General features: G+C 46.5%; 2 protein-coding genes, 1 long non-coding RNA gene, 1 other non-coding gene and 2 pseudogenes across 4 annotated transcripts; 4 read left to right on the top strand and 2 right to left on the bottom strand.

The window, feature by feature from the left end:
* The first annotated feature begins 17158 nt into the window (after positions 1–17158).
* On the top strand, positions 17159–24658 carry LOC123135215 (disease resistance protein Pik-2). The gene is made up of 3 exons (XM_044554289.1): positions 17159–19316; positions 20735–21481; positions 22383–24658. Exons 1-3 carry the CDS (start codon positions 18276–18278, stop codon positions 24189–24191), a joined length of 3597 nt encoding a protein of 1198 aa, XP_044410224.1. The 5' UTR covers positions 17159–18275; the 3' UTR covers positions 24192–24658.
* A 6135-nt stretch (positions 24659–30793) lies between these two features.
* On the top strand, positions 30794–35804 carry LOC123140041 (wall-associated receptor kinase 4-like; annotated as a pseudogene).
* Positions 35805–41188: 5384 nt separating this feature from the next.
* Positions 41189–47219, top strand: LOC123140042 (disease resistance protein Pik-2-like; annotated as a pseudogene).
* A 36-nt stretch (positions 47220–47255) lies between these two features.
* On the bottom strand, positions 47256–48633 carry LOC123140043 (uncharacterized). The gene is made up of 2 exons (XM_044559773.1): positions 48434–48633; positions 47256–48350 (listed from the first exon to the last, which is right to left on the bottom strand). The coding sequence occupies exons 1-2, from the start codon at positions 48524–48526 to the stop codon at positions 47655–47657; spliced, it is 789 nt and encodes a 262-aa protein (XP_044415708.1). The 5' UTR covers positions 48527–48633; the 3' UTR covers positions 47256–47654.
* Positions 48634–48798: 165 nt separating this feature from the next.
* Positions 48799–50296, bottom strand: LOC123140044 (uncharacterized). The gene is made up of 3 exons (XR_006469750.1): positions 49890–50296; positions 49733–49816; positions 48799–49402 (listed from the first exon to the last, which is right to left on the bottom strand). It is a non-coding gene; the product is annotated as an uncharacterized lncRNA (long non-coding RNA).
* A 1357-nt stretch (positions 50297–51653) lies between these two features.
* On the top strand, positions 51654–51750 carry LOC123140423 (small nucleolar RNA snoR31/Z110/Z27). Its single transcript, XR_006469987.1, has one exon. It is a non-coding gene; the product is annotated as a small nucleolar RNA snoR31/Z110/Z27 (small nucleolar RNA).
* Positions 51751–72089: the final 20339 nt, after the last annotated feature.

Genomic DNA, 72089 nt, shown 5'->3' on the forward strand with positions numbered 1-72089 from the left:
GATGAGATGCTGGAAAGCCTCGGTGGGAGCTGCAAGCGGGGATTTTTTTTTTGCTACAACTGGTGTTTTGTTTTGCTGGAATCAACAATATTTTTTGCTACGATTCAGATTTTGGAAGTGCTTTTTTCCTGGAACAGTCTAAATTTTTGCTGGAATCGGCGAATCATTTTGCTACAACCGTGTTTGGTTTTTGTTACTACAGGTGTTTTGTGGATTTGTGCTACATCCATCTTCATGACATCCTCTATTTTTTCAGTCGATTTTTTGTTACAACCATGCTACGATTTTGTTGGAGCCGAAGACAAATTTTGCTACATCCAGCCACGGCGGCGATGGCTTTTTTCTTCGATGGGATCGACAACCAATTTTTGATACAAAGGGCGAGCAGTTTTGCTTCAACCAACATCTTTTTTAGCTGGAACCATTGGATTTTTTTGCTGGAGCCTATGTTTTTTCCAAAGATGCAAAGCTATTTTTGATACAATTGGCAAAAAAATTTGCTTCAACCAATATCTAATTTTGCTGGAACCAGCAATTCCAAAGCTTCGCTTTCAATTTGCTTTTCATTTTTTGCTACCAACGTTTTCTAGTTTGCTTGAAGCATCACAATTTTTGGCTACCACCGTTGTTTTTGATACGAATCATGGCGTCGTCGCCATTGATTCTGCAAGGGCGAGGGAGAGAGGTGAGGGGATGGGCAGCACCGACGAGCAGCGGAGCTCAGCTCACCGGCGTCAAGCGCCTCGGCGGGCGGACGGGCTGACAAGCACTGGTGGCGCTATGGCCGGGGTGGCGGGCGCCGACCGGGGCGACGAGCGCCGCGGCGGGCAGCCAGGCCGACGAGCGTGGGTGGCCCCATGGCCGGGGCGACGGGTGCCGCAGGTGACGCGACCAGCAATAGGAGGAGGATGAAGTGAGGGGGTGCATCCGACGGCTAGGCGCGTAGGATCGTACGGTCCTGCGTAGACCGGTCGAATCATTGCGCCGGTGCGCCGGCGCAGAGTAGTGCCCTAAAATCATTCTCCACATGGTATCAGATTATTAGATTTTCTTCTTGCTTCCACCGCCGCCGCCGTGGTGCGTCTCCTCCGCGCCGCCGCCGCCGGCCGTGCGCTACCCGTACCGGCCGCCGCCGCTGCAACCCGCTACCCCCAGCTGCACCTGATCTTCAGGTCTGATCCATCGCAACGCCGCCAGCTCCAAACTCCTAGCCACGCACGTTGCCTTGTCACTAGCTAGATAGCCTACCGATCCCAATCCAAAGCAACGCCGCTAGCTGCAACTCCCAGCAACGCACGTCGCCTTGTCGCCTACCGATCCACCAAGTCGCGCCCGAGCCGCTCGCCCGCATCGATCGCTTGGCTCGCGCCGCTAGCCTGCGTCGCCTCGATCGCCAGTAGCCTACCGCGTCGCCACCTTCCACCCGACTTTCGCATCACTCGCGCCGCGCCACACCGCCGCGCCGCCATGACTTGCTGCGGCTCCTCCTTCTACAACCCCTTCACCGGGCCGGACCTTGCTGACATCCGTGACATCAACATCTACGACCGCGTCCATGTCGTCTTTGATGTCACCGACGTAACGTACTTCGCATTTTTTTTTGGAAAAAGGGACGTGTCCCAGCCTCTGCATCAGAAAGATGCATACGGCTCATATTATTAAAAGAATAAACCAGTAGCATAGTACCGAAAGGTCATAGTAGAAACTATAACAAAATCTGTAAATAAGAAAAGCCCAAAGCCACAACCGGCTGGCAAAACAATAGGATCACTACATGTCTATCCTATTACATGACCGCCATCCAAACCGGTTAAAAATATCCCGAGCTACCATCTCCCATCGGGTAGACGCAGTAACCAAACGCTCCCTGGCCTCCGTCGGAGTGAGTAGCGACCACATACGGATGAACGCCGTGGCCCTGAAGATAACCTGCAAAAAGTGAATGTTTGTTGATCGGTTAAAGACTAAGTCATTTCTGCAATTCCATATTGCCCACAAAAGTGCACAAACGCCAACCCGAATGTGTCTTGCAATGTCAGAATCCTGATACATTCGCGTGGAAGACGTATTTCTCATTGCTCTTTCGCGAGAACAATCTCGTGGATCACATTGACGGCTCCGTCGACTCCTGCGCCATGGTGGACGACTTCGAGTGGATCGCGATCGACGCCACGCTCATTCGGTGGTTCTTCACCACCATCTCGAAGGACCCGTTTCACACGGTCGTGAGTGTGGGTCAAGCTCAATAGCCTCTTCACCGACAACAAGCTTCGGCGCCGCGTTTTTTTGCAGTAGAAATTTTTCGACTGTCATCAGGATGATCAGTCTATAGATGACTACTGCCGCCGCTTGAAGACGTTGGCGGATGAGCTCCATGACATCGGCGCCAAGGTTGATAACGACCTCCTCCTCAGCACGCTCACCGCCGACCTCAACGAGGACTTCGGTAACGCCGCCTCCAACCTCTCCCTCATCACGGAGTCCTCTTTTTCCAAGTTTGTGGCATACTTGCGGTTAAAGGAGCGCCGGATGAAGGAGGTCAAGAAGTGCGTGCAGCACCATGCCCTCACCGCTGGCACCTCGTGTGGCGCCCCACCCGCGAATGCGCCCCGCCACCAGCCGGCGCCCCCCGCGCCTCCGGGATTCTACCCCCTCCGGGAGGGCGCCAATGAAGAAACAAGCCTCCAACAGTATTGATCTGCGCTATCATGCTTTCAGTTTACTAACAAGGTGTAGGTTCCTCCGTGTCATTGATCTACAAGGGTTACAAATTAGAGTGGTGCCCCATGCAATCGGAGACATGGTCCATGTAAGATACTTGGGTCTAAGGAGCCGCTTCCTTACTAAGCTTCCATCATCAATTGCACGGCTAACAAAACTTGAGACACTTGACATTAAGGGAACTGAGGTTGAGAAGGTGGCACAAGCTTTCTCGGACATTCCAATGCTGCGGCATGTTGTTGCAAAGAAGCTAAGATTGCCAAAGTCGTCCGGGGTACCGTTGAACAATATGCAAACACTTTTTTTTAGATAAAGGATATGCAAACACTTGCAGGCTCGGTTTGCTCGGATCCATCTGGCACAGACATCAAACCTCTGCACAACATGGTTTATCTTCGGTACCTACAAATCTCAGGTCTCAATAGGATGCACTGGGAAGCATTGCATGGTGTCTTGAGAACCCTAGAGTCACTCCTGTACCTGCGCCTTGCTGGGGATGATATACCATTCAAATTATTCACTAAATTTACCCTTCCTCTCCTTCAGACCCTAGACCTTACTGGGAGGATTGATACATATCTGATGTTAACAGTGAGGACCGATACACACTGCCCAATCTGACCAGGCTAGTGCTCAAGCTATCAGTGGTGGATCAGGTGTTCATTGACCAGATAGGTGAGCTGCCGAGCCTTATGGAGATGGTGTTCTCTGAAGATTCCTACTGTGGGGAAACGATCTTGTTCCGTGAGAGGATGGATTCAAAAACGTCACAAGCCTGGTGATGGACAACCTGACACAACTGTCGGAGTGGACAATAAGGACAGAGTCCATTCCAAAGATCAGAAAGATTGTTCTATCAAGCTGCCCCAAGAAGAAAATCAAGATTGATACAGAGCAAGGTCTAGAAGAAGGCTTGATGGAAGAACTCGATGAAGTACTCCTCTGCAACACAACACTGGAGAATTTAATCATCGAGCCTGCAAACAGTGTCTTTAGCGCCAAGATCAACCGTGTGGCCAAGAGAGAATATATGACTGACCGGCAGAAAGACGGAAGGTAGAGGGCAGCTACGGTAACAGGCAAGATGCATGTGACACAAGCAGAGCTCTTCCCTTACATGCATATGCACACAAGGACTTTGCTGTGTGAAAGGTTTCTCCTTCCCTACATGTGATGCGTATTCTGAATTTTATTTTTTTGAGATGCGTATTCTGAATTTCGGATTCGTTAAGATGTGGCTTTAATCAACAGTTATTTTATTTCTTTTTTTTTGTAAAAAAACTTCCAATCTATTCATCTTCAATCATGGCAGTACAACGAATACCAGAAATAAAAATTACATCCAAATTCGTAGATCACCTAGCAACAGTTACTTTATGTAATATTACCAATAAAGCAGGTATGATCTGCCTGTATGTAAGGCTTCCTTAAACTAGTACGAAATATATATGCTGGTATACTGTTCGTGCTGCAATGTTGGTGTGTTGAATATGTAATTCTATTGTGTATTTATTTTTTCCTATTTTGAGAATCATGCAAAGCAATCGTGCGATGTTCAAGAACAATGCAATTCTCTCATTTGTTGCACTTTCTACCAAGCAGTTGAAATGACATGCAACCGGAAAACCTCTGATCAGAGATAGGATATACCTGTTTTTGTCTGGACTTATGGACATAGTATGCCTTTCTCAGCTGCATCTCATTAAACGCTTGCACTCAAGATACCAACCAACACTGAACTTGCTAAACATAAACAACTATCATGTCAGGTTGACACCACTGGCACAGGATTACTACAGAGTACAGACCAAAGCTAAGGAAGCAGCATACAACAACTTCCAAGGGTTGAGACGATGATCCAGTTCTAGTTTGTTAGCACGCATATTTAAAGAACACGCGCGCACATACTCTGAAGCTCAGGCTCTAGTTTCTTCTGATCGCCAAAACACCTCACCCAACAGCGCCTAGGTACCAGATTTTTTGATAGATAAACATACCTAGGATGCAGATCCATCCTCCTAGGTATCAGTGAGCAGGAGGGGCTCGAGCTCCCGGAAGCTGTCGGCGAGGCGGCTGGCCCTGTACTACGCCGCGGCGGCGCGGCGGGCGGCAGCGGCGATCACGGCTCGACCCGACCACCAACCAGGTCCAGGTGGCCTTGTTTTCAGGAGCGGCTTTTCCGGGGTCTAACAGCATCTCTAGCAGACCCCGCATCCCGCCGACCCGCATCATTTGCAGTTCGCAGAAAAGCTGTTTTGCAGTCCGCAGTGAAAAGCCGTAGAGGCAGACCCCGCAAAGCCAACCCGCATCCTGTTTTACGGGTTGGCTTTGCGGGGTCTACTTGTGCGGCCGTCCTCCCCCCAACCCGCAAAATGTAAATTTGCACCTCAATTTGCATTTCTTTGCATTTTCTACCACACTGGATACATAGGAGATCACCAAATTTTTGCTAGGAAAGCAAGCCCAAAGAAAACGAGAACCACAAGTATGCATTTTAGAAGATTTTCAACTTCCATAACTGCTACACAACTGCATGCGCCGGTGAGCCTTTGTCGGAGCTGCGCGAGGTGCTTCCCAACCATTCCATAGCTTGGCGCAGCCGCCGACGGCCGGGAAAGCCAAATTTCGGGCGCCCGCGATGAAACGTCGCGGATCCGCAAGGTCCCTGCCCATCGACGCAGGAGGAGGGCGGGGGGGGGGGAGGGGCGGAGGGCTACCTCGTGCGTCTGGAGGCCTTTCCGCATGCTCCCGCCGACCACTTTCGCCGGAATCTTGGGCGGCGACGGGGCAGCGGGGCGAGGGGAGAGGGGAGGTGGTTGGTGGGGGAAAAGCGCGGGCTGAAATGTCCCCCCAACCAACCGCTCCCGCTATATGCAGGGCACCGACGGGCCGGGGGTGGGGGGACCCGCGAATACGCGGGTTGGGGCCGAGTTTTTGCCGCACCCCTCAATTTTTTTGCAGGCCAGCCGCGTTTGTGGTGTCTGTTCGGGCGGGGTTTTCGCCGCCAGCCCGCATTTTGGCAGTTTTTTTGCGGGTCGGGGGCTTTTGCAGGGTCTGCTAGAGTTGCTCTAAGTGAACTGCGTTGGTGTGCGTGGAAGGGGAGACGCGGACTGGAGCCCGTCAATAATCAGCATCTGAAAAAGTATCAATAAAGTTACATGTGTTTATAAAAAAAAAACAGCGTCTAAAGAACCCCTAAAAAAGAGCAGTGTCCTACGGACTAAGGAACTACAATGTTACACTAGGTTAAAAAAAGAGGGAACTATTTCGTGTTAGTTAAAGAGGGAACTACAGTATTTTGGAGATGAAGTAGTTGAAGCAGAGGCGGATGAAGATGGGGACGGATCGGCAGCAGTTGCGTTGAGACGCTCCCGAAAAACCTTATTGACATTCTTCGGGTAGGATCTCGAAGGACGGGGTTCTGGGAGGCATTTGCTCTCCCGACCAACCGTGTGTGCGGTCATCGACATTGGATCGCCGAAAGCAGTACAATGAGAGGACAGTAACACTTTTGTTAGACTCATTAATTAACTGATGAATTAATCATTCTTGATCAGCTAATATAAAACATATAGGTGTGAGCTCACCTCATTCCCGCAACCCATGGTGCAAGTCGGTATAAGACGTGCCGAGGCGGACGACAGAGGAGGAGGGGTCCAACTCTTCTTCTACTAGCAGTATGGTACTACTAAACTTCCTACCACTTGCCATACACCACCATGGGTCTTAGAGATTAACCAGAAGTTATCGTCTTATATGGACCAAAGCCCATCTATATAATTCAGTTTATGTGAAAACCGTTCGGCTTAGGTGTTCTGTTTTGCAGACTAAAATAAAGGTGTTCTGTTTTGCAGGCAGCATACCACACACTGGCTATCCCTGAAAGATCTCTTTATACTGTTAAGTCCTTTTATAGACACCTGATCGAAAATGGTGTCAAATATCCACAGTATATGTGGAAGATTAAAATGCCACCTAGAATTAAGGTGTTCATGTGGTTGGCCCTCAGGAAAAGTATCCTCACAAAAGATAATCTGATTCGTAGGGGGTGGAAGGGAGATAATAAATGCCCTTTTTGTGGGCAAAAAGAGGACATAAACCATCTTTTTTTGGCTTGTTCGGTTGCTAGATTATTATGGAACATATTAAAATGTGCTTTCAATCTTAAGGACATTCCAGATACACTGGATGCTGTTATGAGAACTTGGGTAAATACCTTTGGTAAAGATGAAAAAAGTTTGGTCATGATAGGAGTTTCAGCGATCTGCTGGACTATGTGGAAACTTAGGAATAGTGTGATATTTGACAACAATAGGGTGAATGATCCCTGTGTTCCTGTTCCCTGTTTATTAAAAACCTAAATGATTGGAATATTTTGTAGACAAATCCCGCAAGAAGTAAGCTGATGGAGGCTGGAGTGAAGCTAGTAAGTGAGGTGGCAGAAGAAATATTCAAAGCAGCATATGGGTGGCGCCTGAAGACTGGGAGGATGGAAGGGTAGCTGAAGCCCTCCTTGCTGCGATGGATAAATTTTGGCTCCTGCCTTTTCGTGCTGGCTTTGCTCCATTTTGTTGATATTCAGACTAAGTTGATGTCCCTGTAATATTGAGTCTGCTATTAAAACTGGTAGTTTTTCCTTGTAGCCTCTGTTCTTATAACAGAGTGTGTTGTCGCTCTGGGGCTGGATTCTACTGAATCTAGACCTTGGACCACTCTTGTAGGTTCCTCCCCCGCTGTCTTTGGGTTTTCGGGAGAGGGGAAGGGATGGCTTCTCCTCCTTTCCCAATATGGCAGTGGGGTGGATCAGTTAGAAGAGTGGAGTCTCGTGTTGGGGGTTGTTGTGTTGCTTTTTTTCTTTCTTCTGTAATAAGACTTGGTGATTTCTGTTAATGGAAATCGGAGAGAGCGCTCTCTTTTATCAAAAAAAAAAGGGCTGCAAGGTCGAACTATCAAAACAATGCAGATTGCTAGCAACAAGCAAGCTAAAGGTCAAAATTTATAAGCGCTATGTGAACTGATTACTGAGTATCTTCCTAAGGTATACTTCTACCACATACCCAGTAATTTTTCGACTACACACCAAAATCATACAATTGTATGCTATTGGAGGGATTGCCCAGGCCATACCTGTCCTTGGTAACCTGGTACAGTACTTGTATTTTAAGGGGGCAAGAATGTTAACATATTTTTCTTGTGATATGAACAGGTTTGGTTTCGATTTCGGAAATCAAACTGGGGATTTATGTTGCCAGAAAAGTCTAATGTTTTCGCTGTCATATAAAAAACTGAAAGCTTCAAGAGGTAAAGCCTGTCTTTTCACTATTTATTATTCATCCCATGTTTTGAATTGAAAAAAAGATGATTGTTTTTCAGATCCTTGACTGCTTGCAGAAGATAGATACAAAGATGCTGAGAGATCAATTTGATAATCAGTCCACATCTGTATGCTAATATTGATCAAAATTCCGGATGACCTCGCAAAAGCAGACACCAAATTTGAATTTAGGCATTTACTTTGAGCGTATGTGATCTTCTACTCATCTTTATTCCAAGTTCAGACTTCACTCCAGGCCAGCAACCCGTCTGCGACTACGTTACACATCCCTGAACTTCAACTCTGTAAATTGTGACTGCCACCTGCAGGGAAGTACCTGTAATTCTAAGAAACTATTACCGTTAGCATCTGGCTTAAAATGGCCAAATTGAAGTCTATTCATCCGAGCATCATTTGTGTTATCTGTTCGTGTTGTGGATTGAGACTTGGGAGGTGCTTAACAAGTTGCATGCCACCATTTATGTCTTGTTCTGACTTAACATGCCCACACAAGCATCATACAACTGTACTACTAAAAACATGTTACTCCCTCCGTCCCATAATATAAGAACGTTTTTCAAGCTGTAGCTTGAAAAACGTTCTTATATTATGGGACGGAGAGAGTAGCTTGTTTCTCTCTTTTGAGTATATATGGAACAGTATGCATGGGATTGATTTCACTTCAGAACCTCACACCCACGTGGTCATCTTTTTTTTTTTGCGAATTTTTTTTCAATCTATTCATCTTCAATCATGGTAGTACAACGGACACTAAAAATAATAAAAATTACATCCAGAACCGTAGACCACCTAGCGACGACTACAAGCACTGAAGCGAGCCGAAGGCGCGCCGCTGTCATCGCCCCTCCCTCGACAGAGCCGAGCAAACATTGTTGTAGTAGACAGTCGGGAAGTCGTTGTGCTAAGGCCCCATGGAACCAACGCACCAGAACTTGCAACCGCCGCAGATGAAGAGTGTAGATCAAAAGGATCCAATCTGAAGACACACGAACGAAGACGAACGACGAACAGATCCGAGCAAATCCACCAAAGACACACCTCCACACGCCCACCGATGATGCTACACACATCACCGGAACGGGGACTAGACGGGGAGACCTTTATTCCATCTTCAGGGAGCCGCCGTCGTCTCGCTTTCCTGAGCAGGACACAAACTCTAACAAAGGTCGAAAAAAGATATGAAAGCGGAGCCCTCCCACCGGCAAGGGCCGAAATCCACTCCGCCTCCATGGCCCTAAGGCCACCGAAGACGGGACGGACCGGCGCCGGCGCCGGTGGGAGGCAAAGAACCTTAGTTTTGGGGAGGTGGCACCCATGTGGTCATCTTGATTTTGATGTTTCGGTAATCATACTTTTTTCTCCACTTGTCGGAATTTAATTTGAAAAAGCACACTGGGGATCTTATGCTGCCATGTCGGAAAAGCCTACCTGTTGTTTTCCTTCCATATCAGTAACCTGAAAGATTCGGCGGGTAAACCTGCTTTTTTCTCTGTTTATTATTATCACATGTTTTGAACTAAACAGGATTCTGCTATAAGGGGCTGTAGTCTGAAACCCGTGAGTGAAGAGACTGTATAAGTAAATTATTGTGCAATGATGTGATGTATTTTCAAGAACTAATTGGGTTTGGTGTTGTTGTCCGGGGTGCACAGCTACGAACGTATGAAAATGCTTGATTTTGGGGATCCTTCTCCAGATTTTTTCACTGGTGTACAGCAACAGGAAGTGCATGTTTCCAACACTGTTTGTCCTGCAAATTTAACGCTCTGTTCATGGATGATCTATACTTGATTTTCTGGAAAGTTGTTGAAAATGATTCTGAGCAACTTGAAATGTTTGGAGTCTAATAGAATGTTTGGGATGGATTTTTCTACCTCCACAATTTTAACAGCCCGCATTGAAGGTACTATTCTTGATTTCTTTTTCAGGAATTATTTTGGATATTTTTAGAGTCATGTGGTGTGTACAAGTACGACAACTAGCTCTGTTCTCCTCGAGAAATCATAATCAGTCCACTGAGGGCACTATTCAACTGGGAATTCCTTCAGAAAGAATCGAACACTCTACAATTTTTGTGTTCGGTGGTGTGCAACAAACAGAGGATGCATCCTTCCAGCTCTGTCAGTGCTGAAGTTTTAACAGAATGTTAGTTTTTGTCAGGAATTTTCTTGGATTATTTTGAGCACTTTGATATATGTTTCTCAAATCTGGCTATGTGTTCGAGGTGTACAACAACAGTTGATGCTTGTTTCGAGCTCTCTTATATATTCTTGTTGAAGTTTTTAGCAAGTTTTCATTTGTGAGTAAAGTGTTTTTTTAGGGTAGTAAGTGTTTGTGTACCCCGTTTCGTGACCATGTTGTGTGTTAACAAGTATGGGCCTTTTTAAATAAAGCTAATAACAAGAAACATGCATCAACAAGAATATATAAGAGAGCAGCAAGCAAGCTAGAGGTTGAAATTGATGGGTGCTATGTGGACTGATTACCAAGTACTCCTAGCTTTATACTTCTAGCTTTATACCCAGTTATTTTTCGACTAAAACCAAAATAGTACTCCCTCCATTTTTGTATACAAGGCCACAAACTCGGATTACAGGTACCTGTAAAGTTGACTTGTAAAGCAGACATTAAATTTCACATTGGTACCTGTAATCCGAGTTTGTGGCCTTGTATATAAAAATGGAGGGAGTACAATTATGTGCTATATTGGAGGGATTTCCCAGACCATCCCTGTCCTGGGTCACCTCTTACACTACTTATATTAAGTGGGGGAAATGCTAAACGTATTTTTCTGGTTTCACTTCAGAGCCTCCTCTTCATGTCTGAAACCCGTGACTGAAGAAACCAGATGCAGATTTGGTTGTCCAGAACTCCGCCAGCAGGGTGGACAGCAACGACAAGTGAAAATGCTTGATTCTCGGAATCATGTTCCAGATTGTTCCAAGCAGTGTGTTCACGGGTGTACAGCAACAGAAAGTTCATGCTTATAACACTGTTTGTCCTGCAAATTTAACACTCTGTTCATGGTTGATCTATACTTGGTTTTCTGGAAAGTTCTTGAAAATGATTCTGAGCAACTTGAAATGTTTGGAATCCAATAGAATATTGGGTTGGGGCGTACAATCAAAACAGATTGATTTTTCCTGTTGCGAAGCAATTTTAACAGTCTGCACTGAAGGTTACTATCTTTGATCATTATTTTCAGGAACTGTTTCAGATTTTTTTTTAACTGTGTGGCGCGTGCAAGTATGACAACTAGCTCTGTTCTCATTGAAATCATAAATCAGTCCACTCAGGGCACTATTCTTAATTAACTGGGTATTCCTTGTGAAAAATTTTGAGCACTCTTGTGTTCTTCAAGTCCGGTGGTGTTTCGAAGGTGTGCAGCAAACAACGGTGCATCTTTCAAGTCCTGCCATTTTCTTGTTGAAGGTTTTAGCACGGCATTCTCATCTTAGTTTTTGTGGATAGGAAGTTTTGTCATTTGTGAGTGAAGTGTATGTATACCCCGTTCGTAGCCATGTTTGCGCGTTGACAATCATGTGCCTTTTAAATCAAATGTAAAGAACCAAAGCATGTGCCTTTTCAATCAAATATAAAGAAACAAGGTTAGTTGTGGTCTATATTTTAGATGACCACAATTTTGCCGGTGCAATGCAATTGACGCTGTTTTTTGACTAGTGGGACCCACAAGTCAGGCCTATATCTCCAACGCAACATTGACAACCCAAGCTCAACTAGCACAGCACTGCACCTAACACATTTTTAAAAGGAAAAAAAGAAGCACCACCCCTGAATCTTCGGATTTTTTTCACATGACCATCTTGACCCGAGGGAGATTCGCTTACATAATGCAGATTAAATTTGTGTCGCTGGCATGTGGGCCAGCCAAATAGACGACCCAGATATCAGGGGCATAAAGTCAGGTGCAGTATGTCAGAGAAGCCAAATCGCTCACCACCATGTGTCAATCGTCGGCGGAGTTTGTGAGGCTTGGCTTGACTTGTGGGTCTCACCAGTCAGAAATGTTGTCCATTGCCCTAAACCAAATGGTTTGGATTAGGTGTGCTGATTAGATCAGGCGGCGAACACGACACGGTGGTGCACAGGTGCGGGGTGTATGCATGCGGCACTGAGCTCTCGCCTAATTGTTCTCTACCTCGAGCAAGGCTGAAGCGAAGTGCTGAGAGAAAGCAGGAAAGCATGCTCATCTTGAACGCCTTCTACTGCACCCCAAGTGCTCGATGAAATGTTCACAACATACATAGATGAAAATGAAGAGAAATATTGCCACATGGACGATGACCGGTCAGAACCATGTTGACTCAGCACCAAAACCGCCCCGACGGATGAAAGATGTCCGGTATCGGAAAGTTGAGGGTGCAACTTGTCCGGTTTTAAAGTTGAGAGACCAAAATCAAACAAATTGAAGGTCCAAAATGAACTTTTAACTTCTTAAAAAATTTCAGCCCTTCTCTCTTCACGAAAATTCACAACAAGACAGTAGCAGCGCTATGGATTTGATTCGCCGCCTGAGCAGACGGATTCAAAGGCACCCGGACGACAGGACATCCATGGGGCCGGGGGTAGGCTCCTCTCGGAACGGTCTTAGTCGAGCCGCCTCGCGTGCTGCTCCAGCTACCACCACCACGACGACGGTGCCTCTAGAGCCAGGCCGCAGAGGCCACCCTGTGGAGAAGCAGCATTGGGACATGCGGAGTGGCGGAGACTGGGGCCGCATTTCCTCTGTGGCGGCGGGGCCTAGGACCACTGAGGTTCGACCTTTCCTCTCCACCGCTCCGGCTGTCGGCTGCTCTGCAATTCTGAATACTGAAATAAACTCATCACAAATTAACAATTGTTTGTCAAAAAAGATTGACAATTGTTAATCCTAACATCGCTCTATAACCAATACGCTAGTACAGATTAACAACTGTTAACCCTATCTATCATCGCTGTAAGGCGTAACCATTTGATGAGTCCGAATGTTGTTTTCTCAAGCACAAGCATAAGCTTTATATTCAACAGATAGAACAGCAACAGCTACATCGTCCACCATAGGAGATAGTACAAGATAATCTGCTGGAAGGTGCCCTAACCAAGTGGTGAGACCCATTGTTGATTAAGCTAATACGTGATGCGTGATGCGATCTTGGGTGCCGGCAAGTGAGTCCCAACATCTCACCAAGTGCATCGTGTACACAGATCGATACATGTTACGACTACCTCCTATGCTGGACTTGGGAGTTCAATTTAAACCGCCAAAACGTGTTATATTTAGAAACACAGGGAGTACTAAAACTTTGTGTTACGATTTCATAGTGATCTTGTATAAGTAAATGGAGGGAGTACTGTTTGAACCGCGACCGATCGCCACACCCTGGCTACCAAACTGCCACAAGGCCATGGGCACCGAGCAGCACCAAGCCGCGGGCTCGGCCCAAAAGCACCACGCAACCACCACCCCCGGGGCCGCCATCCCGGAATCCAAGACCTAGACACCATCTCACCCGAGATCCACCGCTACCAAAACCAAAGAGACAAGCGGGAAGATCCCGACTTTCCCACCCCTGGACACCCCCGGCGCCGAGACCCAATAGGCCGGCCAAAACGGGCCTCCATCAACTCGTCCAGCCGCACCGGGCGCGGGAAGAGCTCGGTCCTGCTGCACCATGTGTGAGACGAGGTCGGTCCTGCTGCATCGTGCGCGAGACGAGCTCGGTCCGACGACACCGTGTGCTGCGACACGAGCTCGGTCCCGCTGCACCGGGCGCGAGACGAACGATGGACCAGAGCTGGGAGAGGGCCAGCCCTTCAACAGAACTAGAGCCCGGACGACGAGGAGATGAAGCGAAGGTCGACACGGTCTGACCGCAGACGAGCCGACGCCGGAGTAGAGCCAACCGTCGTCGCGGGCAGAGCCGCCGAACCACCGTGTAGCCGCCGCGGGGACCAAACAGCACCGCGGGCGACCACGGCCGGAGCAGCAACTACGTCGGGCCGATGCCCCGACCCGCGCCGCCCGCCGGAAAAATGCACATCCGGCCGCATCCCACCAGTCCAAGACCCGAACTTTAAGAAAAAACTCTTGATTAAGAAAAAAATAACTTTCAACAAATCCAAGACAAGAAATTTAGGATGGAGGTTATTATTCCGTACTAAACGGTATAACTCAGCGAGCTACGACACCTCACAGCCATTTGACCTCGTTAGCCGTCGATCTAGCTTACGAGCGGAACAGATCGTTCAATTGTTCCACTGTGCATCCCGATTGCCCAACGTGTAAGGGCCGCTGCTCCTGTGATTGACCTGGGCTTGTTCTAATTAAGCCGGCCAAGAAATTTCTAAGTGGGCCGCAATTCTTGCTCTGCCCGCACAGAGACCAACTGGCAACAGCAGATTGCCGACATCCCCCTAAAAAAAAGCAGATTCCCAACTGGCAACCGGAAGTGGTGACGGGGTTGACCAGTGCCCAGTGGGTTATTCTTGAGGACGTAGGAATCAAGTGCCCCATCATCAAGTAAATTCTAACCTTGATTTTCTTTTCTATTGCTTTTGTACGGGGAGCCCTTGCTTTTTCACCTTCCGTCATGTTTGATCCCTGGCGTTCTTTGTAATTCTCCTTTGGCATATGACTGTGAGCTTGGCGCTACTTGTGTAGTTTTCGTGTTGCACTATGTATCGACAATCAACTTCAGCAGTTAAAAAAATTAGCATTAGTGTTCATGAGTTGTCTCAAACATTCAGTTGGATCTATCAACTTAATGGCCCTTCTAGATATATTAGCAATTTGCACATTGTTCCTCTCGTGTGCAACTATGCTAATACCATTCACAAGTGCAACTTAAATAAATCATGCGATTTTGCATGCTAGGGCCTGACTTAGATCAGTTCGTCTTGGTATCTTCCATTAATATGTGAGATGATTGCTCATATTATCTCTGTCACTTTTTTGTCCAGAGGAATTATGTATAATTTGCTGAAATGCAGGATTGCTCAATTTTTATTCATTTCATTGCTATGGCCCAAATTTATCAAACGTTTCTACTATCCATATTTTTTTCTAATATTTTATAGTCCCTTTTTAATAGACGGGCGCGTGTATGTACATGATTGAACACGTGACAAGTCTCTTGATTAAAAAGCGTACTGATTAGTGTCATATTGTTAAAATTGCTCAAAACGTGAACCCCAGTAATTATCGCTTTTGATTTTAGTTGGAAATATGACTCGTAATTCGATACAATTATTTAGTACCCCTACTTTTTCGTGTGCATTTTGTTTTTATCCTCCACCCGTGAACATCAGTCATCGCCTCCGTCTCGTTCCCTTTTCGCCGTGTGCCGCCATGGATTCGATCCGCCGTCGTAGCCCACCGGTTCGAGGCCGCCGCCTGGCCTCAGCCGCGAAGCGCGGTGCCCCTCCTCGCCGCCAGCCGCCTCAGCTTTTACTAGGCGGTGCCTCCGGAGGCCCCGCCGCAGGGCCGCAGCTCGGGCGAGGGTGGCCCGCGGCTCGAAGCAATGAAGGGAGGGAGGGGGCGGTGGCCGTGTCTGCTCCGACCGGCGTGCTGGGGCCGCGCTTCCTCCCCGGCGGCGACGCCTAGGATCTCCGAGGTTCGACCTCTCCTCTGCACCACCCGCGGGGGGTGCTCTGCATATTGAAATTAACAATTATTAATCCTGTCATCGGTGTGAAGCCTAGCTAGTAGCGATGAGTCCCACTGTCAATTAAACTAGTACGTGATGCGATCTTGGGTGCTCAACGGGAGCACATGCATCTGCGCAGATCTATAGGTAGGTTAAATTTTGTGTTACCATGTAGTAGTAGTACAATTGATCGTTGAAGATTGCGTTAGCATTTGCCTTTGTAGTTATCGATAATTAGTCAAACTTGAGGCCTGGCGAATCTTGATTAAGAATGGAAGCTGTGAAACAATCGAGGTCGCTAAGTAAACTTCCATTATGTATCTAAGCAGGACATAGAGCTCTCAGATCCATCCACACAGATAGGGCTAGAGGGGGAGAAAGCTGCTCGAACTGGTACTGATGGAGGTCACTGAGGTAAGGATTGGCAAATCTGTGCTGAATGAGTGCTTGGGTACGCCAAATTCGCCACCACGTATTTGGTAGCTGGATTTCTCACTCAACAAACACAATACCGGAGGATGTTAGGATTGGAAAACCGCAAAAATATTATATGTGGGCACATAAAAGTAGAAACATAGTAGAAATTTAAAACACTCACACAAATTTTAAAAGGTAAGACGAACCCATTAGCAAATATATTTATCCGACATAAATCAGAATTCGTGAAATGGGGCCGTTCCATTCAGATTCTTGCAAGTTTGAGTACAAGTCAGAAGATACGGAACTCCTAGTTTTTTTAGTGAAAACTAATATATTTCAGATTGGTTTTGATTTCATCCAGTCCAGTGTATGTAGTTTTTTTTAGGACATTCGTGCTCTTTGAACATCAATTCTCCTGAAAACAGGTTGCCTCACATACAAATAACTTCATTTTGTAATTTATGTATTTCATGAAAAATCTCCCCATATCAGTTTGATCTTTTGCATGATACTAATTTTCCTCTTATAAATAGTCAGATTTTAATATAATTGCCACGGTCTTGGGGTCAGGATATGTACTTTGAGTAAATTAAACATCTAAAAACGCTCTTCGTGAGTCCTGGCTAATAAATCACATGCCTCACGCAAGTCCCAAGAACCCAGAACGTGTATGTATACTCCCCACCGTTGTATTATGCTAGTCAAACTTAGTGGCTAGGAGCACATATTATGTTCATTATCGCAGCGGGCAGACAGCTATTAGCATCAAACTTGTATTTTTTCCACTACTTTCTTCAGGCCGTGATGTGGGTTGTCAGTTGTACCTTTTGAGGCATTTTTACAAATTTTACTTAAGCAGTACAATTTGCATAGGAGGGAAAAGACCAAACAGGATTAACCTAATCAAAACAAGGTACGAAGACACCGAAAGCATAATCCCCCAATCATGAAGGATTTGATTTTGCATTTCATTTTTATATCTGTTGTCCGAAAGTAAAATATCATTGGCTCTCCTAGCGATAACATGTATAGTCGCTGTACCTACAAGAGGTTGCTCCTTTTTACTTATCTGGGTCTGATTCTAGGACCGAAATCATGTTCAGGATACATGACTGCACATTTTCAGCGCCTTTTTAAATTTTTTTACTCCACTACCCTCTAGCTCTAGTGCGTACAGGGAGGATGCCGACGTTGTAGCCCCTACGGAATTACAAATTAACGAGAGCCTGGTGCAGAGTTAACTAATGAGTCCCATTGTTGAAACTAACATGCAAGGACTTGTGGCCTGGCAAGTCTTGATTAAAAATGGAAAAGTTGTGACCGAGTAATTTTTCACTTTTACCTAAACATGACCGACTGATGGATAGATCTAATTGTTTTTCTTTTAGAAAAGGAGGATAGCCCCTGGCCTCTGCATCATAGTGATGCATACAGCTATAAAAGAAGTTCTGACTAAAAGAGAGCAGCTCCCATTATCCATCTAAACATGCATGGCCTAAGAGTCTGATGCCTGCGACTCAGATCCATTTCAAATCCGTCATCTTTGGTCATGACTTGGATGGGTACTCACATGCCTCTCGTGAGTCCCGATTCCTGAGAACTGACGACGTGCAGCCAAGCCCGCATAGTGGATCGATAAATAGTCAAACTCTGTGTTCATTAGATGTATATATTCTGTTCAGTGTTGCAGCTGGCGGACAGCTATTAGCATTTTCACTAAATTTAAATTTCAAGCTGTAATGGGTTGTTGATGGTGGAGTAAGGAGGTCACATGCAGCTGGCTTGGTTCATGCAATTGAATTTGGCGAGTGAGATTGTTCTTGCGTCTGTACAGCTAGCGTCCATACTTTATAGAAATACAAATTAACAATTGATCCTTGCACGAGAGGGTGATGAGGCTTCGCTGTATCTTGGAACGAGAGCCTGCTGCAGAAATAACTAATGAGTTCTGCTGCTAAAACTAATTAATATGCGAAGACTTGAAGCCTGCCAAGTAGTCTTGATAAAAAATGGAAGTTGTGAAATGATCGAGGTTGCTGACTAAACTTCTATCTATCTAAACAGGACCTCAGAGCCTGAGACCTGCATCTCAGATCCATCCACAAGCAAACACTCACCGGAGAGGGAGATAGACGGAAGCTCGATTTGTGCCGATGGAGGCGACGGCGCTGAGCATTGGCAAATCAGTGCTAAATGGAGCTATTTGGTACGCCAAATCCGCCATCGTGGAGGAGGTAGCTCTGCAGTACGGAGTCCATCGCAACAAGGCCTTCATCACAGATGAGCTGGAGATGATGCAGTCTTTCTTGATGGTGGCACACGATGAGCGAGATGAGCACAATAAGGTGGTGAGGACCTGGGTGAAGCAGGTCCGTGACGTGGCCTATGATGTCGAGGATGGCCTCCAGGACTTTGTCCTCCGCGTCCATGGGAAATCCTGGTGGCGCATCCCTCGCACGTTCCTCGATCGGCGCCATGTCGCCAATCAGATGAAGGAGCTGCGTGCCAAGGTCAAGGACGTGAGCCAGAGGAACGTGCGGTACCACCTCATCAACTGTGCCTCCAAAGCTTCTGACCTCTCCATCACCACTGCTGCAGCCATGTTTGGTATCGATGAAGCAGGAACTCATGCCACAAGTCAGCATGAATCAGGATCAAGATTGGATCTTACTCAGCTGATTGTCAACAACAAGAAAGGCTTGGGCTCAGACCAAACTGGAGTTATTGGAGTGTGGGGAACAAGCGGCACCCTCGGGCATACCTCCATCATCTGGGAGGCCTATGAGAATACAAACATCAAACTCAACTTCCCATGCCGGGCCTGGGTCAGGGTGACGCACCCTTTCAATCGCAAAGAGTTTGTTGAGAGTATAGTGGAACAATTTCGAGGAACCTCTGCAGGGGTGGTTGAATTTCTTCTGGAGCCAGAGGCAAAGAAGACGACGCACGAGTTGGCTCATGAGTACAACGGATATGTCAGCAAGAATAGATACCTGATTGTGCTTACTGAACTATCCACCATTGAAGAATGGCATCGAATAAAAACTTGCTTCCCAGAAAACAAACTGGGAAGCCGAATCATAGTGTCCACAGAGCATGTTGAAGTTGCAAGTTTATGCCCGGGCCAGGAAAGTATTGCATCGGGGCTCAAGCAATTGTCTGCTGAACAGACTATCTATGCTTTCTACCAGCAGGTACTACTTCAAATTCAAATGCAATTTTTTTGTTATTCATCTAGTCTGAAATATGGAGATTTTTATTTTTCAAAAAAGTCACCCCAGATATGAACCATTAAATCAGCTTGGTGTAGTGTGTAGTGGCCAAGATAATCACTGTGGAGCATTTCCAGGGCAGGGCCAAATTAATTTTATGTGTTCGGACAGAGTCGGGAAGGGGAAATTCCTGGTTTAATCCTTCGCAATCCAGAGCAGAGGGAATAGTCCTCTAAGGTGGAACGATCCACTTCTCTCATTCAACCAAACTTGCAAAACTTCTCTCCCTGACTCTAGCGACAGCCCCTGCCTAAGACCCCCCCCCCCCCCTATTCGTCGCCTACCCTAGGGAACTACCATCCAGTGGTGAGGTATCTGCTGCCGTTCAGTGCGAAATACCAAAACTTTCTTGCTCGCCGCCCGGGTGACTAGGCTCGGTGACACGTCTCCTTGAGGCATCACGGCAAGGGTGCAGTGAGCTGTCCAGAAAAGGGTTGGCAACATGGATATTTCTTCCCAGATACAAGCATTATGTTGCAATGCTTTTGGCCAAGCGATTGTCCGTGATGTTGCTATTGTTGTAGTGTTATGTTTGAAGAGGTGGTAGAGCAGAATTTGTTCCGGCAGGTGGAGATTACGTCGTGAGGCCAGGGAGGAGGGTGGAGGAGGCCTGACTAGAGCAGGGAGGCCTGTGAACACACATAATTCGACTTGTTCTAATTTTTGCTTGCCTCATAAGAAAAGGTGGCTCCCTAAATGTATAGAGGGCTGCCTGTGCCTTGCACACGTTGGCATAACTAAATCATACTAGGACTCTTCATTCTAATAGAACACTTTCTCCTCTATCAATACAAATTAAAATTACGTAAGAACTGGACTCTTTCTGCTCTATCAATATGAATTACATAAGAACTGGACTCTTTCCAAATTTGCCCCCTCTTTGAACTGGTTCAGTCTCCACTACTCCACCAGAACTGTCGTACCTTCCAGAGCTGGCTGCAGAGGGTGCGGTCAGGCTACGCACATACGTTTTGCTGTACATGACATGTAGGTGGTCATATAAATATATAATGCTGAGTGCTACTGTTTTTTGTAACTTTATATTCTCTTGTAATACCAGTTAACTTTTTATGTGATGAGTGAAAAGTTGTGTTCGTGTTCTTTTCTACCTTCTGAATTTCTGGACTGCTTTCAGTATCTCTGGAAAAGTCGATCCTTACATGTCATCTCAGCAAAATTGACATGTATACATACTGTTGGAGCTTGATTTATTAATTTTGGTTCATTCTGCTATGTAAAATTGTTGGGTAGCAATAGGGCATGTGCTGAGCTGACTTGTCAATACTTGTTTGAGTGATTCATCATTAAAATTTGATGTACTATCATTTGCTTTTGTTCAGAGGTCCCAAGATGTTACATATTCATGGAAGCCAACATCTAGCTCAATACTACCCTGCACTGCTGAGAATGAGATACAAGAAGAACAATCTAATGATAATACTGATGGAAAGATGATAGTACAAAATATGCCCACACGCATCAACATGATGCCATGTACTTTTGAGGATTTTCAGCTTATTGGGCGGGAGAAAGAAAAGTCTGATATTATTGGATTAATTCGAAAACACGCTTGTACTCAAAAACTTCAGGTGATCGCGCTCTGGGGAATGGGTGGTATTGGAAAAACCACTCTAATCAAAGATGTATACCAGAGACAAGAGGTTAGCGACATGTTTGAGAAACATGCTTTTGTCACAGTTTTGCGACCTTTCAAGCTTGAGGAGCTCCTTAGAAGCTTAGCATGTCAGTTCGAAGCAAAGAAGACCGGCATGGACTTTGCAGGCGATAGCGAAAAAGATATTGCTTTGATGGGAGTTGCAAAGTTGACTGAACTGTTGGGCAGACGTTCACAAGGAAAAAAGTGTCTGATGATTCTCGATGACCTATCATCGGTCATGGAATGGGATAAATTGATGCCGAGTTTACTTGCAATGAAAAATCCAAGCTTGGTTATTGTGATCACAACAAGGCGAGAGGATATTGCTAAACATTGTTGCCAGAAACCAGAGTACATGCAAGAAGCAGAGTGCATACGCTCGCTCAGTGGTCTACAAGACAAACATGCATGTGACCTCTTCATAAATAAGGTACTGGAAGAAAATTACTCTTATTTTTTTGACGAAAAGAACATAATTTGTATTACTGATATTCACACTATTCATTTTGGTATTCCTTTTGTTTAAAGAGTCATTTGAGATTAGTATATTGTAAGCACAACTCCAGCGACCCTAGATATCGATGAGGTATTTCAGAGTGTGTGGCAGAAACATAAGAATGGCCTCCAACGTGACCCATGTTGTAGTTTCATCATGTAGGAATGATAACCTTTTTACCATTTCAGCAATTAAACGAAAACATTTATCATGGTACCTATTGTCTGTGTTTGGTTAGGTCAGCTCGTGTTAGTAACAAGCTGGGAATTCATTGCTTCACCACTTTTCTTATGTCAAATTATACTAGAACTAAAATGAGTTCCATTTCTATGATTTTGTTTCCAATTTGTTCCAAAACTAAGTGTACTTTTTCAAATAGGTTGATATGAACACATGACTAGAGTAGAACTTTTCTTTGTTTCCCATTTTTAAACTTAGCAAAGTCGCAAATTCAAGTTTTAATAATTTAATAGAAATTTCATGGATGCAAAGAATGGATAATAACATCTCCATGTGAATGCTACTATTCTGTAAAAAAACATGGTTAAGAGATGTGCACAGTACCAGATAGTCTGATTTCGTATTTTGTACTTAGGGAATTAATACATCCGGAACTATTTCCTAGTCACTTTAATCAAAAAAATAACGAAAGAGATATTTTAAGTACAAAACAACAACAAAACTAAAAACATAATTACATATGGTCTACTATCTACTCGCCACTGAAACAGGAACAGCCTAGTTAATGAATAGACTAGAAAGATACGTTTGCATGCACACGATTCATTTAATTGTAGAATACTAAAAAGACTAAATATATTTTCCACAATTGTAGGTATTTAAGAATAAATCCACAGATTTGGCCAAGCACTATCCAGAATTGGTTGAACCCGCCAAGCTCATCCTAAGGAAGTGCAATGGACTTCCTCTTGCTATAGTCACTATAGGTGGTTTCTTGGCGGACCAACCAACAAAAACTGCTGCGGAGTGGAGGAAATTAAATGAGCATATCAGTGTTGAGCTAGAGATGAATCCAAAGCTTGAGGTCATAAAAACAGTCCTTATGAAAAGTTATGATGGCTTACCCTATTACCTCAAGTCTTGTTTTTTGTACATGTCCATCTTTTCCGAAGACCGCAATGTTAGCCGGCGACGATTGGTGTACCGATGGATCGCAGAAGGTTACTCGCAGGATAGATCCGGAGCGGATAGATACTTCATGGAACTCATAGAGAGAAGCATGATATTACCAACTCAGCAATCAGTTTACAGCATACAAGGATTTGACTCCTGCCAGCTACATGATCTGATCCGTGATATCAGCATTGCCAAGTCAGTGGAGGAAAATCTTGTTTTCAGGCTGGAGGAAGGTTGTAGCTCGAACACTCATGGTGCGGTGCGTCACCTTGCCATAAGCAGCAATTGGAAAGGAGATGAGCGTGAGTTCCAGAGCACCGTGGAGCTGTCCCGTATAAGGTCATTGACGGTGTATGGCAAGTACAGGCCATTTTACATTTCCAATAAGATGAGGTTTCTTCGGGTGCTGGACCTTGAAGATACAATAGGTCTCACTGATCATCACCTTGAGATCATTGGGAAGCTTATTCATCTCAGATTCCTTTCTCTAAGAAGGTGTTTGGACATCTCCTACCTTCCAGATTCCGTGGGTAACCTGAGACAACTTGAGACACTAGACATCAGATATACACGAATATTGGTGCTGCCCAAAACCATCACCAAGCTGAGCAAGCTACGTTATCTGCATGCTGGCGTGAGTTATGGTGTTAAGGTTCCAGTAGGGATTAGGAAAGTGAATACCCTGCACACGCTGCGGTATGTGAACCTTTTGGAGGGGAATGCCATCATGCAGGAGATAATAAGTCTAACCGGCTTGCGCAAGCTAGGAGTGTTTGGCATCAACGCGAAAAATGGTCCGGAGTTCTGTGTAGCCATTTCTAGACTCAGCTGTCTTGAATCTTTGTCAGTTCGGTCAGAAAAAAAGGATTTACATGACTGCTTGCATGGTATGTCTTGGCCTCCGGAAAAACTGCAGACCCTCAAACTGCGTGGCTGCCTAAATGGTTTGCCAGAATGGATCAAGGGGCTTGAGAATCTCGTGAAGCTCAATCTAGAATTGACCGGGCTACTAGGAGATAGTGAAACCATGCAAGTCATTGGGAACCTACCAAACCTATCCATTCTTCGTTTGCTGGACCGTGGTATTGAAGAACCTATCAGTATCACTTTCCAGGCTGGCCTTTTCAGAAGCCTCGTGGTATTCTATCTTGTTTGCATGCATGTGAAAATCGAATCACTGGAGTTTGAGCAGACAGCAATGCCGAAACTTGAGGTGTTGAGCCTGCGACTATTTGATTCTGCAACGGGCATTTCTGGGCTGGGATTTCTCCCAAGCATCAGGGAAGTACAGCTCATTGTGGAGTTTTACTCATTTCATATCCAATGCACTGAAGATATAACACATAGAGAAGCACACAATGAAGCAAGGCGCAGGGAATACACAGTCAAGGAGGACATCAGGAAGCAGCTCACCAGCAATAAAAATGGTCCCACTTTGAAGGTGCAACATATGTGTCGTCGGGAACAAGAACAGAAGCAGTTTCTGTTAAATTTTGTGCAAACATAACTTCTGTCTCTTCCAGAAGCATACGAGGACTTTTTATGTGGTTATGCTTCAAACCTTCTTTTTCGACGACAAATGTAGTTGTTCAACCTCAACCTGTGCTTTGCAACTCACAGGGCGCAAGCAAGAGGAAGATGAAGCATTAGAAGGACAGGGACTTCAAGTTGCAGGTGTTGTCGTCTGGGTTATCAATTTCTCTTCTGTTTTCTAAGATGGTTGTTTCCATTTCTTTTAGCCTGTACCATAGCAAGTGTGAATGGTACAGTTTGTAGTGTCTGTTAGATTTAATCTTGATTCAGTTATCTGCATGAGTGTTGTTTCCGTTTTGCATGTAGTTTAGTTGATCGAGTAGCTTGCCGAGCTGTTGTAGGTCGATAGGAGTCTTGGTTCATCAGGTGTGCAGGGTAGGCGAGATGCCAGAGATGGATGGAATCTTTGACATGTCACGCTATTGAAAGTAACATGCTTGATCATCAGGAATTGCTTCTGATTTTTTAAGCCCGATAGAATGTTCAGGGTTATACAGTTAACAACAGATGAATTTTTTGAGCTGTGTTTGCGCAGGAATTTCAACAGTCCATGGAAGCTACCTTGCTTGATTTTCAGTAGTTGTTTCCAACTTCTTGAGTCAGATGGTGTCTGCAAACAGCCAGAAATATTTCATGCTGAAATCATAAGAGTCCACTCAACGCACTCTTTATATCTGGGAAACTTCAAGATTTTTTTGAGCACTTTGCATTTTTCGGTTCCCGCGGTCATGGTGTTTCCGTTGTGTACAACACAACAGAGGATGCCTCCATCCTAGCTATGCTGGTGCTGAAATTTTAACAGCCCAGTCCGGTCATACCTGCAACTCCCAATATTCCTGGCAATATCAATTTTTTCGTTTTTTACACAGAATATTACTTTCATGTTTTTTTTCCTGGGATTCAATTTTTTTATTAGGGTATAGGCGTATGTTCTGTTCAGTATCACAGCTGGGGAACATCTATTCACAGTTTCACTGAATTTTGATTTTAATCCGTAATGTTAGGGGGAAGCTTTCCCCACCTGAATTCTATTCACTAGCACATATACCCTTGTGTTGCAACCAATAGGAGGGAAAAAAATGACGTTTAAGCACAATGCCCCATAGTGTCGGATTGAATCCGAAGAACATGCTAGTTGTCCTGTTCATCAAACTGTTCAACAACACAACATAGGGACAGTGGCACCTGGTGACATTAGAAACAATGTACACATAATTTATATATATGAGTGAAGATAAAAAAAAATGCAAATCTCTGCCTTTTGCCCTAGGGGTCTCTCTCTCTCTCTCTCTCTCTCTCTCTCTCTCTCTCTCTCTCTCTCTCTCTCCTGCCCTAAATACTACCACTAATGTGTCCAACTTGACTCTTCATATATAACATGGGTTGGGCCTGCCTTCGCGCTTCGACCTCTTGGGTTGGGTCGGGCCTTCGTCTTCCTTGGCGGTAGTAGTAGTTCCCTGACATCGTGCCGCTGTGCTGCTACCGCTGCTGTTTCCGCCTACTGCGTGCACATCAGGTCCAGCCCTTGCAAGGTTCACAACAGGCCAGCACCATGGCCTATGCTCCCGTGGTCGTTCTCGTGGCCAGCGTCGACATGGAAGCCATTGTTGTGCTCCAACTAAGGTTATTTGTACTCGTGCATGTATACTACTATCTCATCCTCACAAGGCAACATGCTGAGCCAGCTAGCCGGAGAGCGTGCATGCACGTCACGCTGTATGCAGAGAATGGGGACGCGAGAAGCATGCAGGAGGCGATGAGAAGAGATAATCATGGCTTGTGGGACAAGCGGGAGGGGTAAACGTGATTTCCTATATTTTTTCCCATCCAAACAAGGTATTATTGTACAGACTAATCTTAACAAAAAATGGTTTCCCTAAAATCAATTTCCCAATATCTCACATCTAACTATCTAAGGGCATGTACAATGATGTTGTCTTAGAAGTGCCACGTAGAATAAATACTAAGATGGAGGAAAGAGAATTCGTAAGAAAACGTTTTTACGAATAGCTAGTTATTCTAGATAATACTTAAGAGATAACCTAGTGTAGACATATTTTTATTCTCATCTCTAAATTACATGCAAACCGTAAGATACGTCTGTCTTATCAACCACTGCACATTGCCCTAAAACTTCATATCCAAACAACTAGGCCTCCCAGTCAGAGCAGCGCTAGCAGCTTGCTCGGTCGCCACCGCCCTTTGTTCGCTTGGTTGACCTGATGACTGGTTTGACATCCATAGCTGACTAGGTGAACATTGACTTTTCTCTAAAAAATTCACATAAATAAAAAAACAAAAATTTGGGAAAATAGTTAACGGAATTAGAAATAAGTTCAGGAATGTGCAAAAAATAAGTTCATGAATTTTTTAAATATTTTAGGAATTCTAAAAAAGTTTACAAATTTGGAAAAGTTCACAAATATGAAAATTGCTAATAAATTTTTTCAAGAATTTTTATTTGTTTTTTTTGAATTTATAAAAAGGTTTGTGACTTTAAAAAAGTTCAAGAGTTTGAAAAGAGTTTGCTAATAGTTTTTTAAAAAGGAAAAAGTAAAATAAAAAAAGGAAAAAGTGGAAGAAAAAAGCCGAGTACAAATCCGAAAAAGGGTAAACAATAAAATAATCCTAGTAGAAAAAGGTAGAACTTTTTTAGAAAAAAATCAGGCCAGGTGCTTCATCTTCCCAAAACTAGCCTAGAAGCTTCCTAAAACGGGACAGAACTCCCGCTGAAATACGCTTAAATGGGCTGCCCAATTGAAGGAGGCGTGTCAGCAGCAGGTACGAATAAGGCATTAAGCCTCTATTTTATTCCCAGGCACTGGTGAAGCAGCAAGACCATTAATTAAGGAGTACCTCTTGCAACTGTCACTCCCACCTTCTCAGAGGTTGACAAGTGGCGCACTACATGAGTTCCACTTGTCGCATCCGGGAAGTTTTCTCTATTTTCCATAGATTCGTTTATTTAAAATATTTTATCTCTTAAACCGTGCGTCCAAATTCCAAACCGTTTTCACCGTTGAATTTCTCGCATTGAGATCTTTGAAACTAGATCTCATGTTAATAGGCTTTGAAGAACTTATTTTCATGAAAAAGCAAAAAGAAAAACTCAAACAGGAAGCAAGTTTTTCTCCCCATTTTTCCTTACCGAGGGCCACAACTGTGCCTCCATGAAAAGCAAATATGTGCCTCCACAAAAAGCAAATGTGTGCTACTCGTGGAAGCAAACAATCAAGATTTTCTCCTTTCCGAGAGGAGGAAGCAAATCTGTGCCTCCATGAGAAGCAAATTTGCGCCTATTGTGAAAGCAAAAAAAATACGTTTTTTTTCTTTCCGAGAGGCACAACTGTGTTTCTCGTGGATGCAAATCCGTGTCTCCTGCAGAAGAAACAAACCATGTTTATTTTTTTACTTTTCCAGGAGATACGCCGAAGCAAATTTCAGCCTCCACGAAAGCAAATCTAAATCTGTGCCTCTTGTGATATAATTTTTTTTACAATTTTCCCCTTTCAAACGGTAGAACAGTGCCTCTCGAGAACCATATATGTGCCTTTCATGGAAGAAGAAGAAAAAAAATGTGTTTTTCGCACAATTTGTTTTTTGATTTCTTTTCCCTCCAAAACGTAGGGAAAACCTGGTGAAAACCGAAAAGTGAAAAATAAATAAAAAAATATATCTAAAATCCAAGAATACGTAAAAAAAATAGAAACAGCCCTAAGGGAGCGCCCCGCATGCGACACATGCCGGTGGCTGAAAGCGTGCCAAGTGATGCACTCTCGCCCATCAAAATGACCGTTGCGGGGCTTCTGCAAGGGGTGCTCCTTGATTAGTTGCACCCGTGAAGTAGAAGGGTGGCAAACCCGAAGATAAGGCGCAGGGTCGGCCTTAGGTCCATTGGGCTTGAGCAAACCAAACCATATACGTCAACGTTGAATAGCCCAATGGTCTCTTTGGGCCTGCACTCACTCACTAGGGTACAAGTCTCAGCACAAACCACGTGCAAGAATAATTGATAATCCGAATTCTCTCAGTGCAAGAATGTTGAAAGCAGTTTATTTTCCCTGAGAAGGATTTTCTTTTAGCCAAGGTTGGAACTCACCCCTCGCAAATTTGGAGAGCATTAACAGAAGGGTGTAACACTCTGAAATTGAGTCTCATCCGGCGCATAGGTGATGGTGCTTCCAAAAATATCTGGAACATGAATTGGAGGTGGTGCTTCCACAAATAACTGGAACATGAATTGGATTCCTAGAACGGAGAATATGAGACCAATCATTGCTCGCATTGCACACCCGCCACAACTTGTTTCTGAGTTGTTGGATATCTCTAATGCAAGGTGGAATGAGCAGTTACTATAACAGGTATTTTTGCCTTATGATGCGAGAGCTATTATGCAGATTCCTGGAAGTACCCGAGCTATGGAGGATTTTTGGTCTTGGGGCTTTGAGAAGAATGGTATATTCTCTTGTACGGCCAGCTTACCAATTGGTGATTGATATTAAGAAGAGAAGAGGAGAATGGTTAGAGGAACATGCGGTTTCTTCCAATACAAGCCGAGATGAAAATTCCTGGGACACTTTGTGGAAGGTAGCAGTGCCTATGAAGCTCAAGATGTTCTTGTGGCGTCTATCGAAGAAATCCATCCCTACTAAGGATGTTCGCAAGAAGAGAAATATGGCCACACATGATGATTGCTTCGTGTGTGGAGCCCAGGACTCATGGAGGCACAGTCTAATAGAATGCAACATGGTGCAGTGCGTTTGGATATTGGTAGACCACAACCTTTTGGAACACATGATTGCGACAACGGAACCGTCAGCTCGCAACTGATTATTTGCAATGATGGAAGTGTTAAGCCATGAGGCTCTTAGTCGTATGGTAGTTACTTTATGGCTATTTGGCACTCGCGAAGGAAGCTGATCCACAAAGGAAGTCAACAGAGCCCTCATGGTGCAAATTCCTTCGTCACAAACTTCATCATGGAGCTTGACCAAGTGGCACAACAACACTCACATGCAATACCAAGGCCGGTTCAGAATCAGAGGAGGGGACAGTGGATAGCTGAAGCCGAAGGAACTGTTAAGGTTAATGTCGATGCGGGTGTCTCAACAGACCGTAATATAGGTACTGCAGCGGCGATCTGCCGGGATCGTGATGGCACTTACCTGGGATCTTCGATGTTGGTCATCATGGGATTAATTGATCCGTCCACACTGAAAGCAATCGCAAATAGGGAGGCACTTGCGCTAGCTCAAGATCTGGGAATGCAAAACATACTGGTGGCCTTAGATTGCAAACAAGTGAAAAACTATATTCATCATGGTGCTGGAGGTGACTATGGTGTGATAGTTAGAGAAATATTAGAGACTTCTGTAATTTTTGATTCAGTTTCTATCTCGTTTGAACTTAGAGCTTGCAACTTTGAAGCTCATAGATTAGCTAGGTATATATGGTCTTTCCCTGGCAGTGGGAAGACATGTTTGGCTGGCTGATACGTCAGAACCAGTTGCTTTTCCTATAAACATCATTACAGATCAATAAATACCTCTAGGGTCTTCTTTGCCTCCCGCCAGCGCCGGTCCGCCCCGTCTCCGGTGGCCTTAGGGCCATGCAGGCAAGTGGATTTAAGCCCTTGCCGGTGGGAGGGCTCCATTTTTTTATTTTTATTTTTGAGTTTTGTTAGGGTTTGTGTCCTACTCAGGAAGCCGAAATTAAAGGTCTCCCTGCCTAGCCCCCGTTCCGGTGATGTGCCTAGCATCGTCGGTGGGCGTGTGGAGGTGTGTCTCCGGCGGATCTGTCTTTGGTGGATCTGCTCGGATCTGTTCGTCGTTCGTCTGTGATCCTGTGTCTTCAAGTTGGATCCTTTTGATCTACACTCTTCATCGGCGGCGGTTGCTGTTCTGGTGCATTGGTTCTATGGGGCCTTAGCATGACGACTTCCTGACTGTCTGCTACAACAAGGTCTGCCCAGCTCCGATGATGGAGGGGCGATGACAGCGGCGTGCCTTCGGCTCGGTTCAGTGCTTGCAGTCATTGCTAGGTGATTGAAGATGAATAGATTGAAAAAATTTCTCGCAAATACCTAGCTGTTTTCGTGCAAAAAGAAAAAAGTAACATGGCAACAGCAGTGGTACTTGAAGGGCACGCTCGCATGTCTATGTCTTTGGGGTGAACGTACGTGTGGAAAATGTGTAGGAATATTTGTGACTAGACCCGTCAATTGGCACGTACTCTGCCCGCCAAGGTGGCCCAGAGATTAATTGGATGGTTCTCAGTAGTTCCCTGCACTGCACGGCCAGAAGTGTAAACTTATCCTCCTCCATGGCCACAAAACCAGACGTACCTTGACCGTTGAAAATTTGCAAGGCGTAGTGCTCCCAAGCGGCTAGCATCATATCAGCTGGCCAAACAGCGCTCGGCATGCAGCGACAAGGTGACGACCGCAAAAATTAAAAGAATTTCCCCCGGAATTACTTAAAAAAAAATAAACATGCTGGTGGTAACTGACCGTAACATCCGATGGGGAATCCAGCTTTTAATACGCGCTCGATGCGTACAGAGGCAGCATGCATACACTCTCAATACCTAGAACAGACTTGCCCGCCGCCGGAGCCACGATGATCGCCGTGTGCTTTTTGTTGGCGTGCTTGGGGGCAGCTCTGCAGCCAACGTCGGCCGCCGAGGATGGAAGGGGTGGGATCTTGCATATCCCTTCCGCTGCCGACCTGGCTCGGGCTCGCTGCCCTTCCAGATGCGGCGGTGTTGCCCTTCACTATCCGTGGGGGATAGGGCCGGGCTGCTTCCGGCAAGGCTTCGAGCTCACGTGCAACAACACCACTAGTCATAAGAAGCTCTTTCTGGCAAGGCTTCGAGCTCACCTGCAACATCACCGCAGGTTATATGAGGCTCTTTCTGCCCAACACTACCACTGAGATCCTTGAGTTACCTCCTGGAGATACTTTGCTTCGGGTCCCTCCTATCCACTTCAACGTCCCCATGAAACCAGGTATGACCGACACCTATAACATGTCATGGGAGGTCCCTGTTAAAGGTGTTATGATCTATGGAGGAGAATCTAGCTTGTTCGTTGTTGGTTGTGGTGTGAGTGTTTACTTGTTTGGCCATGATACCGACGACCCCATCGGTAGTTGCATGAGTATTTGCCTCGACGACAAAGTGGCCATGAAGGAGGCAAATGCAAACAACTTCAATGGCGATGGTGGGATGGGATACTGTTCCATCCGTTTGCAGCGGGACGTTCCAGCATTCGGGTTGGTAGTTGACCGCCTCAAAGGCGCATCTGCACTAGCAGGTCAAGGTCAAGGGCTCTCTAATAGTAGTATCAAAGTTTTCTTGGCGGGAGATTACAAATTTCATACGGTTGACATCTATTCAAGTAAGATAGACGAACGAAATGTTGCATGGCCATATTTTAGCATGGCCATCACGGATCAACCAAACTGTGAAAATGCTCGGAATAACAAGTCAAGCTATGCTTGTAGCCATTACAGCGATTGCCTGGATATGCTGCCATCTGGAGGCTACGCCTGTTTCTGCCGCAGTTACACAAACGACGGCAACCCCTACCTTATAGATGGTTGTGAACGACCAGGTCAGCAATCTACTCTTTAATCAGTAATATAAAAATATTGAACTGCCATGTCATGAATATTGGACTCATATATGCATCATTGAATATTATGGTAATTTTTGCACCAAGACTGTAACTTTTCTCTCCTTCTCTATGCTCGTCATCATTTTTTATAGAATTTTTTTGCTTACTAGTTTAAATAAAATTAGTTCTACATACAACAAATCAGACAATAATTGTTTCTTGCCCAAAACTCAAAATTGCAAATCATAGAGGTTGGAAACTTAGGACACGTCTTTTCTTCAGAATCTTTTGACACATTCGGATATACTAATGTTATTGATATATTGTTTACTAGTGCCACATGGGGTAACTTAACTCCCAGTTATCATATTGTCTCTACTAATGCAGAATTCTAACAAGGTGTTAATAAGACTTATGTTGCTTTTGGTACTCCCTCCGTCTCGGTGCATAAGGCATGCTCGTAGTTCTAGATCGTCAATTTAACTTGGAACATTTGTGTTATATGTAATAAAAAATATATTTAGAAAATACATTTGCATATGAATCCAATGATATACTTTTGAAGACATATAACATTGTTTCAGGTTGATGCAACTACCTACTTTAATAAAATGGTTGTGCGCATTGCTTGATGCGGAGGTGGGGATAATCCTTCTTTTAAAAAAACACGGTTTTAGGTAGTCAAATCAAGGACCCAGAACTACACGCATGACCTATGCACCGAGATGGAGGGAGTAGTATCCACCCAATTGATGAGATTGGTTTTCCACAAGTAGTGTACCTCTTTTCTTTATAATGTTTTAGCTGGCAATTAAACATGGTATTATTAATTAATGATTTAATAAGTTGTATATCCAGTCTAGATAGGATGACCATTAATTCGCATAATCTTAACGTAACTTCTCGTGTGGCAGTCTCCTAGTGTGACTTCTTCCTATGTCAATCTACTTGCAGCGCATTACAATCCCAATCAAAAAGGCGGTTGCACCAAATTTTGCGGGAACACACATATTCACTTCCCTTTTGGGCTTGAAAAGGGTTGCTACGCTGCTGAAAAGTTTCGACTTAACTGTACATTAGACAACATCACAATTCTTGATCGAGGGGTTGACAATTTTGATGATGGGGCCAAATTTATTGTGGCCAAAATTTCAGTGAATGAAGGATATCTTACTGTTAGTGAAACACAAAATGACTCAAGGTACGGTAACGAAGGGATCGCGGTAATTGGGTATCAAAGCAATGGGCAGTGGGAAATACAAGACATCTCTTTAGATGGTTTTCATTTATCTGAAGAATATGGTATGAAGATGTGGTGGTCTATCGATAATTTGACCTGTTCAGAGGCTACGAGCAAGCAAAGAAGTGATACGTACGCATGTCGTAGCAGCAATAGCACTTGCATTATTGTCAACCAACTAGGCTACAAGAATGTGACAATGCTGCTCGGCTATCGTTGCCAGTGCTCTAGAGGTTTTGATGGAAATCCATACATATTGAATGTATGCCAAGGTAAACACACTACAACTGCCGGTACAAATTGTTTTCCAACTGCACGGACGGTTTTCCATGTACATGAAATGATTGACTGAAACATTGCAATGATAAATCTAGCAAGATTCATGTCATTCCATTTGTTGGCATCTTTAGCCAAATAATTTATCCAATTTTAGTGGATTTAGGCTAAACATGCTACTCAAATCATACAACTCATTAACGTATCTAATTTTAGTTATGTTCATCACATGATGTAGAGACTCGATAATGATCATTTTACTTTAAAAATTGTAAATTATGGTACATTATGTAAATTGTCCTAGCCACGCACAAGTACTATATTTTTTAGCTAATTCATGAAAATGACAACATAGGGATTGATCCTTGTTTGAGCTAACACTGAATATCACATGCATATGATTAATCTTATATAACATTTTTTGGTATTTTGAAACGTGTTCATACAAACTTCCAGAATATAGTGGCATTTAAATACAACTAAACAAGTAAATTCACCTCACGGAAATAATATGCTATTCACAAATATGAAATCAAACATATGTGTATAATGTCAGGTTTCTACATAGTTTGGTTGTTTACTAGCATGTGCTCAGAAACAATAATGACCAATCGTGTATTTTGAAGTTCGCATTGCTTCATAGGGTAGTTTTATTTTTTCTTGGATGAGTGCTAGGCCAAGGTAACCTAGCTATGGTTCTGCCATTTCTACCAAATATTTTCAGGCATCATTTGTTGCTCACATACCTACGATTTACAGATGTCAATGAGTGTTTGTTGATAAATATTTGTAACGGCCCCTGCCTAAATTACCCTGGAGGCCATAGTTGCAGCGAGTGCACCCATGGAAAAGAGTTTGATCCAAGACAACTCAAATGTGTCATGTCAACAAAGAGACGCAATCTTCTCTTAGGTAAATCATATCGAATTTATATCACTCCCCTCGGTACAAATTGCAACTTGCAAAATGGGATATTTTTTCATAATAACTACTATTGGATGTATAGGTATCGCAACTGGAATTAGTTACGGCCTTGGTGCCATTATTCTTGTGCTAGGTGCAACAGTACTCATCAACAAGTGGAAGAGAGGCATACAGAAGAGAATTCGAAGGGCATACTTCAAGAAAAATCAAGGCCTACTCCTGGAACAACTAATATTAGATGAAAGTGCCACAAAGAAAACAAAGATATTCTCCTTGGAGGAATTAGATAAAGCAACCAACAACTTTGATGTCAATCGTATTCTTGGTCGTGGAGGACATGGCACAGTTTACAAAGGGATTCTATCCGATCAACGTGTAGTGGCCATAAAAAAGTCTAAGCTGGTGGAGCAAACTGAGATTGACCAATTTATCAACGAGGTTGCCATCCTGTCACAAATCATTCATCGGAATGTGGTCAAGCTTTTTGGTTGTTGTCTCGAAACAGAAGTGCCTTTGCTAGTTTATGAGTTCATATCCAATGGCACACTATATGATCTTCTGCACATTGATGTAAGTGTTCAATGCTTACTTTTATGGGGTGATCGCATTAGGATTGCTGTAGAAGCTGCAGGTGCTCTTCCTTATCTCCACTCAGCCGCTGCGATACCAATTTTTCATAGAGATGTCAAATCTTCCAATATACTCCTAGATGACAACTTTACTACCAAGGTTTCTGACTTTGGTGCTTCGAGGTCTTTATCACTTGATCAGACACATGTAGTGACAATTGTGCAAGGAACTTTTGGTTACTTAGACCCCGAGTACTACCACACCGGGGAGCTAAGTGAGAAGAGTGATGTTTATAGCTTTGGAATTATACTGGTGGAGCTTCTATGAGAAAGAAGCCAATTTTTATTAATGAACAAGGTATAAAACAAAGCTTGGCTCATTACTTTGTGGAAGGACTTCAGCAGGGAGTTCTCATGGAAATCATGGATCCCCAAGTTGCAGAAGAAGCGAACCAGAATGAAATTGATGACATTGCCTCAGTTGCGGAAGCATGCTTGAAAACCAAAGGAAGAGAAAGACCTACCATGAAAGAGGTAGAAATGAAATTGCAACTCCTAAAAACTAGAAGATTAAGGAGTCAACTTCCTCCCATAAATGATGGAGAGATCGAGTCACTTGGGTACCTAAATGGTGCTAGCTCTCATGCACAAAGCAACAGCATTGTCAGTAATGTTGGCTTAACACCTACATGTAGCTCCGGAAAGTACAGTCTGGAGCAAGAGTTCTTGAACTCGGCTAGCTTGCCACGCTAGCGAAGCACACAATGGGATGATCATCTGCTTACTAAGCTTCTCAGGTGCATGTTAGTTACCCTAGACGTACTTATATAGTAAAACTATGTAATATACGTAGTTCCTTTTAGTGGGAGTATACCATGTAAATTCCTGAATTGTGTTTGTAGCTTATCTTATGTGTGTAATCTCTTTAGACGACAACTCGTCGAAATTAAGCTACGGTGGTGAATAAAGGTATTTCACCGTGTTTTTTTTAAATTGTCGTACACATTTCTCATCGCTCATATTTTTTTTTTGAAACTGTCACCGGGGGGGAAAGACTCCCCACCTGAATATATTTCAAAAGCATTTTGTTACAAACTTAGACAAGTTGAGAGGTAAAATAGTCCCGCCATAGGCCGGCGTAAACTTTGTCCTCCGCCTTCTTAAGGCGATGAGACCACAAAGTAAGGTCCGCAATGATGCCCCTAGTAACATCATGGGGTGAAACATCTATATCCCTAATCCCTAAAAGTTTTAGCATTACGGGCGTCCCAAATTTTCCAAATGATAAGAAGAAGAATGAGAGGCCATACTGACTCAGGGAGACCCGGGTGCCCATGGGAGACCCAAAGATGTGCGAAGGGGGTAGAGCAAGGGTGTAGACCAATGGCATCCCAAATGGCACGAGTTGCCGGACAATGGAGGAAGATGTGTGCCCGGTCTTCGGACGCAGCAGCGCATCGGGGGCATGCAGCAGAGTCGATGATGGACTTACGGAGCAGGTTTGCCCGTGTGTTAAGTCAGTCGAGGTAGAAGAGCCAGCCGAACACCCTAACTCTGCTGGGGACACGCGAGTCCCAGATACGAGCAAGAGTAGGGTCGGCCAGTTGAGAAGCCATCGCATCGTAGGCGCCCTTGGTGGTGAAGGCGGCGCCATTAAGTAGGGTCCTGGCGTCGGGGGCACCCGTTAGGCTGACATCCTGCAACAGTAATCTCAAGAAAGCAAGTTCATTGGAAGCAGTTAATAGCCGGCTACGCAGGCCCAGATCAATCCCATCCATCAGTATAGTGGTGTTTTGGGGAAAAAGAATATGCATTTTTTTATGTGTGAAATCTTTTCTCTTCCCCTTTCGAGCTGTCGCGAGTGGTGGCTTGTCGTCGCCGGCCGGTAGAGTGCTCTACCTGGGCAGTTTGTTCGGAGGCAGGTTGCGAAGCCCCGCCGTGGAGCAGCAGCAGCCCCTCCGCCCCGGCGGTTGGAAACAGGGACATAGGGGTTAGTGGCGGGGCTGTGGCTGCAGCTGCTCCGACTGGCGTGCGTGCCCGCTGCACCGAGGTGCCCGTCGCTGTACTGGGGCTGCGCTTCCTCTTAGGCGGCAACTCCTAGAACACCGTATTCCCCTCCGACCCACTAGCCACTGCTCTGCATACTGAAATACGCTTACCATTTTTTAACCCTATCATCGATGTAGAACCTACTCCCTCCATTCCTAAATATAAGACTTTTTTGAGATTTCAACACATGCCGTGAGAAATGAGATGCACAGGTCAGGTTAAAATCGGCTTATAAAGGAGCATAGAGAAGAAAAGGAGGGCCGAGCTATCTCAACTCCTAGAGCAGCAAAGTCAGAAATACCAATGCTACCCTGCTCACGGCATACCGAATGCGAGAAAAGGCTCCCGACAATGGCTCAATGATAAATTGAATCTTGTTATCCTCCGTGATCACCTGCAGCTACGCCTTCGGTGTTGGGTCTGTTGAACATGTGTATATGTACGAAGGTCTGGGTTTCGTATGCAGTACCTGTAGTGCCGGTCTCCCTTTGTATGTACGTGTATTTTAGAAAACACGATACCGGTCGCACCCCGTGTACCTATATATATGTGCCTAGTGCAGGATCAATCAATTATCGATGCATACAATCATTCTCCACGTGGTATCAGTTTTTTAGGTTTTCTTCTTGCTTCCGCCGCCGCCGGCCGTGCGCTACCCGCACCGGCCGCCGCGGCTGCAACCCGCTACCCCGAGCTGCACCTGATCTTTAGGTCTGATCCATCGCAACGCCGCCAGCTCCAAACTCCTAGCCACGCACGTTGCCTTGTCACTAGCTAGATAGCCTACCGATCCCAATCCAAAGCAACGCCGCTAGCTGCAACTCCCAGCAACGCACGTCGCCTTGTCGCCTACCGATCCACCAAGTCGCGCCCGAGCCGCTCGCCCGCATCGATCGCTTGGCTCGCGCCGCTAGCCTGCGTCGCCTCGATCGCCAGTAGCCTACCGCGTCGCCACCTTCCACCCGACTTTCGCATCACTCGCGCCGCGCCACACCGCCGCGCCGCCATGACTTGCTCCGGCTCCTCCTTCTACAACCCCTTCACCGGGCCGGACCTTGCTGACATCCGTGACATCAACATCTACGACCGCGTCCCTGTCGTCTTTGATGTCACCGACGTAATGTACTTCGCGTGGAAGACGTACTTCTCGTTGCTCTTTCGCGAGAACAATCTCGTGGATCACATTGACGGCTCCGTCGACTCCTGCGCCATGGTGGACAACTTCGAGTGGATCGCGATCGACGCCACGCTCATTCGGTGGTTCTTCACCACCATCTCGAAGGACCTGTTTCACACGGTCGTGAGTGTGGGTCAAGCTCAATAGCCTCTTCACCGACAACAAGCTTCGGCGCCGCGTTTTATTGCAGCAGAAATTTTTCGACTGTCATCAGGATGATCAGTCTATAGATGACTACTGCCGCCGCTTGAAGACGTTGACGGATGAGCTCCATGACATCGGCGCCAAGGTTGATAACGACCTCCTCCTCAGCACGCTCACCGCCGGCCTCAACGAGGACTTCGGTAACGCTGCCTCCAACCTCTCCCTCATCACGGAGTCCTCTTTTTCCAAGTTTGTGGCATACTTGCGGTTAAAGGAGCGCCGGATGAAGGAGGTCAAGAAGCGTGTGCAGCACCATGCCCTCACCGCCGGCACCTCGTGTGGTGCGCCACCCGCGAATGCGCCCCGCCACCAGCCGGCGCCCCCCCCCCCCGCGCCTCCGGGATTCTACCCCCTCCAACCCGCGCCCCACGCCCCCCCTCCCCCCCCCCCCCCGCTGCCCCCAGCAGCCGCAGCAGGGTGGCGGGCGCCGCGGCAACCGCCACGGGGGCGGTCGCAAACAGGCGCAAGCGGGGGCTCCTCGTCGGCAGCAGCAGCAGGCCACCCTGCCCTGGACTTACAGCACCAACCCATGGACGAGCGTCGTACACGCGTACTCGATGCCGGTCCCGCGGGCTCCCACTCCGGGCATCCTCGAGCCTCGTCCGGTGAGCCACCAGGCGCTCTTCACCGTGTAGAACGTCGCCCCCTACAGCGGCTACGGCGCCGCGCCCGTGCCCGCGCCTACCTACGGCGCCGCGCCGGTCTACGGAGCCTATGGCGTCGCTCCCGCGCCAGTCTACGGAGGGTTTCTCCCTCCCCAGGTGCCGCCACCGTGGGATCCGGCCCTCCTCGCTGCTCTGCACTCGGCTCCGTCGCCAAGTACCTACGGTGGCGGAGGTGACTGGTACATGGACTCGGGCGCCACCGCTCACATGACTGCTCATCCCGATAACCTCACGTCTTCCACTCCCATTCATACTCCCACTCGCATCACTGTTGGTAACGGTTCCTCCCTATCCATTACACATGTCGGTCATATGTCGTTTCCTTCTACCTCTACTCGCTTTAACATGTCTAATGTTCTTGTTTCCCCTGAACTAGTTACCAATCTTGTATCTGTCCGTCGGCTTACTCGTGAGAATCCTATCGCTGTTGAATTTGACGACATTGGCTTTTCTGTGAAGGGCGCCCGTACAGGGATGGTACTTCACCGATGTGACAGCCCGGACGAGCTTTACCCGGTGCATCCTTCTGGCGCCACCACCACCCGTCCTGTCACCCTCGCCGCTAGTGTCGATCTCTGGCACGCCCGCCTCGGTCACCCCAACTCCACAGTTTTGCATCGGATTCTTCAGAGTTTTTTTCATTCTCATGTAATAAGGTTGACGACCACTCCTGTGAGGCCTGCCGTCTTGGCAAGCATGTTCGTCTCCCCTTTAGCGAGTCTATACACATTTCTACTTTTCCGTTTCAGTTATTGCATAGTGATGTCTGGACGTCCCCTGTTGCGAGCAACACGGATTATTTATACTATTTGGTGATATTGGATGATTTCTCCCATTATGTGTGGACGTTCCCCTCCGTCGCAAGTTCGATGCTCTCGCCACACTCACTGCTTTTTATTCATGTCACCACACAATTCGGTCGTTCTATTCTTGCCTTGCAAACTGACAATGGAAAAGAGTTTGACAATATCGCCGTCCGCAATCTCCTTGCGTCGCATGGCACTATCTTCCGGCTCACTTGCCCCTACACGTCACAGCAGCATGATCGCGCCGAGCGTGTCCTCCGCACTCTTAATGATCGTGTCCGCACGTTGCTCTTCCACTCCAACGTGCCTCCTTGGTTCTGACCTCAATCAATCAATTATCGATGCACAAAATCATTCTTCACAGGGTCTAACCCTAGCTAGCTCGAACTAGTTTTCAAAAATGGAGGTAGACGAAGCAAACAGGGTCTTGTTTGTATCTGGCAACGTACGCCACGGCGCGGAACGCCCCTTTTTTCTCCTCTTATAGCTGGCTACACACCAGATCGTAACAAACAGAAACGAATACAGCCGGCTATATAGCCTGCCAACGTAGCGCCCACGAAGGCAACGCTCACCCAGCGCACGCACGCACGCGCGACTCGGTCTCTACCCGTACGTGGGTCCACCACTCGTCCGCGAGACCTGGGCGCTCCTCCGGTTGCGCCTGCTGCACGCTATCTCGATCGCCACAAACCGGCTAGACTTGACCCAAACTAGACCTAGACACAAACGCACACACGCTGGTGATCACCGTCACACACCCAGCACGGTTTATTCTCTAACATCCAGGACGGCCGCTTCCTGGCGAGCGGCGGCTTGGTCACAGATGGCCTCGCCGATCGCACGCTGCTCCGCGTCGAAGTTGGGGTTTCCCGCGGTCATGGCCACCACGGCCTTTTAGCTGCGTATGTGCAGCAATTTTAGAAGTCAACTCAAGAAACTAAGCTTGATTTTCAGCTCAACAACCCACAACGTGCATGCACGTTCGCCATGGATCTTGATAAATAGTCAAACTTTGTGCTGGCATATACTCCATCATGGACAGCTATTAGCATCAAAGCCGTATGGATTTATTTATTTTCTAAACTTTAATCCATGACGTGGGTTTCTGGAGGAAGGGCCTCACATGCATGCTTGGTCCAAGCAGCTTAACTAGGGGTCATAGTAGAACTAACTACTATGCAAATCTTGATTAGTGGCCTGGCAAATCTTGATTAACAATTGGTTGAAGTTGTGAATCATCGAGGCCGCGCATGAACTTCCATTATCTACCAAAACATGGCATTAGAAAATGGATATACGAATACAACGGTACAGCAAAAGGGATATACGTGACAGTGCATACACATCTCAACATTTAGAGCCCTGAGACCTGCGTTTTCAGATCTCAGCCACACACAAACGCTCACAGGGAGAGGTAGGGAGAGAGAAGCTCAATCGACACCGATGGAGTCCACGGCGGTGAGCATCGGCAAGTCCGTGCTGAAAGGAGCACCTGGGTGCGCCAAATCCGCCGTCGTGGAGGCGGTGGCCATGGAGCTCGGAGTCCAGCACGACAAGGCCTTCATCACGGACGAGCTGGAGAGGACGCAATCTTTCCTGATGGTGGCACACGACGATGAGCAAGATGACCACGTCAACAAGGTGGTCACGACCTGGGCGAACCAGGTCCGCGACGTCGCCTACGACGTCGAGGATGGCCTCAAGGACATCGTCGTCCGCATCCACGGGCAATCCTGCTGGGGAATCCCTCGCACACTCCTCGACCGGCGCCATGTCGTCGAGCAGATGAAGGAGCTGCGTGCCAAGGTGGAGGACGTGAGCCAGAGGAATGCACGCTACCGCCTCATCGACGGTGCGTCCAAAGCTCCCGACCTCTCATCAACACCGCCGCCGATGATGCCATGCTCGGCGTTGATGAAGCAACAAGACATGTCATGAATCAGCATGAATCAAGACCAGGGATAGATCTCGCCCAGCTGATCGTCAGGGATGACCCGGGCTCGGGCTCGGGCCAAATCCGAGTGATCGGAGTGTGGGGAACAAGTGGCACCGCTGGGCATACCTCCATCATCCTGGAGGCCTATGACAATCCAACCATAAAAGTGAAATTTCCATGCCGCGCGTGGGTCAGAGTGACGCAGCCTTTCCAACCCGAGGACTTTGTCCAAAGTATGGTGGAACAGTTTCAAGAAACTTTTGTAGAGGTGGTTGATTCTCCTTTGGAGCTGGAGCTGGAGGAGGCAAAGACGGGTCGAGAGTTGGCGCGCCAAGACGGCGCGTACCTCAACAACAAGAGGTGCCTCATTGTGCTCACGGACCTATCCACCATGGAAGAGTGGCACCAGATCATGGCTTGCTTCCCCGAAAACAAAATGGGGAGCCAAATCGTAGTGTCCGCGGAGCAAGTTGAAGTTGCAAGCTTGTGTCCAGGCCAGAAAAGTATGGTTTCCAAGCTGAAGAAATTGTCTGCTGAGCAGACCATCTATGCTTTCCACCAGCAGGTACTAGCTAGTTCAATTTTGGAAATAGTTTTTTGTTACTCTTTCATCTTGCTCCAAATCTTGGATATCAAAAGCCGTTAGGATATGTCACCTTTAATACCCTCATTTACTTGTTTTGTTGTCACGCTCATGGTTTTCACTTTCAGTGAGATTTCACTGAAATTCACTGAATTTCATTAATTTCAGTAGGCACTGAAATATTATGTTTCAGTCAAAATATTTCAGCAAATTCAGTAGTACACAGGAAAACAAATATTTTTCAAAATATTTTTTGAAAAATTGTAATATTTAATTAAATTCAAATGAATATTTCGGCCTTTTGGCTGAAATGCAAACTGAAGTAACTGAATTTCAGTGATTTCAGTTGGTGCTGAAATTTTGTTGAAACTGAAATTGAAAACCATGGTCACGCTAGCATTAATATATCCTACTATTATATAGATTAGATGCGTCTCTAGATATTAGCTGGGAGTTTTTTTTCTCTTTTAGACATATCACCAAAAATATGGCCCATTAAACACCTGCGCAAAGCTTAATTATCTTGACGCATCGTGGTCTTGTGGAACATCCCACGCAGATTAATTTGTGTGTTGGACAAGGTTAGCCATGGTCGCCAACTGGGCCGTTGTGGAACTTCTCTTGATGACCCCGGTAACAGCCCCCTCACCAGAGACATATGCAACCTCCAAGATCAGTCACCAACCCTGTATTTCTTGTTGATGCCGCTGCACCTTTCCATTGGAGAGGTTTCCATCTAGTGTAGTACATGGATAATGTTGCGATGGTTTGTTAAATTTGAAATTACAAGAACACTTTTGGCATACCCGTTGCTAATGTGAAATGGATTTCATGTTGTATTTGGTCATGTGAGTGCGATGTTTTTTTCACTATCTTTATATTCTGTTGTGGTACTGCTCAACTTTTGACATGATTCAAGAATAATTTAGGTTCATGGTCGTGTATGTTTTTTTACTAATTCCTCACCCGCTTTCAGAATTTCTTGGCAAAATCAAACATGATGTGAGCAAAACTGACTTGTATAGATGCCATTTGATTTTGATTTACGGTTCATTGTGACATTAATATTGTTGTCTAGCTTAGGATATATATATATATATATATATATATATATATATATATATATATATATGTGTGTGTGTGTGTGTGTGTGTGTGTGTGTGTGTGTGTGTGTGTGTGTGTGTGTGTATCTCTCTGTGTGTGTGTGTGTGTGTGTGTGTGTGTGTGTTGAACTGATGCATATTTTATTTCGAGTGATTTATAGTTGAAAATGTGTCTTTTGTTTGTGTTCAGAGTTTTCAAGACACAACATATTCATCAAAGGCAGCGTCGAGCTTAGTGTTACCCCACACCATTGAGAATGAGATACAAGAAGGCCAATCTTATTCTGAAGATGATGAAATGACAATGATCCAAGAGAGCCTCACACACACCAGTAATGTGCAAGGTCCTCTAGAGGAATTTCGGCTTATTGGGAGGGAGAAAGAAATATCTTATATTATTGAATTGATTCAAGAACACTCTAGCACCCAACAAATTCAGGTCATTGCAGTGTGGGGAAAGGGTGGTGTTGGGAAAAGCACTTTGATCAGTGATATTTACCATAGCCAAGAGGTCAATCAAATGTTTGAAAAACATGCCTATGTCACGGTCTTGCAACCTTTCAAGATTGAGAAGCTCCTTAGCAGCTTAATATTTCAACTAGATGCAAGGAAAATTGCTTCAACGAAAGTTGAAGACTTTACTGGACTGTTGGACCGGTGTTTACAAGAAAAGAGTTGCTTGATTGTTCTTGATGACCTCTCGTCTACCATGGAATGGGATATAATATTGCCATGTTTGCTTGCAATGAATAGTCGAAGCTTGGTCATTCTGATCACCACAAGGCATGAGGATATTGCTAAGCATTGTTGCAAAAACCCAAAGTGCATATGCTTGCTCAATGGTCTAGATGAAAAGGGTGCTTGTGACCTCTTCACAGAAAAGGTACTAAAAGAACACTACCCATATTATTCACTTTCTCAATTGCAAAAATATATAGTTCCCTTTATCTAGATCTTCGAAGGGTCATATTTCAGATTAGCATACTCTAAGCACAACACAACCATCCCCCTTTACAAGAGATAATTCAGAGTGGGTTGCAAGAACGTAAATTCGGCTATCATGTTGTAGGGAAATATATAGGAATCATATACATTCGACATGAACCCAGTCCCGAGTTAGGCCAGGTTAGCATTAGCATCAAGCTGGCAAAATTCCATGACTTCACTACTTCTCTTACCAAATTATATGGGAACAATGTTTTGAAAGAATCATGTAACTATAATGAATACAATTTAATCATTTTTCCATATTTTTGAAACTACGTGCTCTCCAAACAGGTTGATATTTACATGGTGCTAGAAAAGTACTTCTCCTTTTCCCCTTTTATACAAACTGAGCCAAATAACATAATCATCTTTCCAAGAATTACTAAAAAAATTATACATATAGAGAATGGATGGAAACATGTGTTGATGTTCAATTTGGTACAAAGTATGTTTGTGTGATGAACATGATAAGTTATAACTCAACTTGTATTATAATAACAGATAGTGTTTCATATTTCAGTTTTTGTACATACAGAACTATGTCCAAGTTACTCCAATTAAAAAAAATAGATAATGAAAGAAATATTTCTAATTGCATTCCTGATGTTTATTACCAAGTCAATAGCAAACATAGCCTATTGCGTACTAGCCACCCAAACATGCACATGATAGTCAAAAAATAAACTCTGTACACTAGTTTCTATACACCTGACTCATCTTAATTACATAGTGGTCAAGACTAATTATATGTTAAACAATTGCAGGTATTTAAGGATAAAGCCACAGATTTGACTAAGCATTATCCTGAATTGGTTGAACCCGCAAATCTGATCCTAAAGAAGTGCAATGGACTTCCCCTTGCGATACTCACCATAGGTGGATTTTTGGCGGAACAACCAACAAAAACTGTCGGGGAGTGGATGAAACTGGATCGATGTATCAGTCTGGAGATGGAGATGAATCCAAAGTTTGAGGGCGTAGAAACAGTCCTTATGAAAAGTTATGATGGCCTACCCTATTACCTCAAGTCCTGCATCTTGTACTTATCCATCTTCCTTGAAGATCGCACAGTTAGCCGGAGACGTTTGGTGTGCCGATGGGTTGCGGAAGGTTACTCAGAGGATACATCCACAGCCAAAAGATACTTCATGGAACTTCTAGAGAGAAGCATGATATTACCAACTCAGATTTCACTTTGCAGCATACAAGGAGCTGACTCATGTCAAGTACATGATCCGATCCGTGATATCATCATAGAAAAGTCATTGGAGGAAAATCTTGTTTTCAGGCTGGAGGAAGGATGCAACTCAAACAACCAAGGCACATTCCGTCACCTTGCCATAAGCAGTAATTGGGATGGAGACGAAGGTCGGTTTGAGGCCACCATGAAGTTGTCATGTATACGGTCATTGACGGTATTTGGCAAGTGGAGGCCATTTTATATTTCTGACAAGATGAGATTTCTTCATGTGCTGGACCTCGAAGGAACTAAAGATCTAGCGGGTCATCACCTTGAGCACATTGGGAATCATCTTCATCTGAGATACCTTTCTCTAAGAGGGTGTGAAGGAATATATTACCTGCCAGATTCAGTGGGTAACCTGCGACAACTTGAGACACTGGACATCAAATATACAAGAATAACGAGGCTGCCAAGAACCATCGCCAAGCTTAGCAAGCTATGTGAACTGAAAGATGGCAATGAATTCTATATCGGAGAAGAACGGCCATCACTAGCATGTTGTGTACCTTTCGCTTCTTGTTGCGCGATGGTCATACAAGCTTATGCTGTTAAGGTGCCAGTAGGGATCGGGGAACTGAAATCCCTGACCACACTGCGATGTGTGCACCTTGAATGGGAAAATGCCATCATACAAGAGATAGAAGGTCTCACCAACCTCCGCAAGTTAGGAGTGTTCGGCATTGATAGGGGTAATGGCCCGGAGTTTTGTTCAGCCATTTCAGGTCTCGGCCGCCTTGAATCTTTGTCAGTGCGGTCAGAGGTATGGGATTTATGTGACATCTTGAATGGCATGTCCTCACCTCCAGAGAATCTCCAGAGCCTCAAGCTTCTCGGTTGGATGGATGAACTGCCGCAATGGATCAAGGTGCTCCAGAATTTGGTGAAGATTAAGCTAGAATCCACCGAGGTGTCTATAAACGATGAAGACATGCGAATCCTTGGGAACCTACCAAACCTATCCATCCTGTCTTTCAAGGAGAAATCTTTCCAGAGTGCACTGCCTATCACTTTCCATAGTGGCCTTTTCAGAAGCCTCGTGACGCTCGAGCTTGTTTACATGGACGTGGAGGTCGGATCGTTGGAGTTTGAGGCATCATCGATGCCCAAGCTCGAGGTGCTGAATCTGCGACTTATCGATTGTAAAATTGGCTTTTCTGGACTGGAATTTCTCCCAAGCATCAAGGAAGTGCGGCTCTTGGTCGTCGTTACCCCAACACTCATCGCACGAAAGGAAAATATGACCGAAGAAGAAGCAGAAGAGGAGGCAAGACACAGGGAAGACAAAGTCAAGGATGACATGAGGAAGCAGCTCGCCAACAATGAAAACTGCCCCATTATGAACGAACTAAGTCCACCAATTGTTTTCTGAACCTACTATGCTGCAAAGGAGATTCGACCCGCGGGCATATGTCAGCGAGGGGTTTCGACTTGTTGCTTGTTGCCCTACTTGCCAGTGTGTTTCTTTATGTTCCAGTTTGGGCGGCGGTTTCGTCTTATGTTGTGTAGTTTCTGAGTTTTAAGTTCATGTGTATTTGTTCATTTCATTCCTTGAACTGGCCTTGGGCAATAACTTTGTAACTAGACATCACTTCTACTTTGGCTTGCCATTACCTCTGTGTAGTTCTTCTTCGACCATATTTTTCGACAAATGTAATTCATGAACCTCATCAACTTGTTACCATTTGTTCAGAAGAATGCTTCATTATAGATGGTTCTGCCTAGATGATTCCCGAACCTCATCAACTTGGTAGACAATGTAATGTCACTCATGTACTACTGAAACGCCATTAATTTGACATTACAAAAGTTCAGTATGGTAATTGCCACTCAGGTACTACTGAAACACCTGAGTTCAGTATGACATTACAAAAGTTCAGTAAGCTAAGGGTACACATTGTCCTAGCTGGTTCTGCCTAGATGTTCATTGTCAATCAACATTTGTACATGTGTGACATGCATCTGGAATGATTCAGCTCAGCTACCATACACAGATTTCCCGATCGAAAAGAGAATCGACAGAGCACGACTGACCGAACTTGCTGCTCCCCGCTAATTAACTACGCGGAGGTGGTTCTCTCCATGCTGTTGGTCCTCGCGTTCTCCCGCATCTTCTCGACGATGTGCCGGCCCTTCTCCTCCACCTGCCGCCGCTTCTCCTCCAGCTTGTCCCCCATCTTCTTCCCCAGGTCCATCATCCGGCTCCGCCTCCCGCTCTTCCGCTTCGCATCATCTCCAACAGAGCCCGCTGCTGCCGCCACCGCCTGCTGCTGCTGCTGCTGTTCCCCCGCGGGTATGATGGCCCTCAGGGAGGTGTACGGTGGGGATCCCGCCCTGCTCTCCGATGAGTCTGCCTGGAGCTTCTCCGTGACCAGCAGCGGTTTCCTCGGTTCGTCGGCAGCGTCGGGGTGTGAAGGAGAGGCGGTTTCAACCAGGCGAGACTCTGTGTGGGATGCTTCTGCGGAAAGAGGGTCTTCGGTTGACTCGTCAATGGATTTCAGTGATTCCTCACTCCCGGCTGAGGAAGCAGGCAGACTTGGTGCTCTGCTTTTGCTGATGGCATCGTCCTTGGGACCAGCTTCCTCAGGATGGGTTGGTGTGGCGGCTGCGACATGGCTTTTGGCCTCGGTGGGTTCGTGGTTGAGCCAGATATAAGGTCCCTCCTTGCGGGGCACCCAGTCGTCCTTCTCTGCCAGCATCCCTGGAATGGAAATGCATTCACAGTTTGGAAGCACCAAGCTATCACGGAGCGAAACCTGACACAGCATGGTGTGTTTCGCTGTTAGACATGCAAGTCAGCAAAGGAACAACATGTTCAGAGGAAGGTCGTGTTGTTTACCTTGATTCTGTTACCTATAAATGACGCGATGCGACTGTTGGTAATTTTCCTGTCTCCGACGGAAGATTCCAAGTCCCACTCCAGTTCAGGCATAGATGTGAATCCATACCAGAGTTGATCCGACGGAGGGGGCTTCAGATGTATGCGCAAGGTACCTCTAAAGGACGTGATTTTTATCGGTAGAACATCATCATCGTCACTATGCCGTCATGCTGACGGAACTCTCCCGTCATGCCGGATCGGAGTTCGAGGGACGTCATCGAGCTGAACGTGTGCTGAACTCGGAGGTGCCGTGCGTTCATTACTTGATCGGTCGGATCGTGAAGACGTGCGACTACATCAACCGCGTTGTGCTAACGCTTCCGCTTTCGGTCTACGAGGGTACGTGGACAACACTCTCCTCTCTCGTTGCTATGCATCACCATGATCTTGCGTGTGCGTAGGAAATTTTTTGAAATTACTATGTTCCCCAACAAGTACTTTAATCTGTAGCATAAGCAGGGAACTAATATGAATTGTCAATCCCAAAAGGTCGATTTGATGACAATGTATTGTCAATCCCAAGGTCATCATCTCTGATTTTTTTGCATATTCATTTCAGTAATCCATTTGTGTTAACCAAATGGACTGGTTAGAATTTGGATCCGAAGAATCCCAAAAGGAATTGTGAATGTTTTAGTTGAACCAATGCTTTATTAGAATTTCTATTATTTACTTTGTAGGAATTGCAACTCAACTCACTCCATCCATTTTTTTTCTCAACGCATGGACAGTTACCACAAAATATTATATTACCCTACCAAAATAAGTTTTAGTCTAACCGGTGGACAAAGAAACAAACATATATACCTGACCTGAGCATGTAGTTGTATTTGTAGGAGGCACCCTGAAAGAAGAAAACAAAGCGCTCGCATATATCTCTTTCTCGTAAACCAGATTCGTCCACCGATGCATCACAGGTTCACAACCCTGCAGTGCAAACATACACAAAGATTTAGGTAAGCAAACCATGGTGTGAGAAGCCAAACTAAAAAATTAGCCAATGCATAAAGCAGTATGCAGTACAAACAGTAGCAATCTTGGTCGTGAGCACCTACACGTAATAGTTTCCTAACGAATGAAATACATGATTCTTTCTGCTCCCTCTCATATTTATTCTGTATCTAATCTAATGAAATAATTAGGAACAGAGTGGGAGACCTTGGTGATGCTAGCAAACTGCCTGCACGGGACAGATGCGGAGATGAACAAATCTAGAAGAAGGTAAGTGGTGGGGAGGTGGGATGAACAAGGCTGCACCTTGATGGTTACCGCGGTTGCGGCGTGTGTGTCGGAGCTGGATGGAGAAGCAGCTCCATGGCGTACGTGCACCTTGGTGCCTGCCTGCATGAGGAAGAGCATCAGGGGAAGGAAGGGAAGGGAAGAAGCGCAGAACCAAGAGATTGATTGAACTCACCAAGGTCGGACCTTGACGACCAGCTCCATGCCGTCCGTCTCCTCACGAGGCTGGTCCGGTGGGCGGATCTGGCCACCGCCATGGCCTGCTTGCTGGATGTCCCCCACCTGCTGTTGGCCCAGTCCCCACGCCGAGTACTTTCCGACGACAGGCGGCGACCGACGACGAACGACGACGATGAACGAAGCTTGCTGAGACAACGCACCGTAGCAAACTCGCCACCAAATATGCACATACAAACTAGCACCCTTATCCCTTGTCAAGGCACGTACTAGTGCTAGTTGGTATAAATAGCCAAAGCTAGGTAGCTATCGATCAGCTTGATCGATTCTAGCCGGCAACACAAACGTACAATTTGATAGCCAAAGGCTTGTCTCGAGCCTTGTTTACTTTATTGATCAACTCACGGTACGTTAGATTACACAAGGGGCTGGTCCATATATAGTCCATATATATATACTAGGCTAACCTAGCTACGTACATGACCGAGTTGGCCAGGAATACTAATCCTAGTTGGACTAGGAATCCTACCAAAACACCACGTACACATGCCGTGTACTACTAATTCGTGTTTAAGTCTAACACCTGTCCTCTCCTCTCCTCTCCTCTCGTGGTGGCGGGGGGAGGGGAGGAGGGAGCCATCTGGCCACCACCATGGCCTGCCTGTTGTAGGTTCCATGGCCGGGCGTCAAGGGTTTCCGGAGCTATGGCTGGTACTGGTCGCCATGGCCTTGGCCTGCGTGTGTGAGGAAGAGGGAGAGGAAGGAAATCAAATCGCAGCAGCAAGGTAAAAAGTGAAGATGAGAAGGCCATGGAAGAAGGAGGAGGAGGAGGAGAGGGATCTGGTGCTGCACCTGCTTCCGCCTGCGGCTCGGTGGCCATGCTAGCTGGGGTTTCAGACTCCATGCCGCCGTGGATCTTGGGGCTGCCTCACCTTCTCGCTCAATCTGCGGATGGGAGACAAGGTGAGGGGCGCGGGAGAGGATGGAGCGGCGGCGTCGGGGTAGAGGGAGACGAGGCCACTGGCGGCGGGGTTGGGGCAGAGGAGAGTAGGATTGGGGAATCGTCGGGTTGGGGTGGGGGGGGGGGGAGGAAGAGTGGAGTGTGTGCGCGGCTGTCGGGTGGATTTTCTTAGCGTGGGTGATAGTAGCGCGTTTTGCAAACCAGGCGCTACAGCTATGTCTTTAGCAGTAGCGCTGGGTTGGTCACCCATACTGCTACTATGTCTTAACCCGGGGGTGTGGTGTGGTACACTTACTAGTAGCGCTGCCAAAAAAACCCACGCTGCTGCTAAGTAATATCAGCAGCGCGTTTTGTACCAAGCGCTACTGGTATTTACCAGTAGCGTAGGGTCCCAAACAAGCGCTACTCGTAAAGTTCTGTGTATAAGCATTTTTCTAGTAGTGCTTTGTTGTGATGTTCACATAGTTGTGACAATATGCATGCTATATAATGTGTTCACATAGCCTGTGTGGTGTTGGCTCATTTGGGGGATCAATGTTGATTAGTGGGGCTGCCATAATCTGTACTGCAACGAGTAGTGTTCAAGTGTAGTCCATGCTATTGTATTTGGAAACAAAGATCATGCCTTATTTTCTGATTTTGTGTACACTAAAATAATATATCACAACATAGTTACATTTTGGCGTGAGAGGTATTTACTATGGATGATGCTCATGCATTCTTTGCCTCCTGCTTTTGCCTTTTCTGCCAACATCTCTTCTCCTTTTCTTGTTTATTTTATTGATTTTATGTATTTATCACAGTATCAGGTGATGAAACCCTTAAACAATCTTAGGACACCTTCTGACACAGTGCTGTTATCTTGTGAATGAGAAGTCATATTTTTCCTGATGGTACTACATGTACACATTGTGCTCGTTGCTGCATATGGTTGGTCCATGATGAGATTTCTGATTAGCTCCAAAAAGCTCTTGCTCTTTTTGCATATTCCCTGGAACAATTTCACTTGCTTCAAGATCATTTCTTTATGCTTTCTAGTTATTTCCGTAACAAGTTACCGTTGTCATCTTCCAGCCTCTAAAAATATGTTAAATCTTACTTTTCAGGAACTTCGTGTTGGATCAAATGATCGTGCTGCAGCAGGCGATGAAGGGATGTTTGGGGGATTTTTCAGCGAGTGTGGAGCTGGTGCACTAAGCCTATCACTACTGGGCACCCAACGAGTCCCTTCATGTTCTTGGATGTATAGTGTGTGTGAAGTAACATTTTGGTGCATGTATAGTTAACATGCTGGTACATATTTGGTGATGTAGGAAACTGTAGTTGAACTACAACAAGCATGTACATGCATGCTGGTCGAGATGTTTATTGGTTAGCTGTAGCAAACACTAGCTATAGCTTATTTTTGGACAAACTTGATGGCTGGTGATTTGCATCTGATGTATGCATGTGATGATTGATATCTAGAGATATCTATATTAATTATGAAATGTTATTTTGGGTCAGAATTATGGCTCCTATTTGAAATATTCTAGTTGTGGATTCAAATTCAAATTGCAAATTGGAATTATGGCACATATGAATCTGGTGTTTCCCTACGGTATAATTCAAATTTGGTAGGGACATAGCTCTAGGGAAAGTGTATGATGATGTGACATTGCAAAAGGGTCCCATGATCTTTCCCTAGAGCTGGCTATAGGTGAAACAAACTTTACACGTTGGATGCATCAGCCGTGTGAAATTCTTTCCCTAGGGCTTGTGCCCCTAGGTAAAGAACTAGCCCTAGGGCTGGTTAGATGCACCCTAGGGAAAGGAGTCTTTCCCGTCTAGACTTTACCTAGGGCAAACCCAAGGTAAAGTCTTTACCTATGGTTTTCCCTATTTCACCTAGGGTATATGGCCATAGGTAAAATCGCAGTTTCTAGTAGTGGCATCTGGACGATGCATGCATCCATTTTATTAATTGTTCACACAAGACCTTACAAAGTAATACAACAGTAAGACTAAAGCCACCGTCTAGAAAACATCTGTCGTTACTCCTATCCAATTGATGAATGGGTGCTGATAGTCTGGGCCTAATACACAACAGACCTCGCAGCCAAACCTACCATCTAAGACCTGAGGTCCCATCCAGGACGCTTGCCGGGTATGGGGCACCCCCCCGGTCCGGCGCACTCCTCAACTAGGACGCCTGCCAGGTATGAGGCCGCCGCAGCCACCTGCCACCAATCCATCTTCGGAACTGTACTACTGCATCTACATTGCCCGGTCTAGCTGCCGTCGACGCCACCACGACGCCAGACCGCGTCACCCTCCTGCGCAAGTCCATCTGCGCGCATTGGATGCCGATTCACCACAACGCCATGCCGCCGAGATCCGCAGCCATCAATCAGTGAGATGACGCACCACTCCATCAAAGAATCCGTCCTCTGTTCCCTCGATCACGTGTGTACCTCCAAGAATGAAGCCCCGAAGGGGTAACGACAATAGAGCGCCGCCGTCATCCGATCATCCGATCTAGGGTTCCCCCCGGAGGTAGCAGAGAGTGGCCTTGAGCTTCTCCACGGCAATGCCTTCAAGAAGGGAACAATGCAGATAGCGCCGCCACCGCCGGCCTTGACAATAGCCGAAAGCAAGTTTTCACCCAGATCTGTTCGAAGGAATCCAACTCCCGTGCACGGCCGCCGCCACACCGGGATAAGCAATCGCCGCCGCCGGCACCTCCACGATGCCTAGAGGCTGCGAGACTTGCCGCCACCACGCCTATGCCACTGGCCACCGCTGCCAACACCAACCCCACCATCCAGCGGATCTGGGCAGGGATCCCAGATCCATCCCCCACCACCCACCACCACAGAGGGGAGGAGGCGGCTCTAGCGAGGGACGCCGGGAGGGGGAGGAGGAGCCGAGGCAGGGCCAGCCCGACGCCCGACACCACCAGGTAGATGGGAACGCCCCGCGGAGTACCCAACTGCGTGCGGAAGAGAGCCGCCCCGCCGCCGCCAACGCCACATGGCCTTTGGCCGGCGACGCCCCAGGCGGCGGCGAGGGAGGGGGTTGAGGCGAAGGGGGCGGCGCTAGGGTTCCTCCCGGGGGCGCCCGCGGGAGTGCCTCGGGGAGGGGAGCGGACGTATAGAAAATCTGCAGTACACGTTCCATTTGCGAGTAGCAAATTTATATTAGCAGGACCAGAAGCATAAACACACGCTCCTATCCTTATCCTTGTCCTCGGCCACAAATTTAGAACCAGACATATGCTGGTAGTTGAAAGAAATCATAGGAAAATTATGTTATGCGTCCATTAATAATTAAAATCAAGCTAGTCTTTGCATTGCAAGGCCTGGTGTTTCCGAGCTGCTATCTGTCGTCGACGCCACCACGACCTGAGACCGCGTCACCCTCCTGCGCGAGTCCATCTCCGCGCATCAGACTCCGAGTCATCACAGCGCCATGCCACCAAGGTCCGCCGCCATCAATGAGTGAGATGACGCACCGCTCCACCAAAGAATCCGTTCTCTGGTCCCTCGATCACGTGTGTACCTCCAAGAATGATGCCCCAAATTGGTGAACGACACTAGAGCGCCGCCGTCATTCGATCATCCGATCTAGGCTTTCCCCCGGAGGTAGCAGAGAGTGGCCTTGAGCTTCTCCACGGCGACGCCTTCAAGAAGGGAACAATGCAGATAGCGTCGTCACCGCCGGCCTTGGCAATAGCCGAAAACAAGTTTTCACCCAGATCTGTTCGAAGGAATCCAACCCCTGTGCACGGCCACCGCCACCACCAGGCTAAGCACTCGCCGCCGCAGGCACCTCCACGATGCCCAGAGGCCGCGGGACTGACCACCACCACGCCTGTGCCGCCAGCCACTGCTGCAATACCAACCCCAGCATCCACCGGATCTGGCCAGGGATCCCAGATCCATCCCCCACCACCCACCACCACGGAGGGGAGGAGGCGGCGCTAGCGAGGGACGCCGGGAGGGGGAGAAGGAGCCGAGGCAGGGCCAGCCCGACGCCCGACACCACCGGGTAGATGGGAACGCCCCGCGGAGTACCCAATTGCGTGCGGGAGAGAGCCGCCCCGCCGCCGCCAACGCCACATGGCCTTTAGCCGGCGACGCCCCAGGCGGTGGCGAGGGAGGGGGTTGGGGCGAAGGGGGCTGCACTGGCGCTAGGGTTCCTCCCGGGGGCGCCCGCGGGAGTGCCTCGGGGAGGGGAGTGGACGTATAGAAAATCTGCAGTACACGTTCCATTTGCGAGTAGCAAATTTATATTAGCAGGACCAGAAGCATAAACACACGCTCCTATCCTTATCCTTGTCCTCGGCCACAAATTTAGAACCAGACATACGCTGGTAGTTGAAAGAAACCAGAGGAAAATTATGTTATGCGTCCATTAATAATTAAAATCAAGCTAGTCTTTGCATTGCAAGGCCTGGCGTTTATTCGGCAGCAACGACAGGCGACAACCGCGCGCGGGTCAGCCGACGACCGTCACATCCCATGGGACCTGCATCACCGTCGTGCTTTTAATCCTCGATGGGTACTTACAGAGGCAAGGCAGCATATATGTACACATGCATTGTGAATGTCTATCTACTGTTGATCTTATAGCCCGGACATAACACAAAACCAACTACCAAACTTGCCGGAGACCGGAGTAAGCGTACGATGAGGGCGATCATTACCGCCGCCGTGTCCTTGTTGGCGTGCTTGGCAGGGTAAACACGGACAAGAGCGGACACCGCCCCTTCCGCCGATCCAAACGAACAAAAATCGGATCAAATCCGTGTCCGTACGCGTCGGCCGGTTGGAGTTGGCCTAGGCAAATTTGACAAATTTGACCTATAGACGAAATCAAATCATAGAATGAACTATCCGTGAAACTATTTCACGCGGCTGACCTTTTTGTGTGACGCCCGCCACGAAGGTGCCACACTACACTGTGCAACGCCTCAGAGATAGGCGCTACACGGTCAGCGTCGCACACGTGTGATCAGAAAATTACTAAGTGGTGTGCAGCGCCTGAGAGCTAGGCGCCACACTATACAATATAGCGCCTAGCTCCTAGGCGTTGCACTAGTGCAGCGCCTAGCTCCCGGGCGTTGCCTGAGAGCTAGGCGCCACGGGTCAACTGCGTGAAATAATTTTACAGACAGTTCATTCTGTGATTTAATTTCATCTATAGGTCAAATTTATCAAACTTGCCGTTGGCCTAAGGGCTTGTACGGAGGTGTCCACTCAGCCAACCGTCTGTAACACCTGCCACATTCGATATTTCTATGCTAGTTATCGATAGCCTACTGCCCTACTCCCGGTATACGCTCAGACGTCTTTTCTTTTTGCAGGGAACTTTAGAGAGCTTTATTCAACAAAAGAATTTCTGAGCAGCCGTACGCTTAGACGTGTATCGGATTGTTTGGTTGTTCCCTCCGCCTAACCATCGTATTTTAAATCAACAATATTTCCTAATTTTTGTGAGCTACAGATAGTAAAAGAGACGGCCTACTGTACAGGCTGTTTTTACAACTATCTACAGCTGACGTGGAGGACAGCTATAGAAGACTGGTATCTACCTAAAGTTCTAAACTAACATATACTCCTTTCTTTTTTATTTATTTCGCATATTAGTTTTGGTCAAAGTTAAACTTTATAAACTTTAACAAGTTTTATAGACAAAAATATTAATATATACAATAACAAATCAACACCATTACATTCATTATTGAATATACTTTCACCTCATATAGTTGATCCCGCGGAGCCTACCCAAAGGTTCAGGCCGGATTGTAGGAAGTGGGTGATACGTGTTTGTATATCTATGAGAAGAAATGCGGCACCCACGATTCCCAGTAGTAAGTCGTCGGCATATCGCGCAGATTTGTTATTGTAAATGTTCATAAATTTTTCTATAAACTTGGCCAAACTTTAATAAGTTTGACTTCAGTCAAATTTAATATGCAAAGTAAATAAAAACAAAAGAGTGCTCAGGAACAAAGATTTGCTGGGCTATTATGCAGAATTTTCTTGGAGGGGTACGAGAAAGTGCTCAGGAACAAAGATCTGCTGGGCTATGATGCAGAATTTTCGTGGACTAATGAGTGCGGTGGGTGAGTGGCAGCGTCAACTAGCAATGAAGTATACTTCAAATGTGAAAGCGTATGTGTATGTCGACGCATCGCGGTCGATCCGTCGACATAGAATTAATCGACGATTGTGAAGTTTAAACTAGCAAGTACTAGTACGTTACCATGCATGGATATGAGGCCTACATGTACGGAAAACTGTAAACTTGGACCCATTATTATCTCAACAGAACCTACTCAAATGCAAGTTACTCCCTCCGTTCCTAAATATAAGTGTTTTTAGAGATTTCATTATGAACTATATACAAAACAAAATGAATGAATCTACACTCTAAAATATTTTTATATACATTCGTATGTAGTCTCTTATTACAATCTCTAAAAAAAATTTACATTTAAGACAAGAGGCCCAAGCCCACTTCATCGTCCAACGACTCTTCGGTTTCTCCTACCACGGGTGGAGTGGTGCCCATGTAGATGAACTCGTCCATGCCTATCTCGGGGGGGGGGGGGGGGTCTTCGACGCCGGATAAGTTCTTCATCGCTGTCATTCCAAGGCTGCTTCTTCGTTTCCACCTTCGGCACATTCGTCTACGGCGGCCCCGGCGAACACTGCGCCGGCTCTTTTGATGATGTCGGCGCCACAGACTTCGACGCCGCCGACTCTGACTCAGCTAGCGGCACCGCCTCGCCCGAAGAGGGGAGCCAGGACCGGACTCACTTTGAGGGGTTGGCACCTGCGGAGGCTCCTGTGTGCGCGGCCTCGCCGCCACCATCGTCCAAACCTACGTCACCTACCGGACGAGGAGTGATTTTCTCCCCGTCTGTTAGGGACGACCATGAGCCGGCGATGGCAGAGTTGCGAGCTTTGTCCTCTTCGCCTCCGACACCGGGAGGGGCGCCCGCTTCCAGGGCTCTCGTGGAGCCGGAGGTTGATATGCAGCCCTCACGGTCTTCTTCATCGTCGCCGCACCCGTCTACTCCACCACTCGGGGTCACCGGGACTGCCACTACTGCCAACCTCGTTCCATCATCGCTGAGGCGCAGCGGTCATCACTCCATCGGTGTTGATGGTACAATAGCCACCGAAGAGGACTCTTTGGTGAGGGTCATGTGCAGGACAGCTGCCCGCAACCTCGACTTTGAAGGTACCTCTTCTCGTCAATCATTTTTGTCTTTTGATAAATCCAAAGTGCATTCAAATACTGCTAGCCTTCGAGTTTCATTAGGACGTAGTGAGAAAGAGGTTTCTGTTAGGGCTCTTAAACAAGTGGAGTTCAACCGACTTACAGTTGCTTGTAAGTTTTCGACATTTGCGGACCCTCTCGTGTCAGATGAGGAGGATGAGGATGCTGATGCCAATCATGAAGGCAAGCTTCTCTCCCATCTAGTTAAAGACACAACTGCGGTAGACTTGGATGATAATGTACGTGATACTATGCTATGTGAGCTTGTGGCGTTGGTACGAAAGAACAATTCTAATTCAGCAAAGAAAAGAGGGTGTCCATCTAAGAGGACAAAGGCCTCTAAACAACAACAAAATGGTTCATCATGAGAGGCATGTTTTGGAATAGCAGAGGTCTTGGTGACTTGGCTAAACACAAACATATTGTCGATTGTGTAAAGGATCATGAATTGGACTTTGTGGCTATCACTGAGTCGGGCAAACGTGACTTCCCAACACGTGATCTTAACCACTTTTCATGTGTTTACTATTATGAATGGCACGTCTTACCCACGTCTGGGAGGTCCGGTGGAATCTTGCTAGGCATCCATTCCACGTACTTGGAACATTTGTCCGCGCCAAAGGGGGAATATCATATCAAATTTCACCTTCGAAATAAGTCTGACAACTTCCTTTGGAGCATCTTGGCTGTATATGGCGTCGTCCAGGAGGAGTTTAAGTCTACTCTTCTATAGCAACTTGTTAATACCTGCCAAGACAATCCCCATCCCATGTTAATGGGGGGGGGGGGGGGAGGACTTCAATATCCTTTGATATCAACGGGAAAAAACAATGGCCGGTTTGATACTATGTGGCTATTCCTCTTCAATGCTATTATTGACAGCCTATACCTGCGGGAGCTCACTATGTCTGGCCATCAATATACCTGAGCGAATAACCGAGCAGTTCCAATCTTTGAAAAACTTGACCGGGTGCTTGTTACCATCGACTGGGAATATAAATATCCCCTAGCCTCGGTACAGGCACTAGAAAGAATTGAGGCCTTGTCGGATCACACTCCGTTGCTAACGGATTTTGGACAAACAACTCCAAGTTCTAACTATCATCAGTTTAAATTTGAACTGGGATGGCTAACTAGAGAGGGACTTCTCGACCTGGTCAAGAAGGTGTAGGCGCGTCAACCTCGCGGTAACATGCCCATTCAACAATGGAATAATCGAATTCGCGCCTTGCACCGATTCCTTCGTGGATGGGCTAAGCACACTGCTGGCATTTACAAAAAAAAGAAAAGTTGCGACTATCTACTTTAATCGATACCCTCAATAAAATTGCGAAGGTGAGGCCTCTTTCTGCTGCTGAGATTGAGCAAAAAAGCCATCTAAATGAGCATATTGCCCGCCAGCTCCATGAGGAAGAGATTAAATGGTACCAACGTTGCAATGCCGACTCGCTCGTTCAAGGTGACGATAATACAAAATACTTACAAATGCTGGCTAATGGCAGACATAGAAACAAACATATCTTTGCTCTTGACCAGGAGGAAGGCCGTATCGAGGGGGACGCACCGCTCAGAGACTATATTACTAAGTATTACAAAGAGCTTTTCGGTCCTTCCACTCAAACACTTTTTGAGTTGGACACAACAAGTTTTGGAAGCGGAAAATGAATTCTTAACTTCTGCGTTCTCTGAGGAGGAAATTCGAACCGCGGTCTTTCAAATGGAACATAACAAGGCTCCGGGATCGGATGGTTTTCCGGCGGAGTTTTATCAATGCTTTTGGGACATAATCAAGGCAGAGACTTGGTTCAGTTGTTTAACCAATTGCGTACTGAAGACCTTGATATTTCGCGCTTAAACTTTGGGAAATTATCCTTCTACCTAAGATTAGGAGGCCAGTTGTATTCAATAATATTGACCGATTTGCCTTCTAAATGTAAGATTCAAAATCTTTACGAAGGTCGCAACTAATCGGTTGAACGGGGTGGCTGGCCATGTCGTCAAGCCCACTCAATCAGCATTTATGCAAGGACGCAACATACTAGATGGAATTGTTGTGCTGCATGAAACTGTACATGAGCTTCACCGTAAAAAGTTGAATAGAGTGATCTATAAAATAGATTTCAAAAAGTCCAATGATAAAGTTAGATGGCCCTTTCTGTTGAAAACTTTACGCATGAAGGGGTTTTCACCAAAATGGTGTCGATGGGTAGAGAGTTTTGTATCTGAAGGTAGTGTGGCCATCAAATTTAGCGATGAGGTTGGCAACTATTTTCAGATAAGTAAGGGGCTTCGTCAAGGGGACCCCACATTACCCATTTTGTTTAATATTGTGGCCGACATGTTAGCTACCCTTGTTGAGCGGGCTAAGGTGGCCGGTCAAGTTAGCGGTGTCATACCTCATTTGGTAGAAGAGGGTCTATCTATTCTACAATACACGGATGACACTATACTTTTCACGGATCATGATCTAGATAAAGCAAGAAACCTCAAGCTGCTTTTATATGCTTTTAAGGAACTCTCCGGCCTCAAAATAAATTTTCATAAGAGCGAACCTTTTTTTGCTTTGAAGATGCTGCAGAATCTGCGCTTGAGTACGCTGACATTTTTGGATGCCAGCTGGGCAGTTTCCGATTCGGTATATGGGTATTCCCATACACTATCGGTGTTTAACTATTGCTGAGTGGAAGCACGTGGAAGAGAGACTTAAGAGACGACTAGCCAGTTGGAAAGCCAAACTCGTGTCATATGGGGGGCGAGTGATATTGATCAATTGCATCCTCAGTGACATGGTTTTATATATGTTGTCATTCTTCCATCTTCAGAAGGGGTTCTTTAGCGTCTCGGTTACTTTAGATATAGATGTTTTTGGCAGTGTGATAATGAATCCAAGAAATATCGACTGGCTAGGTGGACTGTGTTATGTCGACCTAAAAGTAAAGGGGGACTTGGAATTCAAGACCTTGAGATTAAAAATATTGCTCTTCTCAGTAAATGGATTTATAAACTACTAAGTGAGAATGGAGTATGGCTGGAAATCATTCGTAACAAGTACGTGGGATCCAAAGTCATTTCTCAAGTCTATTGGAAACCTGGTGACTCACATTTTTGGTCTGGCATCATGATGGCCAAAGAATTCTTTTTCCAATTTGGGACTTTCTCGGTTAGGGTTGGTTCCCAGGTTCGATTCTGGGAAGACACCTGGCTAGGGACCGGACCACTCATGGTGCAACACCCGAGCTTGTACAGGATTGTTAGACATAAATTTGTCACCATCAAACAAGTTTTGGGGCAAAAAAACCCTGATATTTCTTTCCGTAGGGACCTTTTAGGACCTCGCCTGGCAGCTTGGAATGAGTCACTCATATGTCTGGAGGCTATTCAGCTGTCAGATGAACCGGACATCTTTCAGTGAAATTTGCATCAGAATGACAAGTTTACAGTCAAATCCATGTATGATCCAATGGTTCATTATGATGTTCCGGTTGATAACTGGAAATTGTGGAACCTTAAAATCTCTCTAAGAGTGAAGATATTTCTTTGGTTCCTAAACAGAGGGGTCATCTAAACTAGAGATAATCTGGAACGACGCAATTGGCAAGGCACCAAGACATGTGTCTTTGCCGACATGACGAGTCTATCAAACACTTATTTTCTGAGTGTAAGTTCGCTCGTTCGGTTTGGGCCATAGTTCAAGTAGCTTCAAATTATGCCCCCCACGTAGTGCACGTAACATGTTCGGCAACTGGTTGAGGGGTATTGATAAACAATTTTCTGCACATATTCTTGTGGGGGCGGCTGCCTTATGCTGGGCATTGTGGCTTACCAGGAATGATGTGGTTTTTAATAAAAAGTGAGTTTCATCTCCTATGCAGGTTATTCATGTATGTATGCGATGGCTCCGTACTTGGTCTATCCTGCAGAGGCCGGAGGACAGAGAGCTATTTATGATGTCGTCTATGCGGCTGGAGCGTACGACCAGAGAGGTTTTCTACCCGTTGGATGGCGGTGTGATCTCCAAATAGGATCTGCCATATCATAAGCGGGACTGATTTATTTATTTTATAAGCTGTAAAACCTTTTTTATTTTTAGGACGGTTGGACTTATTGGCTGCGTGCATCAAGCTATGCAGAAGCCGGGTATTCATTCGAATGCGATTGTATCACCTCGATATATCAATTCAATGAAATATCCTTTATCAAAAAAAGAACGGAGAGAGTATTAGCTAGCGAGACTACTCCGCTCTAGTGATGGAGCAGGCGGAGCGCTTGGGAATGCCAAATCCGCCGTCTATGCCTTGCAGCCCGGAGTCCGGGCGGCGTCACAAGGCCTTGTCCTATTGAGAAACAGTATAATGGGGCGAGCTAGGAGCCTCCACAGCGATTCACGTCTCTCAGCCGTTGGATCACTCAAATAGACGATGCAGATCAAGTCGGTCATCCCACGTCGTCCACACGTTCGATGAACCGTCTCACGGGATGCTGCTCCGCAGAACGAGCTCCTGTTTCTCTCCTTATAAGGGGGCCGTCCAAGGCCCAGGCCAGGCCGTCCAAGTTCCAGCCCTATTCCCCCGAACGAACAGCCCCTCTATTTCCTTCCTACGCGAGGCGCCGCCATTTGGCCTCCGCGATGCACCGTGGCCGTCAGGAAGCTTCTACTGCATGAGCACGACTGAGTCCGCGTCGGTGCTGTTCACCCTCATGTACTCTTCCTCCGGATCCCCTTCTTTACTTGTTTTTAATTTCATGTCTTGCAGCGCTCCTCCATGGCAGCGCGGCGCCCGCCTCCGTCATTGTTGTCCATCACCGACTGTCCTTCTACTGCATCCGCCTCCATGCCTTGCAGCTGTACGGCGCATCTGTTCCCATCCCATAACTGAAGCTGACATGCGTCATCACTAATCTCAGCTTCATAGGTAAACATATTTCTCCATACACTTTTCTGGATTGCTGTGGAATCACATACTGATTGCTTTGAGTCCTCGTTTTGCGGTCTGTTGAGAAGAAATCTTGCCCCGTTAAACATTATTCATTTTTTCTTCTGTGAGTTCCATGCTTGTATTGGTTTGCTTTGATCATGTTTATTTTTCATGTTGGGATGGAGAATTCAGAAATAAATCAATGAATTCTAACATAAATAGATACGGAAGTTAGGGGGCTGGAATACCATTTGCCTTTCATCATGATGCTGTTAAGCATGTGATCTTGAGTAGAGAGAGAGAGAGAGACTAGCTATGTTCAATTCTATAACCTAGCAAGTATCTCAGGTGGTAAGAAATTATGTGTGTTGAGTCAGTGCGGTAAGATCTGGCAGATGTTGATTGCTTGCCGGCTTCCACGTTGCTTATTGCGCCAGCCACTATTGGTGCATAATGGTTAGGCTCACACTGCATTGCTCATCTCCAGGTGTAATGCATGCATCGTAGGCAAAGTCTGAAGGTATTCTCCTACATCCTGATAATTCCTTGTGATATTGTAGTAGTGGAAAATATTCCCTTCTATTGCCAATTTTCATTTGCCAGTTGTGTTCTTGTTTGATTAATTTCTCATTCTAGACATTGCAGATGAATTTAGAACTTGCAGGTATTTCCTGAGTGACAAAAAGGAAGTAAGCATGGAAATTAAGGGACAATTACACTACGTGAGCTATGCCCCTCCACAACATTTTGACATCCTTAGTTCGATCTATAGAAGCATGGTCGTGATTTCTTTTGGGTTTTATTAGTATGACTCTCCTCCCCTTGTAGCATTGATTAGCGGACATTGATTATTATTTTAAAATATGGTTCAAACCATTTTAGCTTACTAAGGTTGAACTAGGGAAAGCATGTGAAGGCATATTTCTCAACAATTTTAAAGCTTGCATCTATATTTTCATTAAGGGACGGGCGCGGCAAAGCGCGCCTTTATGATCTAGTTCTGAAGTTACAACGGCACCTTTTGAGTACTCCCTCCGGCCCACTTTACTCCTTGTATTGGATTTGTGTCAGGGTCAAACTAAAGTTTGACCTAATATACACTAAAAAATATCAACATATACAATACCTAATATATATACCATGAAAACTATATTTTGTAATGAATCTAATAAAAATGATTTGGCATTGTGAATATTGATGAAGTTTTCTACTCCCTCCATTCCACAATGTAGTGCGTTTGTGCTTCCCGAGATTCAAGTTTCACCGTAAATTTAATCAATGAGACTGACTGCGGCGGGAACAAAAATTATACCACTGAATTATATCGAAACTACGAATTCAGTGGTATAAGTTTTGCTCCCGCCGGAGTCGATCTCGTTGGTTAAATATACGGTCAAACTTGGATATCGGAAAATGCGGCGCACTACATTATGAAATGGAGGGAGTATAAGTTTAGTCAAACTAGAGATACTTTGACTTTGGACAAAACTTCTATGCAGATTAAAAAGGACCGAATGGGGTACTAAACCAAGATGGAGTCTGGTAAGAGCTACTACCTCCGTTTCAGTTTACAAGTCCTACGCGTATACCTAGGTTGCCAATTTTATCACCCTAATATAAAATATATATATAACACAAAAATTATAGCGTTTGAAAATAGAACATCTGGAGTCTATATTTGTATATTTTTTGTAATATATGACTTGTCTTAGGTTGGTCAAATTGACGACTTAGGGGTACGCGCACGCCCTGTAATCTGAGAGAGAGGTAGTACAACAAAATAAATATCTCCACTCAAAAGCTTTGTGACAAGTGACTTTAATATCATCAGATTTTTTCCTTTTTGGGAATCATTGATGGGTTTTCCTTTTCCAGGTAGGGGTGCCTTTTCTGGTTGGCATGTATCTATTTCTCCATTATGGGAATACACTTTGTTGGGTGACTCACCTCTTTGTCAGAAATAAACCCTACCGGACAATATTGTCTAGATAAACCATGTGCCGTCAGGCAAGTCTATGTTCAGTCGGTTTGGACGGTAGTCCAGCAATAGAATTGATGCTGCATAGGTGTATTATTTAGTTTCAATTGTTGTTGCCGAAGCCTCGATATTTTACATTTTTACTTTTTGTATGACTTGATGTACAATAAAAGATTATTGTATGAATCAATCCATGCAGAGGCCATGTATTATTTTCTTTTACAATAATGAATAGTTCCGAACTATACAAGAGCCCAAGGAAGCACACTTTCCCAGTTCCAGTGAGCACAATAGAGTCGACATTAATCCATTACTTGACCCAAATTAGTGTCACCCGCGGTGGTGCGTGGCACCACCGCATGACAGCCAGTTGGCCAAGCCAAGTGTAGAGTGTGCGTGTGAGCCAGCTGTATGCGTGTGTGTGGCCAGGGTGCTGGGTACTTAACCCCTGGAGGGGCGATGTATTGGACGGGCTGTTGTTGAGTAATCAGATTCCCTCACCTCGCTTTCTCTCGCGCTCATCCCCTTCCTCACGCCATCCTCGCCCCCCGTTCCCTCTCCTGCCTACTCTGGTCTACTCGATCCAGATCAGGGCATGACATTTGGTTATCAGAGCCACCGAATCCTGACGCTGGGCGATCAGCAGCTGGTGACCGACGTCTAGCGCCGCACGATGTCGAAGCTTGTCGGCCTGCAGTTCAAGTTTCAGTACAAGCGCGACATTGACAATGGCGCAGCAGACGCGCTATCCCGTGTGGGCAGCCACTTCAGCACCAACGCCCAGTCACTTTGTCAGCCCGCGTGGATCCAGGAGGTGGCCAATTCCTATACCACTGATCCGGACGCGCAGGAACGACTGCAACAACTGGCCCTGCACAGTCCATATGACGATGAGTATGAGTTGTACCATGGGCTCATCCATTGCCAGGGCAGGCTGTGGATTGGTGCCAACACAGCTCTGCATACAAAGCTCATCAGCGCGATGCACGACAGCGTCATGGGCGGCCGCTCAGGTGCCACCGCCACCTATCACCGCGTCAAGAAGGCTTTTGAGTGGAGGGGCATGAAGTAGGATGTCGACGACTTTGTTTGGCAATGCCAAGTCTGCCAGCAAGCCAAGCATGAACTTCGCAAGCCCGCGGGCAAACTAGCACCACTGTCAATTCCCTCCGCACCGTGGCAAGACCTGACCATGGATTTCGTCGAAGGATTGCTCAAGTCAGAGGGATATGATGCGATCATGGTGGTGGTCGACCGTTTCACACTATTTGCTCACTTCATGCCCTTACGGCACCCATTGGCGACACAGGTGGGGCGCATGTTCTCGGACAATGTCGTCAAGCTCCATGGCATCCCCAAGTCCATCGTCAGCGATCGGGACAAGGTTTTCACTAGCGCGCTGTGGCGCGAACTGCTGGCCGGCGCTGGCACCAAGCTCCTCTACTCCACGGCCTATCACCCGCAGACCGACGGCCAAAGTGAACGCGTCAACCAGTGCATGGAAATGTACTTGCGCTGCACGGTCCACGACACTCCCTGGCAATGGCGACGCTGGCTCCCCTCTGCTGAATTCTGGTACAATTCCTCTTTTCACTCCTCGCTGGGTTGCTCTCCTTTCAAGGCGCTGTACGGGGTTGAAGCCAACGAGGGGAGTATGGCCACCTGGCTGGCATCCCACCCATCCTTGCCGGACGGCGAACAGTGGGACTGGTCGCTGCATCAGGAGAAACTGCGCACACACCTGGCACGGGCGCAGAGCAAGCACAAGAAATTTGCTGACCGAAACCGAACGGAACGAGTGTTTCAAGAAGGAGAACGGGTTCTTCTGAAGCTTCAACCCTATGTTCAGAAATCAGTGGCAAGTCTTCCCTGTCCCAAGCTTGCATTCAAGTTCTTCAGCCCTTTCTCCGTGGTCGCGAAGATTGGACCCTCAGCGTACAAGATGGACCTACCTGGTGAGAGTCGAATACACCCAGTGTTCCACATCTCGCTGTTGAAGCCATTCACGCCCAACTACAGTCCGGTGTTCTCCAAACTGCCTGTCACTACTGATCTGTCGACGGGCGAGACCATGCCAGTGGAGATTGTGGACTGAAGGATGATGAAAAGAGGCAATGCGCCTGTGGTGCAGCTGCAAGTAGCTTGGGACACGGTGCAGCCGTCTACGACATGGGAGGACTATGATGTGCTTCGCAGGAGTTACCCGCACGCAAGCATTTGGGGAGATGACGCAGTGGAGGAGGGAGCGACTTCTCAAGGAGGGGAGAATGTCACCACGGTAGTGCGTGGCACCACCGCGTGACAGCCAGTTGGCCAAGCCAAGTGTAGAGTGTGCGTGTGAGCCAGCTGTATGCGTGTGTGTGGCCAGGGTGCTGGGTACTTAACCCCTGGAGGGACGATGTATTGGACATGTTGTTGTTGAGTAATCAGATTCCCTCACCTCGCTTTCTCTCGCGCTCATCCCCTTCCTCACGCCATCCTCGCCCCCCCCCCTTTCCCTCTCCTGCCTACTCTGGTCTCCTCGATCCAGATCGGGGCGTGACAATTAGATTGATGTGCATGTGGTTTCATTGTTGGCAGGAGGCAGGAGCGTTCGAATTCCTCTACGAGTCAGGGTTGGGTGTCGGTAAGGGGAGCTCAGATGGATTCCAGCCACTGCATCACCCTGACCCGGCAGCAGCTGCATGCCACCTCCTTTTCTGCTCCAACGGCTACTGGGTCTTCCAAGTTATCTCAGTTGTTTCTTATATCCCTGGTGAATCATGCCCATTGTCTTTGTGGATTTGCATGTATACCTACATAATTGTCAAATATCAATGTTGCTTATGTAAATTGTACTAGTATAGTTTTTTTGTTTACCTCTGAAAATAGAGGCATTTGTTTAGCGGTTTCATATTGAATTATACTACTCCCTCTATCACGGTTTAGACGGCACACTTCAGTTTTCACGCATTTTCAGAATATAAGAGAATTAAGGTGTGTGGGCAATTAATGTTGAGTTAATTAGGTCACTTAGAGTGCGTATAGGCTGCATCCCATGCATGTGGTCCTTTTTCTCCACCACTCATGCGCTAAGACTGCAAACTTGCAGTGGGGCACACTGTGAGTTAATTTTTCTGTTAATTTGGGCATCGTAGTTAATAATCGATGCTACTTTCAGTACTCCCTCTCTCTCAGTTTACAGGGCATACGCGTACCCCTAGGTCGTCAATTTGACCAACCTAATACAAGTCATATATTACAAAAAATATAACAATATAAACTTCAGATGTTCTATTTTCAGAAGATATAATTTTTGTTTTATATAATATATATTAGGGTGATCAAATTGGCAACCTAGGTATACGCGTAGGACTTGTAAACGGAAATTCAGGGAGTACAACCAATCACTAACCATCTTGGTCCTAAATATTTTTCCCGTGTGCCCCGTAAACTGTGACAGAGGGAGTATAGAAATGAGCACAGTTGTTCCAATGAGCACAAATAGAAATGTGGGGAACTACTAATGGACAATGCTGGTTGGGGGTCTGTATGGTTGGTTGACTCCTAATTGAAGTCCGGCGCAAAATAAAAATCTTAATTAAAGTGGGATTGTGGGACACTTGATTTCATGGTTGATTGCATGCCGGGATTAATTGCACTCTGATTTCATTCATGGCTGATTGCATGCTTCATGTCACTCTTAATAGGACAACAGTTGCTACATGCAAATTAAGATCTATGATTGATGAAGTTTAAAGAGAAGTCACCAGTGATAGTTGTTCCAAATGACTTTAAAGAGAAGCCAACAGGAAAGAAGAATAGGGAAAAAAATGGAGTGTGCTACATGTTTTTAAAATTATTTCCTTTTTCAATGTATATTCATATAGAATTTGCAAAAATTGGATAGAAGAAATGGCGCGCAATCACGTTTAGTGAAATGAGCAAGATATCACTTCTCATTAAATTTGAATCCACGTCAATTTTTTCTCTCGTTACAACACACAGGCATCTATGCTAGTTTTCTTTAAACCAAAAAAAACACGCAGAAAACAACAACAGACTCTGGGCAGTCGGTTAGCCCAGAAAAATAATACCAGTTGATGTAAAAACTATTTAAAAAAGGTTTGACAATAGCATATAAAAGAATAAAAAATATAGATACATTTGAGGCATATCAGCGATCAAGGCGGTGGTGCAACCATCGCCTTACGGGAAAAAGGGGCAGTGTGGCAGGCGCCTTAGTGAGAAGAGAAAATGCAGAGGAATGATTCCCCCTCTTCCCTCCCGCGACGCTCCTGTGAGCGCCGGGGGGGGGGGGGCTAGCTGCCAGCCTCACCGTCCCCACCTCTCCCCCTCCTCCCCTGCCACCGCCGGCTGGCGCTGATGGGCAATGCCCGGTTGGCGCGGCGTTGGCGGGCCCCCTTCTTCTCTTCCGCTCGGAGTGGCCGGCGCAGGACGACGGCTTCTGGTGGCGACGCGGGGCCCTGCGGTAAGGCGGCAGGAGCGTGGTGCGGCGGCTGATGAGGACATGTATTAGGGGTAGGGTAACAGGCCTGACCTAAAGGCCCTACCCATGGACACCGTATACTTTGTACTGGGCCCCTGGGCCAGATCACCGTCTAGATGTACCGCAACTTGAAAGTCACTCAGACGGCGACAACCACTGGGAGCACGGCACTTTACTCGACGAGCTCATTCCACTCGGCCGTGTAACTCACTCGGATATGCAAAGACCAATAGTCAGCATGTCGGTTTTGTAGTGGGCAGGCATTACGGCATTGATGCTCCATCGTGTAACATAAGGGGTGAGGGGGTGGCGCACTCTATATAAGCCACCCCCCACCACTAGACTAGGGGGTTCTTTTCTTCCACCTTTCTCTCTTTTCACCATTAGTCTCAGGACTTAGCTCAGGCATGGGGATCCGTTCCTCTCTCTCACACACACACACATTGTAATCTCCAGATATATACTCAGATAAAACAAAGCCTCTCCGGAGCACGAGACGTAGGGTTGTTATCTCCACCGTGAGAGGCCCGAACTCGTTAAAACCACCGTGTCACCCATATGCATCTCGATAGATCATGCTCCGTTATCCTACCCCTCTCTTACTGTCGGAGTCGTTCCCATGACAGTTGGCGCCCACCGTGGGGCATGGCGTCTATCGAGCCATGATGCAAATGGTTTTATTTCTTCGATCTTCGTCCGTCGACCAACAATCATCAATGGAGGGTTCGATCCAGGATGCTCCGGACATCACTCCATTCACAGGAGAGACATGACACTCTCCGTACAGAGGGATTAGGAAGTACCATTCCATACTATCTTGTTCTTTACAATCGATCATCAATCTAACAATGGTTGTTTTTTCTTTTGTATGTACATGCACGAGCAAAGCATGGGAAACAGAGGAAACAAACATCCATCCAAGCACATACAAGGAGAACCATCCACCTTCAGGTTGATTTGCCTCACGTCTGCGTGAGATGACCACCTGAATCGGCGTTTTGGACATCGCCAATAGCAGCAACGACGGCATGAAAGCAGTAAACCGACTGCGCCTCCACGCACGGCCATCGGCACCGATCGCTTCATCGTCGTCCCTGACCTCGGCACCACCAACTGCGCCTCCACACACGTCCACCGGTGTCGTCCGCCTCTTCATGGTCACGCACGACCGCCGGCGTCGTTGTCACGCACGGCCGCCGGAGCCGTTCGCCTCGTCGTCGACTTCGGCCTCGTGTTCGCGGCTGCTCGGCGACGACCTCCGCAGTGGAGGCGCAGGCCCGACGGAGCGTAGGCGTGCAGTGCTTCTTCCTCCGGCGCCGGTCGCCGGCGACGGTCTCGGAGGCGGGGGTGCGCTGCAGCGACGGCCTAGGAAACGGCCTCGATCCGCAAGCAATGGCCCTTCATCCGAATTAAAGGAGTCAACGCCTGGTAAGTGCATGCATAACGTTGGTTGTTTCCTCAATCAATTAACTGCATGCAGGGAAAAACAAGGAAACGGAAGGACGACTCCCACCAATAGGCAACCCCGCTGGCTCCGCTTTGTCAAGGTATAATTGCCTCATTAAGCGGCCAATTGGTGAGGATTTACAACGTCAGTTACCTAATTATTGCAGCCATAAGTGCGTTGCTTCAGCGCTAGTTAATTGGTGCATGCATGCATGCAGTTAACTCGGCCGCTATGCTGGCTATACTTGCTAACTTGCAGGGAAGCGCTGGGACAGCAAAATATATTTGTAGCTGTACATGTACTTGCTAACTTGCAGGCACTGAGACGAACAACGTCGCCCCATCGACTCATCATTTTTTCCACTCGGCTGATGGCGTGGCGACCGGATTGCTGCCTAGCTGTGGTTCACTCAGCCGATTGACCATTTCACTCGGCCGGTTAACGAACTGGTTCACTCGGCCAGCCAGCCCGGAGATGATTTCTGCACTCTAGATAATTAACATGTCGATTACACGGTTGGTTGGCTTCAGCGTGCAGCCACCGGCGCCATTCGTCTCGTCACCGTCTCTGGCTTCGCCTGCGAGGCCATTATCAAACCTCCGCACACGGCCACTGGCGCCGTCCAGCTTGTCGTAGTCTCCAGCCTCATCTGCAACATCATCGAGAATCCCCTCATACGGCTCCTCCGAACGCGTTGTCCACCGCCCCGCAGCAGCCTCCGCGGTGGAGGCACTCGACAGAGATGAAACCAAAGGAAACGTCATCCACAACCACTCGGAAGAAAAGATCAAGGACATTTGGCTACCCGTCACTCGGATGCCCCGCGAGTCGTCGCTCCGCGGGATGCGTCTACTTCACTACGCCCCGCGCATCGCCATTTCGCGGGACACGTTTACTTCACACGGACGACCCGCGGCTCGTCACTTTGCGGGATGCGTCTACTTCACTCGGCCGCCCCCCGCGTCGCCATACGGTTGGTCACCTCATCACCACTAGGCCGCTCCGCGCGTCGCCACACGATTGGTCACCTCATCACCACTCGGCTGCTCCGCGCATCGCCACACGGTTGGTCACCTCATCACCACTCGGCCGCTTCGCGCGTCGCCACTCGGTTGGTCACCTCATCACCACTCGG

This window comes from Triticum aestivum, chromosome 6B (assembly GCF_018294505.1).
Source record: "Triticum aestivum cultivar Chinese Spring chromosome 6B, IWGSC CS RefSeq v2.1, whole genome shotgun sequence".
NCBI classification, from domain to species: Eukaryota; Viridiplantae; Streptophyta; class Magnoliopsida; order Poales; family Poaceae; genus Triticum; species Triticum aestivum.

Coding starts and splice junctions, on each gene's coding strand:
- LOC123135215 (XM_044554289.1), top strand. CDS start 18,276: ATGGAGGCGACGGCGCTGAGCATTGGCAAATCAGTGCTAAATGGAGCT. Junction 19,317..20,734: donor TCTATGCTTTCTACCAGCAG/GTACTACTTCAA, acceptor GCTTTTGTTCAG/AGGTCCCAAGATGTTACATA. Junction 21,482..22,382: donor GTGACCTCTTCATAAATAAG/GTACTGGAAGAA, acceptor CCACAATTGTAG/GTATTTAAGAATAAATCCAC.
- LOC123140043 (XM_044559773.1), bottom strand. CDS start 48,526: ATGCCTGAACTGGAGTGGGACTTGGAATCTTCCGTCGGAGACAGGAAA. Junction 48,351..48,433: donor TTATAGGTAACAGAATCAAG/GTAAACAACACG, acceptor ATGCTGTGTCAG/GTTTCGCTCCGTGATAGCTT.